This window comes from Pinus tabuliformis, chromosome 7 (assembly GCF_031772625.1).
Source record: "Pinus tabuliformis cultivar Carrire ecotype Pingquan chromosome 7, CPIR1, whole genome shotgun sequence".
Taxonomy (NCBI): domain Eukaryota; kingdom Viridiplantae; phylum Streptophyta; class Pinopsida; order Pinales; family Pinaceae; genus Pinus; species Pinus tabuliformis.
In genome coordinates, this window is record NC_142293.1 from 1,576,833,234 (window position 1) to 1,576,905,322 (window position 72,089).

Consider the following 72,089-nt stretch of genomic DNA (forward strand, 5'->3'; position numbering starts at 1 on the left):
GATCTTCTACATCATAGGATTCTTTCATGTTATAATTAATTTCTATACCTTCTTGGTGATCTTTTCCTTTCATCTATTATTTTGTTTTTTGTTGAGTGGGGTTTTCGTTGACTAGTCTACCCAATCTCTAATGTTTTGGTATTTCCTCCTTTGTTAACTATCTCATTTCTTCCGACTACTCGAGGACTATGTATTGGTTATGGATCGTTGCATTTTCAAAAGTTGATTTCTCTATTCCCTTTTTGGCTATCTTCCTTTTAAAAGTGATTTTGGTAAAACCTAATTAATCCAAGGATAAATTTACTTGCATATTTTATTTAACGTGGTTTTTCTAGAAATTCTTAGAAAAGATGGTATTATTCATTGCATTTTCGTCATTTAAATGGGATTTTATCATACTATATTAGTTTTTCCCATATTTTCTCATCACTATTGAACTGAATGTTAGCTAGAATTGGTGTAGAAACGTTTATGTAAGCAAAAATTCCAATGTAGGAAGAGTATCAACCTTTGTTTGTGGTACTCAAGATCATAAAAAAATGGCCTATGGTACTTCTAATGATTTCAAATATATTTGGATCACAAATTATTAAGGGAGAAAATAAACATCGATCTCAACTAGGGATGAGTATAAGTCTTCTTTGTAGAGGTGGAACCTTTGAATCCATGGCTTCATGAATAAGCTAGTTGAATTCACGAAATATGGTCCTCCCTCAAATATGTAGTCGCTATTGTCTATACTATTGAATATGGTTGTGAAGGAACCCTTGGAATCCAAGTTGAGGTTGATATCCCCCTTGAGTTTCTAATTCTTCTAGAATCAATTAAGTAATGTTTTTTTTAGGGTTAAAGACCTACAATTTTTCAGATTACATCATTCTCTTACATATATTCAACCTTTTACCCTATTATTTTGAGGTGATATCTAGGATTAGTGCTTTGTCTCTCTCAGGGAGGGAGGAAACCATATGTTTTAGATTTTTCATTGATGGAGTAATAGAAGTAGCTAGTTTAGCTTAATTTCTAGTTGTGTTGGAGTGTTCATCACCGACTTATATTTGTGAGTTGTGGAATTTTTGAATTTGCATGAGGAAGCATGGTTATATTTCAAAGCGATGGTATTTCTAATGGAGAGGCTTCCTCAAATGCCCATGGGGGAACCATTGGAGTGAAAGGAATACGAAAATAAGGATAAAATCATAGAATTAAAGAGGTTATAGAGATGCACACCTACAAATTTTAGGTTTTACATAGTATCATGCATAATAATTTAATTTAATGAGAATTCTTATTTTATCTATGTTATGTATGGGAGGAATTTCACATTTCATTAGTATCATGTTTTTTTTTGTGAATTAAAGTACTTCATATTCACATTAAAAGATGTTTACATTGATCACTTGAACATCAAGTTAAGAAACTTCAAATGGATGAGATTCTCCAACAACCACAAGATCCCAACATCATGAAAACACCATTACAACAATAAGAAAGTCCCATTTCAACAACAACTAAAGATAATAAGGATTTTATGCCTCTGAGAGGCTGAATTCACAAACCACTCCACAAAAATATACAAACCGATTTTATGCCTATCGTAAAATGAGACAGTTTTAGAGAATGACTATGAAAAAACTTAGAACAAATGCACTTCAATAATAAATGCCCTAAAAACCAGAAGAAACAAGATCTCCAAATCTAGAGCATCCTTTGATAGAGGGAAACATTAGTAAATTGATCCATAGTGTTCCAAAGTGTCCAGTATACGAAACCGTAGCTTCCATGCAACATAAAAAGAGTAACCACTTGCTCTGATCCGAACATACCCATCTATCCCAAAACAAGTCAAGTTTAAAGCATATGATGAAAGGCTTCAATAGGAGGAATCCAAATTACAGGTGCTCGTGAAATGAGAGAAACAATGTATGTTGAAAATAGCAACAAGAAATGCTAAAAGTAGAATTGCTAAAAATAGGACTGCTATAAATAGCAGTTCAACAAGTGTTGATCTTAGCAACAATGGATGGAAAAATGGAAGTGCTAAAAATAGCATTCTATAAATAGAATTTCGGGATATCTTCATTTTAGTCAGTCTCTAAACTAAAATAGTGAAGTAAAATTCGAATTTGATCTTAGCACCAGCTTGTAAATTAATTAATTAATTCATCTTGAGTTAATTAGCTAAGGAAAATCAAACTTGAAGTCTATGTTGGGACATCCAACAATTTCTCCATTAATTGAGGAATTTATGCATCAGTTTAAGAGATAAGGATGAGTTGTAATATTAAGTTGTAATTAGTTGACTTAGTTAACTGAGTCAAGTCCAGTTATATTAATTCAAACAATTTGTTGAATTAATGTAAGTTCAATTAGTTGATGCTTGCATGCATGTAACTACTGCACTTCAGATAACTGAGTATTCTCTCATAAATAACTCATGCATGTCAGTTCAGAGAGAGATCAAATTGAGATCAGATGGAGGGGTAGTGTATTAACAGTTGGTAGAATATTCCATTATGAATATTCGTTACATGCAGAAGGAATCCTTTCCTTGAGGATTGTGTAGTTACTTCTTGAGGTTTAGTGAGTGTGATGAGGCCAATTCACACATGTGGCTTCACTAGACCCGAAGAAAAGCTACATAAGGAAATAGGAGGTTGGGAGGGCTTGAGGAGGACATATACTATGTCTATTCAGTCCATGAGCTGTATTGTTTGATTGTAGAGAGAGCATGATAGCTTGAGAGTTGATTCTTTTTGTAACTTGAACAAGATTTCCACTTGTATGATAATACAGAGATTGGAGTTTTAGGTTGAGACTTTCCTGGGGTTATTTCTTTTGTGTTATGTGTGATTGATTTCTCATTCTCAGTTATACGTGTTCTCATTGATCTTGCTCAATTTGATTAAGCTTCCACAAAGTGTTGTAGAAATAGATCTTGTATTTTTCTTTAGTCTATTGCATAATCTATTGCTCTACAGTGGGAATTTCTACAATGTATACTCTGATGCTAGCACCAAATCCTGAGCGTTATGAAAACATAAATGCAAACCACCAAAAAAAGACTAGGTAAAAATAATATCGACAACAACAATGGGAAACCTCAACTCTAGAGCATGTGAAACAAAACCAAATCAAAGCCATTCTAAATACTCTTACCACCCTCCACCAAACTATAAATATTTATACAATCCCATACAGGTGACAAGAAAAACATGATTTCCACACTTGAGTTCTATAGAACATGTCGAGAAAACTTGACTATCATACTATTTGTAGTCATGAACCATTTAAACCAAAGATAACAACAAAAGCTATGATTTCCACCCACTCTAATCCTGATCATAGGAAGTAATAGTGGGATTTTGTCCAAGATCAACTAGAGGATCAGTAATGCCCCTAGAGGAAGAGTTATTGACCAGAAAGCATTCAACATGAGCTAATATAGTGTCCACACTATCAAAACAATACCAAAAGGTATGAAGCATTGTTTTGATATCTTCAACAAAATAAAATAGATTACAGGTCTCGTCTTTTTGATCCTGAAGTACCACACAAAGCAAAGTAGCCATCTACAAATGTGAAGCGAATGAGTTGAGAAAATGAAGCCATGTTTAGATAATCTTCGGCAAAATCACATAACCAATCTTTTGTCGACGCGTTTCGAACCAACTAGTGTGGTTCATCGTCAGGACAAGTTGAAGAACCAATCCAGCTTATGCTTGATTAAATAGAGTGTGCAGAGACTCCAACGGCTATAATGCTAACGGCTAATTTTTACCTATGAACCTGGTCAAAACACTAAATTAGTTAATTTTTCTAGAAAATAGCTAAAATAGGTAAATAAAGGAATTCATTTGTTAATTAAAAAAGATATATTATTATTAATATCACAAATATTTATTATAATGGTCATTAATCTATATTTAATATTATTCAATATTATTTAATTACCATGCCTTGTAATTAAAGAATATTATTCAATATTTACCATGCCTTGTAATTAAATAATATTGAATAATATTAAATATAGATTAATGACCATTATAATAAATATTTGTGATATTAATAATAATATATCTTTTTTAATTAACAAATGAATTCCTTTATTTACCTATTTTAGCTATTTTCTAGAAATATTAATTAACTAATTTAGTGTTTTGACCAGGTTCATTAGGTCAAAATTAGCCGTTAGCATTATAGCCGTTGGAGTCTCTGCACACTCTATTTAATCAAGCATAAGCCGGATTGGTTCTTCAACTTGTCCTGACGATGAACCACACTAGTTGGTTCGAAACACGTCGACAAAAGATTGGTTATGTGATTTTGCCGAAGATTATCTAAACAATGTTATGGATCACAGAAGTCTAAATTCCTTAAAAATGAAGCCATTTTTTTCGAGATGCGCTAGCATTTGGAACGCATTTCTAATTCTTCCCCCTTGCCTCAAAATCCGAGTGATAAGGGTGACCCTTGACCTCTTTACTTTCCTATAGTAAAATCTATTTCCAAACTTCCATAGGAACTGTGTCGAACAAGGTGGCCATTGAGTCATAGGCTAAAGAACAACATCTCTTTGTGCTGAAATTGCCTAGACCACCCTTCCTGCAACTCATCCTTTGTCGAGGAGGAACGAGAGGAAATTTCAATAAACACTACGAATAAGGAAATCAAGAACCCCTTCCTCCAAAAGCAGAGAAGGGGAAATCTCACAACAATTCAGGGATGTGATAGAACCCCTCCAACAAGTGGTAAACATAGTAAATCATGGAGAAACTATAAAAATACTATGATAGCACTCAAAATAATTTTTGCTTTCTACACAGAGAAAGAAAATCAAACCAAACCATGGAAAATAACCATAATTCCATCCGAGAAATTACTATCACAACCAGCATTGAAAGGAAAGCGTCACGAGGCGAAGGAAAAAGATAGCACAAATTGTCCAACTGAAGGGTCCAAAGAGCTAATTGACCTAAATAAACTAAGACAATGAGCTAATACTCCAATATATTGACCTCTATTCCAGCCACCACTATAAAGCTACCACTATGACTAAAATTTCAAAGAAACCATGAAACTGCAGATGAGTGGAGAGACTAGAGAAAATGATAGACAACCTCTAATGCACCAGATAATGAAAGAAATAAGATTAGCTTACATGAACCATATCACCAATTGATACCATGACTAGAGATGGACTTGACAACTTCCAGTAGCCATACTTGAACAAGATTGTGCCTACCTTTCCAAGAAACAATAAAATGCCACTCTGAGCAACCAAGAGGGAAGAATAGTCTAACCAACTTGTAACATTTGAGGAGGATGAGGAGCTAACCTCGCCTCCAATCATACCAAACTCGTGTTACGTAAATGCATATTTAATGTTGCAGACCCAACTTGTACCATACCCTCCCTCCACAACTATCAGTTGCCACAACATTTAACTAGATATGACACCTCTAACAAATGGCACACCTCCTAATTATTCGCCATGTCTAGAATAGGGGGTTGCTTAGTACACCCAACTTGTACCATACCCTCCCTCCACAACTATCAGTTGCCACAACATTTAACTAGATATGATACATGTAACAAATGGCACACCTCCTAATTATTCGCCATGTCTAGAATGTCAACCCCATAGGGGTTGCTTAGTACAGGCTTAGCAATGAGATTTAATACCAATATTATTTCATATATTTGTAAAGACTATATATTGAATACACATATACATATATTAAGTAAATACATTGGAAGGAGAGACTGAGTTCCTGCTGCTTTCACCTCCTCCGGGCTAAAACCGCTAGGTCCGTGAATGGAATCATCAAAGAGGTCCTTCACAACATCACGATAGAAATCATTTGTAGTTTTCATCAGATCATCAAACAGATTATCTGTACAACTCAAGCCTTGAAAGACATCATATGTAGGGGTTGGGGATGACGGTGCACGGACGGGGTCGGCTTCAGGCGTGTGGGACGGGCAAATATCGTTAGGTCCGTGCAGGGAATCAGCTAACGTTGATGGCAGTTCCGAACAGAATTCATTTGGAGCAGGTGCGGTGGGTAGATATGCAGTAACAATTGAAATATGCTGTGGGGACTCCGAAACATTTTTTGTGTGATCCATTACTGCTTTCCTCGTAGCCGATTTTTCGTTGCTCTTATTTTTCTGGCGCTTGTCACTGTCACCTTGGCCTGTGAGCTTTTGGACTAGCTGCTTGAAATTGTTGCTTTCTACTTCAATAACCCTAGATGGGCGAAAGTGAATAGTCACCGGCTCTCCGTAAACATCATTGATCTGTGCCACTGCAACACGTTTCTTAATTTTCTGCGATTCTTGGTTTATCCTCAGCTTGTCTCCGCCCATAATTTTAACTCTAATCCTTTCACTAAAATAATGCTCACAGTTCATTTGTGCCCCATCATGCATTAGCTAGGATATATATATATATATATATATATATATATATATTCTTCAAGGTAGCGCGGGATTTATTAGAAAGCCTAAATCTCCTGAATTTATTATGAACGCTAATCAGTTATGTGTGTGCCGGCCGTTACCATCGATCTGTGTGCAGGTTGTTACCTATCCTCCCCACCAATGATTTAATTTAATTATTACATTTTTTTTGTACGTATGAATGCCTCCAGTGTGAATATCTTGCATAGCTTCATGTTTCAATTCGAGGTTTCGGTGTAATCATTCTTTTGAGATGGTTCTTCATCCTGCACACCGTGTGCGAGATTATTGTCGGCATTAATGCGGATAGATCAGCTATGAAGACAGATCCACATTGCACTCTTTTTCACGGGATTTAAATGAGGAAAGTTGGTATTTGAACCCGTGAGTGTAGATGCATCTAGTTGAAATACCTAGTGGTTACCAAAAAATATTTCTTAAAATTGATTATAGTTTTTTCCAAATAGTACCATTTTTTCCCAAATCGTACCAGAATTTAGGGAATATAATTCCATTTCATCCTTAAAAGTTTTAGTTATAATTAGTTTTTAATTTTAATATAAATATAATTATAAATATTCTTAGATCTCCAAAAATAATAACAAACATAAAAACAAACTCAAAGTGTATATATTTATCTATTTATATATATAAAAAACTTATTATTAATAACATAAATAACAATCACAACAAAAATGGAATCAATCTCTTTAAGACACACCTTCTTACTCTCTAAAATCCTTTATTTCATGCTTATTGTAATATAGCTTTATTGTTTAATAACATAACAAAAATACAGGTTGATTTAAAATTTCATTAGATTTAAAATATTCGTCTTTAAAGGTATTTTTTAATATAAATTAAAAAATTAATAACTAAAAATATGTTTTTTTTCACATTCAATTTCTTTAACAACCTTTTATGAATTATTTATCTCATAATTATTATAACTTTAACCCATTATTTTAATTATATAACAAAAATATTTTTATTTAATATTTTGCATTAAAAATATCAAGATTAAAAAAAAAAAATTATATATATCTATATATATATATATATAATTAATTAATTAAATATTAAAAAATAATGATTATAATAAAAATGCATTTATTGGTAATTATATAAATTGGGAATATATGCCAATTTTTTTAAGTAAATATTTATTTGATAATGTTTACAGTGTGTATGTTTATATGTTATATCATTCATTAAAGATATATATAACTATTTTTTTAAGATAATCATTTTTTTGCTTAATTAAAATAATTGTAATTATTTGTATAATTATGTTTGTTTTGGAACAAAACTTCAAAATTTTAATGTAATTATCAATAATTATTAGTTGAATGTTTCCATTGAATATTCTAAAATTTTTATAGTATACACAAATTTAGCGGTGAGATTCATATCCAAGATATTTATCCTTTTTGTTTTCCTATTTAAAATGAGTTAAAAAAATGAGATATGAACAAGTATATGTGATGTGAGTTATGGTTTTTTGGCATGTGGTATCAATAAGCCATGGTATTGACCCATGGTATTGTAATAGATCACAAATTATGAATTTTAATGATAAACTCTAGGTAAATCTCCATTTCAAGAATATTGTAACTGTATGACTTGACATTTATTATGAATTAAGTGTTTTAATGTTTATTATGAATTGATGCTGACATTTCACGACACTAGTTAATATATTGGCAAAATGATAAATAAAAGTGAAGCTATATAAATTAAAGAGATGGTAAATCAAAATATTTATTTTATGATATATCTCACATTACCAGGATTTTTCTATTAGTTAGAGTAGTGTGTGTGTGTGTGTGTGTATATATATATATATATATAGATATAACACAACACTCAAACATATGGAAATTTACCATCACTTTAATGTAGAGACTCTTAACCTAGAAATAAGTTTACGATAAACTAATATTGCGGCCACATGCATTGTAGGAAATGGAACAGATAGTGCGGAAGATTAGGGAGAGTATCAAAACAACACAAAATGGACAAAAAAATTATGCAGACAAAAGGAGAGTTCATAAATAATTTAATGTTGAGGATCATCTGTATTTACATTTAAATTATGAATTAAGTGTTTTAATGTTTATTATGAATTGATGCTGACATTTCACGACACTAGTTAATATATTGGCAAAATGATAAATAAAAGTGAAGCTATATAAATTAAAGAGATGGTAAATCAAAATATTTATTTTATGATATATCTCACATTACCAGGATTTTTCTATTAGTTAGAATAGTGTGTGTATATATATATATATATATATATATATATATATATATATAACACAACACTCAAACATATGGAAATTTACCATCACTTTAATGTAGAGACTCTTAACCTAGAAATAAGTTTACGATAAACTAATATTGCAGCCACATGCATTGTAGGAAATGGAACAGATAGTGCGGAAGATTAGGGAGAGTATCAAAACAACACAAAATGGACAAAAAAATTATGCAGACAAAAGGAGAGTTCATAAATAATTTAATGTTGAGGATCATCTGTATGGTTCTTCATCATGCACACCGTGTGCTTGATTATTCTTGGCATTAATGCGGATAGATCGGCTATGAAGACAGATCCACATTGCAGTCTTTTTCACGGGATTTAAATGAGGAAAGTGGGTATTTGAACCCGTGAGTGTGGATGCATCTAGTTGAAATACCTAGTGGTTACCAAAAAATATTTCTTAAAATTTATTATACTTTTTTCCAAATCGTACCATTTTTTCCCAAATCGTACCAGACAAAAGGAGAGCTTATAAATAATTTAATGTTGAGGATCATCTGTATTTACATTTAAATTATGAATTAATAGATCACAAATTATGAATTTTAATGATAAACTCTAGGTAAATCTCCATTTCAAGAATATTGTAACTGTATGACTTGACATTTATTATGAATTAAGTGTTTTAATGTTTATTATGAATTGATGCTGACATTTCACGACACTAGTTAATATATTGGCAAAATGATAAATAAAAGTGAAGCTATATAAATTAAAGAGATGGTAAATCGAAATATTTATTTTATGATATATCTCACATTACCAGGATTTTTCTATTAGTTAGAGTAGTGTGTGTGTGTGTGTATATATATATATATATATATAACACAACACTCAAACATATGGAAATTTACCATCACTTTAATGTAGAGACTCTTAACCTAGAAATAAGTTTACGATAAACTAATATTGCGGCCACATGCATTGTAGGAAATGGAACAGATAGTACGGAAGATTAGGGAGAGTATCAAAACAACACAAAATGGACAAAAAAATTATGCAGACAAAAGGAGAGTTCATAAATAATTTAATGTTGAGGATCATCTGTATTTACATTTAAATTATGAATTAAGTGTTTTAATGTTTATTATGAATTGATGCTGACATTTCACGACACTAGTTAATATATTGGCAAAATGATAAATAAAAGTGAAGCTATATAAATTAAAGAGATGGTAAATCAAAATATTTATTTTATGATATATCTCACATTACCAGGATTTTTCTAATAGTTAGAGTAGTGTGTGTGTGTATATATATATATATATATATATATAACACAACACTCAAACATATGGAAATTTACCATCACTTTAATGTAGAGACTCTTAACCTAGAAATAAGTTTACGATAAACTAATATTGCGGCCACATGCATTGTAGGAAATGGAACAGATAGTGCGGAAGATTAGGGAGAGTATCAAAACAACACAAAATGGACAAAAAAATTATGCAGACAAAAGGAGAGTTCATAAATAATTTAATGTTGAGGATCATCTGTATTTACAAAAGGAGAGTTCATAAATAATTTAATGTTGAGGATCATCTGTATGGTTCTTCATCATGCACACCGTGTGCTCGATTATTCTTGGCATTAATGCGCATAGATCGGCTATGAAGACAGATCCACATTGCAGTCTTTTTCACGGGATTTAAATGAGGAAAGTGGGTACTTGAACCCGTGAGTGTAGATGCATCTAGTTGAAATACCTAGTGGTTACCAAAAAATATTTCTTAAAATTTATTATACTTTTTTCCAAATCGTACCATTTTTTCCCAAATCGTACCAGAATTTAGGGAATATAATTCCATTTCATCCTTAAAACTTTTTAGTTATAATTAGTTTTTAATTTTAATATAAATATAATTATAAATATTCTTAGATCTCCAAAAATAATAACAAACATAAAAACAAACTCAAAGTGTATATATTTATCTATTTATATATATAAAAAATTTAGTATTAATAACATAAATAACAATCACAACAAAAATGGAATCAATCTCTTTAAGACACACCTTCTTACTCTCTAAAATCCTTTATTTCATGCTTATTGTAATATAGCTTTATTGTTTAATAACATAACAAAAATACAGGTTGATTTAAAATTTCATTAGATTTAAAATATTCGTCTTTAAAGGTATTTTTTAATATAAATTAAAAAATTAATAACTAAAAATATGTTTTTTTTCACAATCGATTTCTTTAACAACCTTTTATGAATTATTTATCTCATAATTATTATAACTTTAACCCATTATTTTAATTATATAACAAAAATATTTTTATTTACCCATTATTTTAATTATATAACAAAAAATTTTTATTTAATATTTTGCATTAAAAATAAAAAAAAAAAAAAATATATATATATATATATATATATATATATATATAATTAATTAAATATTAAAATATAATGATTATAATAAAAATGCATTTATTGGTAATTATATAAATTGGGAATATATGGCAATTTTTTAAAGTAAATATTTATTTCATAATGTTTACAGTGTGTATGTTTATATGTTATATCATTCATTAAAGATATATATAACTATTTTTTTAAGATAATAATTTTTTTTCTTAATTAAAATAATTGTAATTATTTGTATAATTATGTTTGTTTTGGAACAAAACTTCAAAATTTTAATGTAATTATCAATAATTATTAGTTGAATGTTTCCATTGAATATTCTAAAATTTTTATAGTATACACAAATTTAGCGGTGAGATTCATATCCAAGATATTTATGTCCTTTTTGTTTTCCTATTTAAAATGAGTTAAAAAAATGAGATATGAACAAGTATATGTGATGTGAGTTATGGTTTTTTGGCATGTGGTATCAATAAGCCATGGTATTGACCCATGGTTTTGTAATAGATCACAAATTATGAATTTTAATGATAAACTCTAGGTAAATCTCCATTTCAAGAATATTGTAACTGTATGACTTGACATTTATTATGAATTAAGTGTTTTAATGTTTATTATGAATTGATGCTGACATTTCACGACACTAGTTAATATATTGGCAAAATGATAAATAAAAGTGAAGCTATATAAATTAAAGAGATGGTAAATCAAAATATTTATTTTATGATATATCTCACATTACCAGGATTTTTCTATTAGTTAGAGTAGTGTGTGTGTGTGTGTGTGTGTGTGTGTGTGTGTATATATATATATATATATATATATATATATATAACACAACACTCAAACATATGGAAATTTACCATCACTTTAATGTAGAGACTCTTAACCTAGAAATAAGTTTACGATAAACTAATATTGCGGCCACATGCATTGTAGGAAATGGAACAGATAGTGCGGAAGATTAGGGAGAGTATCAAAACAACACAAAATGGACAAAAAAATTATGCAGACAAAAGGAGAGTTCATAAATAATTTAATGTTGAGGATCATCTGTATTTACATTTAAAACGAAAAAGTACTCTAATCACATAAACTTGTGCAAGGTTGGCACCATGGTTCTGTGGGCCTTTTGAAATCCTAGATAGAGTTGGCCCAGTGACATATCCGTTGGCTCTAACCAATCATATTAGAGTTCATAATGTTTTTCATGTGTCCTTGTTAAAAAATTATATCCATGACAAGTATCATGTAATTGATTGGAATCTGATATAGATGGAATCCAAAAGGTATTTCTTTCCAAAGGTACTTCGCATCTTGGATCAAAAAGAGACAATGCTACAGAATCGAGTAGTCGGTGAGTACTGATAGGCGCGTGTAGCGACATGCATGCAGGGTCAAACCAAAGACCACTGAAAATCGTCAGACATCTCTAGGGTGCAAAAACCTGGTTCTAGCACCCTCCCATACTACTTTAGGTGAGAGCTCAGTCCCTGCTCCGCGGACTGTTGTCGGAAGGGCTAGTAGTACCGGGATTTGTTTGGCTAAATCACCTCTGAACCTGGGTTAGGCCTCTACAAGCCAACAAATGGTTCCATTGCTAGGACTAGGATTTGCATAAGGGATGTCTGATGTCGTGTCACTAGAATCCAACAAAGAAAGAAATTGAAGGGTGGTTGGATAAGAAGATTCATGAGTTTGCGGTGCAGGAAAGCCGGAATCTGTGAGTATCTAAGGAACAGTGGTTGGAGTGCTACCTATATACAGAAATCCATGAAATTTTCTTTACATCCTTTCCTTTTGAGCTATATGAGTGGATTGTAAAGCTAGAAAACAGTTAGGGAAGGTGCAGGCTCGATAAACCAATTGTGTGGACTCTAGAACTAGTGCGCAGATTTTACGATAAGATCGCACAGGTTGTGGATCATTGGCTCAATCGAATTATAGGAGGATTTATCACTGAGTTCGCAGTAGATACGATCATCCGCTATAGTGAGGCAGAATGACACATCCTTAAAGGACCATGAGGTAAGTATATTAAATCTTTGAACACTTGGATTAAGACGCTATTGTGTGAGAAGCAGGTTATGCAAATAAATGAATGTTTGGGATTACGTGAAGTGGGAAGATCTACAAAAACGGAGGTAGTGAGGAATTAGAAACTAGTCCCTTAATTTCACCCTCGCAGGAAAGCAAGGAAGAGCTCGCGAAAGTTTCTTCAAGAAGCACGGTCATTCTGATAAGGTAGAGAATTCCGCGCTTACCACCTCTACCTACACCGCCACCCATCTCAACCTCTTCACTTCCATCTCCACCCAGCCCACCTCTACCACCACCACTGTTCAGCATGGCAAGTGCAGTCAAAGTACCAGTATTCAGAGGAGTAGGGAATGAAGATCTAGACCAATTCTAGTTCGTGGTAAGAGCAGTATGGGAAGTGCAAGGAGTCGTGGATGATAATATAAAGAAGGCTAGGCTGGTAAACACATTTCAGGATCGTGCATTAACATGGTACATCAATCATTCCAATGACCATCCAAACACAGGAATCATAGAAATCCAGGCCACGCTGAATAGGGAATTTAGCAGGCCGAAGTCAGAGACACAATCAATTATTGGGTTTAAGGAGATCGCAATGCTCCTGGGCGAGACCCCTTGGGATTTGGACCATAGACTAAAGAGTATGATTCGCTAAGCCAACATGACGTTAACGGATGGAAAGCCCTGCGCATGGTTTGTAGCATCATTATACCGCATTTAAGGATGGCACTGTCACAACAAAAGCTTTCCACCCAGGCCGAAGCCTTGGAAATGGAAATGAGATTGGATGAGACCCCTATACAAGGTCCTGGTCTGGGTGTCCAACAAATACACATGCACCTGCAAAATCTGTGTCTAGGAATGTAGAGTTTGAAATAAGATAGGACACCTTGGCCAAAGGTGCACGAGGAGGTATGGTACTTAAAATGAAAAGGCCAAGGGCATGAAAAGGACCACTGTTTAGTTTTTGTTAATTACTTGATGGAAGGAGGGCTGATGCTGTTAAGACCTGAGGCACAGGCAGGACTAAGCGTGACACCTACACTATGGTGCACGGTCTGTTAGATAGGAGGAAAACACACTACTGATAATTGTCATCTATTGCATAATTATACGCAAACATCCCAACAATTGTTTTGTAACTTCTGTAGATCGGTAGGCCATGATGAACGCACCTGCAAAAGCTACGAACTAATTATGGATCAGACTCCTGCCTACAGGGTACGGACCGAAACGCGAGCCATCGACCCAAACATAGGAATGGTGTGCGCTTTCACGGGCATGGATGAGGTCAAGGTGGAATGAGACTAGGGAGGGGTCATGGCCAACTAATTTGCTACAATTATGGGGGGCCCGGACACTATGCCCGTGATTGTATGAATTCGATAAGAACATCATGTTTGTACTGTACTCAATTTGATCATGAGGTGGAAGACTACCCTACCTTAATAGCGAGGTTGCGTGAAAAAGGGGTACTCCAGCCTCCCCCGATTCAAAACTTGCAAATGATGATGTCTGAGCAGCGCGAAGAAGACCCAAAACTAAACATAGTGCTCAGAAGTGGTATCACAACTTCAGATGATAAAAGTAAGCAACTATAAGAAAGTCCATGTATTCGCAAGGCTTCTATAAAGGAACCTGAATTTGATTTGGAGTGTGCAAAGGAGACGTTCATGGAAGCTAAGAAGAGCTTCATGGAGGCCTCCACTTTAGGTAGTAAGGATCAACTAGAAGCAGGGATGGATCCTTCAATGCTCACTACCTTTCTAGAGACATGCATGAAACTGCTATACGACAGCAAGGCAACAAAAGAACTACAGGAAGTGATCACTAGGTTTGCGGGGTCAGGAGAACCATGCTTTGTCTAGAAACTTGGAAAGCATGCATTGCGTACAGGAAGGGAAATGAGGTTGACTGCGCAAATCAACGAGTATGAAATGGATAAGGTAATCCTGGATCTTGGCTCGGACGCGAATGTACTACTGAAACAAGCATGGGAACGCATGGGCAGACCCGCACTACAATGGTTTCCTATTCAATTACAAATGGCGAACCAAAAGAATATCCTACCCATGGGGAGATTGCAAGGGGTAATGGTGGATATTGAAGGAGCGAGTTCGCTGGAAGATTTCGAAGTGATAGAGATTGTCAACGACATCAATCCCTATCCTGCACTACTGGGCATAAACTAGGCTACTAATATGAATGGGGTCATAAATATGAAGAAGTGCAAAATGATATTTGAGAAAAATTCGCTACGCATAGTAGTCCCGCTTTATCTGTCCGAGGGAGTGCAATACACTGAACTGGTGCACAACGATGATAGTGGTGAAGACCTCGATTGTATCTACAAGATAACCACATGTGAACAGGACTGGGTGAATCCGACTACAAATGTAGGATTTTGTGGGATTGTGAAATCTCCTGCACTTTGGATTCAGACAAAGAAATAGAGCGATGGTAGAATCGGTTGCATGAAGTAACAATGCTTAATTGCAACATGATGATAAGATCAGTACACTATGTAACCATAGAGATAAGGGATCTACCTAGGTATGATGGGTTGAAAGTGATGGATGACTTTCTGAACAAGTTTGAAAGCGAAGTCCTAGAAGAACAATGTTTTGACGCTCTAAAGGGGGCACTGCGTGCTACGCCCATAAGATGGTGGGCTATGCATCAAAGAAGCATTAAGAATTGGTGCAGATGTAGAAGAATGATGTGCCTATGATTTGGGAAACTATAGTTGTGGCTAGTCGACAAGTATAATGGACGGGATGATCCATGTACACACCTCACGAAATGGACTAAGGCCTATAGGGAAGAGCCACAACCTGGATGGGTACATTTGCTCTGTCATACCCTGGATGTCATACCCATGAATTGGTATACTAAAACGGAGCTCTGCCCTGGTATGAGTGAATGGGATATATTGCGCGAGGGATTTCTATTAACTTTCACGTTCGAAGATTGAATGTGGGATACTGTTAACGATGCGTTGTAGGTAGTAAAAGTAGCTACCTTTAAAACACCCTAGGAACCTATAGAAGTACTCTAGCCAGAATGGGTGACACAGTTGAGCTGTGTGCTAGAGTGCTACAACGTAAATGTGGAGGAGGATGATAAGGACACACAAAATATCAACATTCAAGAATTAGAAGATTGTCGTGAGGTTTGAGGACCATCGATTGTGGATCCCAACATCACTGCGCTGCTAAAAGTAAAGCAGGTCAACATTGGAATGGAGACAGATCCAAAGTACGCAATGCTTGGGGACTATTGGGATGATGCCACGGTGGATAAGATCCCTGACTTACTCCAGAAATACCAAGATTTATTCCCAACCAAAATTTTGGATTTAAAAGGGATCATTGGCGACTTAGGAATGATGAAGATCATCTTAAAACTTGACGCGAAGCCAGTTATGCAGCGGCCTTACTGCTTGAATCCGAAATATAAGGAAAAGGTCTGCGAAGAATTAGACAAAATTCTCATAGCCAGAGTTATTAAGCTACTGGAAGAATCTAACTGGGTGAGTCCAATGGTAGTACAAGAGAAAAAGCAGAAAGGAAAAATAAGAATATGTGTATACCTCATAAAGCTAAGCGATGCCTGCGTACATGATCCATTGCTGACACCATTCACATACGAAGTACTAGAAAATGTTGGCAGCTAGGAAGCATACTCATTCACAGACAGGTTCTCAGGGTACCATCAAATCAAGATCGCACTAAAAGACAGGAGCAAAAAAAAATTCGCGACAGAATGGGGTTGCTTCCAATACACTGTTATGTTGTTTGGACTAAAGAAAACGACAGTCATCTTTTCGTGCATCATTGTGGTTGTGTTCAAAGAATACATCCACAAGTTCTTGGAGGTATATCTCGATGATTGGATTGTATTTGGGTTATTTAAGCAAAATGTAGCAAGTCTACGCTTGATGCTGGATACTTGCTACCAACACTAGATTACGCTGAACCTTAAGAAGTGCACATTCCTCATCCCCTTTGGAAACCTGCTGGAACATGTGTTCTACAAAAGAGGACTAATGGTGGACCTTGCGAAGATTTTTGTTATTCTAAATTTGGAAGCACCGCGAAGTGTTAAACAGTTGCGCTCTACCTTGGGGCATACAAGGTACTATAGGAAGCTCATCAAAAGTTATGCCTAAATAACAGCACCGATGGAAAATCTATTGAAAAAGGATGTTACATATTGCTGGAATGACGATTGCATGAAGAGTTTGGATGTCCTAAATGGGAAATTGGCCACCGCTCCAATCCTGGTCTTCCCCAAATGGGATGTGGAGTTTCATGTACATGTGGATGCGTTGTGTATTGCACTGGGAACAATACTCACATAGAAGGGTAAGAAGGGCATGGATCACCCAATCACATTTGCAAGTCAAAGATTTTCGAATGTAGAAAAGAACTATTCCACCATTGAGCGCGAGGAGTTAGAGATGGTGTACACGCTCCAAAATTACCGACACTATTTACTCGGACGACATTTTAAGATGTATACTGACCATTCCATGTTGAAATATCTGGTCAATAAGCCTATGTTAGCGGGGGGGGGCGCATATGCAGGTGGATGTTATTGTTCCAGGAATATTATTTCGAGGTCATAGTCAAAGCAGGATGCCTAAACGTAGGACCGAATCATTTATCACACATTGAGACGGGCGAGGAACCCACTAATCTGGAGGAAGGATTACCTGATGCAAAACTTTTCGTGGTGCACATCGTGGATGGGAACTTCGAAGATATAATCCAGTTTTTTACAACAAGGATTGCGTCGAAGGAATATTGTGTTCAACAGAAGAAGTAATTAGTGGTGCGCACGATGGATTTTTCTGTCGTTGCTGGTCACCTATACAAAATGGGAAATGATGAGATCTTACGAAGATACGTACTTGAATTTGAAAGAAGTTAGATCCTCACAGAAGCACATGGGGGTGCTACAGGAGGACATTATCTAGGATGAGCAATCGCACAGAAGATTCTCTGCGTAGGGTTATGGTGGCCAACCCTACACGAGGATTTGAAAGTGCACTGTAAGGCCTGTGATATATGTCAAAGGACTAGAAAACAATCATGGAGGGATGATATGCCATTAAATTTACAAATGACACTACAATCATTTGAGAAATGGGCAATCGACTTTGTAGGACTGATCAAACCTCATGGAAAAATAGGCGCACTCTACATCACCATTGCAATGGAGTACCTAACACGATGGGTGGAAGCACAACCAGTCAAAGATTGCACAACTGCTACGACAGTGAAGTTTTTGTTCAAAAACATATTAACCCACTTTAGTTGTCCAAAAATCTTAATGAGTGACCGTGGAACACATTTTTTGAACGAAACCATTAGCGTGCTCACGGAAGAATTGTAGGTCTATCATTAGAAGGGTACACCATATCACCCAGAAGAAAATGTGACAGTCGAGGCATTCAACAAAATACTAGAAACCACACTGACCAAAGTATGCAACGCACATTGAAGAAACTAGGACCTGCATGTCCCTGCAATACTATAGGCTTACATAACAACATGCAAAGAACTGATGGGACAAACCCCTTTCTGGTTAGTCTATGGTGTGGAAGATTTCATGCCAATGGAATATATCGTACGTAGTCTATGCATAGCAACACTCACAGGGATGAAAAACTGTGAAGCTCTGCAAGAAAGAATTTCACAATTGCAAGAACTTGAAGAGGAACGGTTCTTGTCAAGTTTCCGCCAGTAGGTTCAGAAATAACATGAAAAATCTTGGCATGATCACCATATCAAGTTGCACACATTCAAAGTAAAGGACTTAGTACTACTGTATGACAGTAAGTTTGAAAAATTTATAGGTAAATTCAAAATGCATTGGCTAGGACCATACATGGTTAAGGAAATCATAGACGGGGGCACAGTCCAGCTTGTCGAATTAAATGGAGAACCTTTCCCAGGCAAAGTGAATGGCAGCTGCTTGAAGCCTTACAAAGTTGGGTCGGCTATTGACTAGCTGATAGCAGTACAGTCTTCACGCTTCAAAAAGCCAGACAGGGATGCAGGACTATAAATACATATCGGTACAGTTGTATGGAACAATCTACTTACAGCGGGAAGAGAGTAGGCAACAGGTTCAGCAGGCAACAACTCTGTGCGCTACTGTCATTCAGGTCATTTGGGACCAGTTGGAAGAATTCCTGCCAAGATCACCGCGTCGAAAAAGTGACTCAAGGGTGAGTCACGATGTTTGTGTTGGGGGCTTGTTGGGCATGGAATCTCCCCCACAACATGTTTTGAGGCTCAAAGCCTAAGTTTTGGTCAAATAATGTTGTAAGAGTCTGCGAATTGTAGGCGCAGAGCACGAAATATATGTTGTGTCATAGGGTTGTCCGCTCTAAGTTTTGTAAGGTAGTGTCAGCCTACCCATTGTCTGCGGACCATGGGAGTGTATAAATAGAGCAAGGCTCTAAGTTGTAGAAAGAAAAAGAGAAATATATGGATAAAACAAATGGTTTGAGCATAGAGTAAGATTCTAAGTGCTTTGGGTAATAGTATTATGAAAAAGCTCTGCAGCTGAGTGTGCAGAGGCCTAGTAGAGTCTGCAGCTGAGTGCACAGACCCTTGTAGCTGAGTGTGTAGGGAAGAGTTGAGTTTGTAACCAAGAAAGAAGAATAATAAAAGAATTTTGATTCCAAGTCTTCTGTATCTGTTTTGAGTTAGTATATGGTTGTTATATTTTGCAATTATATTGTTTTATTTATCACGCGCACTGATATGAATGGTGAACACTATTAAGTATAACCAAACACATGTAGATAAGCTAAGTAATCAACTAATATTGGGTAAAGAATAAGGGATTGGGGCACTAACATGGATCGAGTCCTGCGTAAGGCTGTGCGAAGGTAGCATTACTGGCTACGAGATACTAATAGGTGCGCGCAGCGACGTGCATGCAGGGTTAAACCGTGGACCACCGAAAATCATCAGACATCTCTAGGTTGCGGAAACCTGGTTCTAGCACCCTCCCATACTACTTCGGGTGACACCTTAGTTCACGCTCCATGGACTGTTGCTAAAAGGTCCAGTAGTACCAGGATTTGTTTGGCTAAATCACCTCTGAACCTAGGTTAGACCCCTACAAGCCAACACTACATCTTTGAGTTGTTTCTTGACCTCCATTTAAAACATGACTACCTCTAATCAGTGTTGATGAAGTTTGAAAAATTGATACTTCTTGACTTCTCAGAGGACAATCTCAATACTACACCACCCTATGGACTAATTCCAATATCTCAAAATGGATTAAACTATAGTTTTGATAGTTATATACGTGAGTTGTCTCAATATTAGGTTTATGTAGTAGTAAATTATATAACCGACCTTTTGAACACACAAGTATCTCATAAAAATAGCATGTAGATGATGCTCTTGAAGCCCGAAGCACAACAAGACACATAAACATATAAGAAAATCACATAATTAAATTAACCTAATTTACACTATGTTCCTCTATTCAATAATTGGTTCTACACTTTTTACATTTCACAGAAACCAAAATAATGAAATACATAAATCTAACAAAAATCATAACTACAAAAACCAATTGCAATTTTTTGTTAACTTTTCACCCAGTGCTAGAAAAATAAAAAAAATAAACAAAAATAGAAGGAGATAATAGTGAAACTAATCACTATTCTTTTACATCAACCTCTATGATGTACTATTTCTTGGATGTCCATACTTCCCATCTTATCTCCACATTATCATAGCTACCAATGGGTTGGCCTTGATTTAGCTCACCTAAAATCCTGTTGGTAAATCATCAACCCATAAACAAAAATAAGTTCAAGAAAATATCGATATTTATGACAAGATGATGCACTCTTTCCACTTCTTACAATCCAAGAAACTCTCATGTTCAAAGTCAGGCTGAGCCTATGATCATGCGGCACAAAAGGGAAAAAAATAGAGAGTTAGTCATCTAATGATGGAGCTGGGACTCTAGCTAGTTACAAAAACAAGAATTGGAAATGAGAAAACAAGAGGTATTTTTGGGGGAGAGAGGAGGCGAGTCTTGATTGGATTTGATGAGTGGTTCCCAAAGACTTAATGTGGTTACCTCTAATTAGACACCACTATTGTGAAATACTAAAATTCAAAATAAAAAAGAAGGCTTTCACACTAAATCCATAGGGGTTTTTCAAGATTTAAGTTATGCAAGGAAAATTTGGCTTTGTCCTAGCTCCTCTAACCTATGGTTGTGAATTTGTCTTCCTCCAGTTCAAAATGATCATGAAGAGAGCATATGCATGCATTTTTCCCTCTATTTCCATTGAGGTGTCTTCATCATGGATTTAGTGGCTCACCTTTGTTTCCACACACTCTGTATTACACTGGCCACTGTTGTAAGAATATTTTTGGTTTTTTCAATTACATGCTTGCTCCTAAGAATTTTCTTCTTGTATCATACGATAATTTCCTCATTTACTTGTCATGGCTCCGCTCTTAAGTGGCCAAGAGAAACAACGATGGAAAAGACAAGGTATGTGACTTTCCCACTGGTTCATAGTTCTTCTAAAAGTAAAAAATAGGGCTTACCGTACTCATGCTCGAACTCACGCAGATACTCTAAAGCTTGTGACTCACCTATTTATACAACAATTTTCTCAATAAACAGGATACAATGTCCACCTACACAATAATTCTATATTACAGACAGACGATGTAAAATGATTCTCCTAGTACCCTATCCTACTCATTTAGAGAGAATTAGTTTCCATGCATCTCACATTTCCTGGCCTTCCCATAATGGATTCAAGCCAAATCAGGCTCTGATACCAAAAATGAATTTGAAGGAGTAGACATGGTACACCAATTACTCACATAACAATTCGTATATTACATTTGAAATACTAATTACATCCACATATATAGTACTTATGAGATCCCACAATTTCTAAGTTAGGAGAATAATTGCTCAGAAAATATATTAGAAATGCAACCACACAAAAAACTAAATCTACTTGTTTACTAATGCAATTGTTATTTCCAAATATTTTATATGGCTACGCTAGTATTAATCAATTTAGTTAAAACGGAAAAAAGAGAATAACTACTTTTCAGATTAAGCTCAATATTTGATCAATAACTACCACTAAGAATATTCTAGAATATTATTTAGTAGTTGAATTTCAACATCCACCTAATAATTATTCATAATTAAATTGAAATTCTAGAATCCCTATTCCAAAATAACATATTCACTTAAAAATAGACAAGCATATGATGGAATGAAATATTTTTCTTAAATACAATTTGTTTTATAGATTAAGAAAATATTTATATTTTAATTGATATATAAAGTATATATTCCCCATTGGGGGTGCCCATAAGATGGGACACGAGCCCCTACCCACTAGGGAATAAACATGAAAGTTGTTAGCATCATTTTGTGTGTAGGTGATTGGTGATTATGTTTCTCCACCAATGATTTAATTAAATTATTTATCTTTTCTTTAAATATCTCTAATGTGAATGTGTGTTGTGAAGGATGATGTTTTAATTGGAATTTTTAGTGTACTTATTCTATATAAATGGTTGTTCATCATCAAAATTTTGCGAGCATTTTATGTTAGATAGTTGTCATTTCTAGGTTGGTTGGTGGCATCAAGTGTGTTTCCATTGATGTCAACTAGGCTAGCAATGATGTGCATAGTGATTTAAGCTCAGGGGGTGTCCCATGGTCTCTACAATATTTAGTAGAGAACGATCATAGTAGCATGACATATAAAGAATCTAAAATATTATAATCATGATGGTTGGGAGGCCCAAGATTCGAGGGAGTTTCTACCTCAAGATATTAGTTCAGATGATCCTAGAAATGGCCTAGTTGGATAGTCCTACAAAATAAATTTACAATTGTATGTTGAAGTTTGGAAAGGGCCTCCCAGATTAGAAGTTATTTCCATCATATCCAAAAAGTAAAATTTGTAGCTAAAGTTAATGAAGAAGGGTCAAATTAGTGTACGATTGGTTGTTTTTCAATGTCGTAGAGCCATTGGCTAATTTCCTAAATGGAGATCTAGGAGGACATGGGAAGAGAGTAGAATGGAGGAATGAGTTCTTATTGGCTGGTGCAAAGGTGCATACAATAGAGCACACCTAGGATGATGTAAGCCTAGGAGGAGTTAGTAGGAAGCATTTCCACTTGTTAGTGGACTTTAATTGTGGGAGGTTCCTACATGCCACATCACACTAGGAGACCTTCCCTGGAGGAACCAAAGGAGGACTCGGAGGACATTTCGACGATGAAATAAGGTTGAGAAATGTGGCATAATGAGAAAGAAAGGGACTTGAATGTGTATTTTTGTTATAATATTTAACGAAGACATGTTTTGAAAAATAAAGGCCCGAGAACCCATTTTTCCTTTGTAGCCATGACAACATTAACAAATCAAATGGTGACATATGGTAAAATTTTACTATCTTATGATGAAGTTGACATTATCTTAGTATAGGGGTGACACATGGCATGTGTTGCTGTGATCTTAAGGTGTTCAAGTGGGCCAAAATGAGTGACATGTGTCACCACTAAGATGGCTCCATGTGGCGATAGTGATGTGAGCATGAACTCACCATATAATGGATTCATCGAAAGACTTAAAATGTGCATAGGCTATGGAATCTGGGATGATTCAAAACAAGGACAAAGCATATTACAAGTGGCAGTTATAGCTCACCCTGAGTTGTACCTGATTAGTTCAAGTTCCCCAAAAGGTTTCGAAAGAGAAAAACGTAGGTCTCTCTGGGTTTATTAATTTCCAGGAAATGGTGGCAGCTAAAAGTAGAACTAAGAACTAATAAGAAAGAGCCCAGTACATGTCACCATAGAGCCAACATCCTAAAAGGAAAAATAAAATGTGCAAAGGAGAAAGCTCCATGTTAATCATGCTCTTGGACATGGTGAGAGACAAAGAGGTAGCAACAGACCAATGAGAATGATGGACGAGGAAAATGGAAGTCCATAACGCACATAATTCTAGAAGGAAGGTTGGAAGCTAGGATAAAGTTATAAAGAATTGGTTTTGTGCGTGCTATTTGACCATGGGCTTGGAAGTAAAATGCATGTTATTTAAAGCCCTTGGGGCTATAGTGCAAACGGGCTCCCAAAAGTTAGTTGTCTAATACAATTGCATGTTAATTGACCAAGTTCCTTTGGTTTAATTATAATGAAAATTCATTGTGGGAATGTGTTTAAAAGGCTCGAATGGGTGAACAACTATTTGTGCCATATTTGGGAGATACGCCAAAATTGGCTATTAGCCTTAATTAGGGGAGTGACGAATTTGAAGAATGAATGGGTTGGCAACTATTATGCATACATGATTTGAATCCACAAGTTGGTTCTAATAGAGTTAATGGTAATGGAAGGTATCTTTTGTTCAAGGTAGCAAGGGCCATGATTCACATAAGTAAATTAATGTATCGTATCTCAAACAAAAAACAAGCCACCCCCGATCTTCGTTGCACACCATGAATAATTGAATGGGAAAGAGTGCTTGGCATAGAAATGTTTACCAAAATATTAGAATGCCATGACAAAGTACATCTTGGGCATTAGAGAGCCATGTTGTATGCTGAGGAAAATTTTAATGGAGGGGATCTTTGAGTGTGTAGGTTGATTTAAGATATAATTCTCATAATTGAAAAACACTGAAAAGCCCATTCTCATATTTAATTTAGCTGCTACATCGGTTGGATAATTTGATGGAACAACAAACTAGTATGCTATGTTAAATTACACTCTTGGGTGTGTCTAACAGGACAATATAACATTGTTCATTATGTTGCATTGGAATAAACCATGGATGACAGTTGTATATTGTGTGGTAATGCAACATTATTAAGAGCAATTTAGAAAGTTCTATGTGTATGAGGGTTACAAAGAGAGGCCGAGAGTGCCTAAGGAACAATCAAGGCTGAGAGATGCTAATCATGTTGTATGAGGGACAAGATAAGAGAAAAAAGTATTGCATATGTTGCTAATTTCTTGAAAGGATGTGAGTTAAGTGTGTATTAGGTGTAGAACGTAAATAATAGAAGGCATGATGTTGTGGTTTCTGCTAAAGTGAACAAAGGGTCAAATTCATGAGCGAAGAGCTAGAACGAGGAAAAGTGATTGAGAAGAACAAAAAGTAATGATTTCCTTATTGAGTGTGGGTTCAAGGGTACAAAACAAGGAGTTCAAGCTTCCATATAGTTGGTATCTGAAGAGAGGTTGGGGGTTGGTGCCTCCTACAAGTGGGTTCTTGCATAAATCCATCTGCAAGTTGCTATTTACAACAAATCTAAGAATTCGGTGCTTTAGTTGGTGCTTCTAGTAAGCTAATAAGTTGTATACAAAAGAAGGGAGTTGGTGCTTGTTGTGAGTGGTGGCTCACAAAAAAATTGATGTAATAAAGTAGGAGCTCATATTTACATATAAAAGAAGATAGGTGGTTTTTCCCTTTTGGGTTTGCAGGTTAAATTCTCTATGTTCTTCTTGTTTCTTGTTTGTCCTTTTGTTGTGTATGTTTATGAGATTGTTTCATTTGTTTCACATGAAATTGATGGTTGTTTCTCACATGAATGATGTCCAAGTTTGAATGTGAAAGTAACAATTAATTTTGAAAGTTAAAATTAGCCTTGATATTGATATATCCCCTTCAGTATTAAAAAATATTTGCTACATCTTATTGGCATTAATGTAATGAGATTGGAAATGAACACACATGTCGACATCACACTCTAATTCATAGGATTTAGAATTATGAAAGTCGCTGTTGGAAGTCCAAAATGTGATACATGTATTGGTTGAAATATGAGCTAGATGGAAAAATCTCTTTTAAAATTTATTATATTTTTTCCAAGATGTGTAAAATATATGGGAATCATAGCTCCATTTCACCCTTAAGAGTTGTAATTATCAATTTTTTTATAATTTAATGCATTTTAAAATATTTAAAATTATTAAAATGCACACACACAAACATATTATTTAAAAGCTTATAAAAATATCCTTATAGATTACTTCTTCATATTTAAAAGTAATATTAAATTTACATTTTCTAATATTCAAACTAATAACAAATTCATTATGTTAGACATATTAAAATTAAAATTTAATAGTAATTAAATAATGTTCATTTTTATTAATTTCTACAAATAATCATAACAAATAAGACCTTGGTGCAAAGAAGAGATATCATGGGAACCTACAAGAAGGGCTTTTAGCTGTCCAAGATGTAGGATTGAATTGATAGATCTTTGGAGCCCTTCATCCATAAAGATAAATATGTAGTGAAAAATGGAGTATCCTTTCTTGAAGGTGAGGAAGTGCCATTATTAGGATGGGAATAACTTTTTGGAGATGATGGAAAGCACCTAACGAATCCATCTTTTGGAGAACCTAAATGTAGGGACCATGCGGAAAATAAATTACCACCTTAATTTATCTAAGGCATTTGATATGTAAATTTTGATGAGCATAACTAGAAATTTGATGGAATTGAGTGAGTGAATGTGTTCATGGTAGGAAAATGTTGTCCATGATTTTTCTTTCTTCCACATAAATTGTTTTATCTAGGGAGATAAGTGAGGGGAGAATAGATTTTATTCAATCGACGATGACTTTAGACATTCTTTTATAAATAAAACTGTATAGGACAATGGGCCAAAAATTCAAGGGAGAATTAGCTGGATACGTTTTAGGGATGAGATATATAAAAGTAGCATAAAGGTTTGTTAGGATGGAGGATGGGTTTCTAGAATCCTCTACTGCTCTCGAAATGCCATACCTAAGAATTTTCCAACAAGCCTAGTAGATATTGATATTGATGTTGTTAGCGATCAAGGACATGCATTTAGGCTTCCCAAACTTTTCTATTTCCACTTTCTACATGGTGACTTCCTCCACAAGAAGATCATTATATTCCCTTCTTAAGAGTTTCAGAATGTTCTTAGTTATTTTCTGGATAGCAAACCTTTTGTCTAGAATTATTTTTGTGAGTATGGCTTGGAAATGATTCAACAATTCCTGGGCTATTGCATCATGCATTTCCAATTTTTTTTTATTGAATTATTTTATGTTGAACGTCATGTTACTTTTCCTATGTTTGATAAAATATATTCAAGAATTTTATTATTTTCCCCCTCTTTTATGAACTACAATTGGGATTTTTGTTTCTAGAGGATTTTTTCTTGCTTTAGTATTTCCTCCAACTAGAGGTGAGTAAATGCTTATTGGTGTTCCAATTTATCAAGAGTAATATCTGAAATTATTTCTTATGGATAGTAGTAATCTCTTGTTCTAACTTTAGTTTTTGTTTTAGGATGTTACCAAAATATTTAGCAATCCTATCCTTGATTTTCATTTTAAGATATTTAAATGTTGTCGAAAGAGATAATAAGGGCCATAGGAAAATGATATAATTCTTTCCACCATTTTTCCACATTGGAGAGAAAGTATGGATGCCTTAGCTTAAAAGCCTGGAATTTGAAGGGCCTATTTGTGGGACCACTAATCCAGTCCATTAAGAGTTCAATATGGGAGTGATCCAAATCATAGCAAGGGAGGATAAAAGCTTCATAATTTATATCTGAAATAAAGATAGAATCTACAATAATGAATCTATCTATCCTGGAAACTTATTGAGAGGAGCTTTCTCACTTATTGTTCTAGGTGTAGAAGCCATTTTGAGTACTTAAACCTATAAACTTTGAGTCATCAATGAACTCTATGAACAGGGTGATTTCTTCACTTGGCCTATGAATCACAATATTCTTTTCATTTAGGTTCTTAATCATGTTAAAATCCTCAAGTATAATCTAGTGGTTTTCTTGTATAAGCTTGGAGACATTTGAGAGGTTTTGAAGGAATATATTTTTATTAGTAGGAATAATAGGTCCATATATATTTGTTATGAAACTCAATCTAGTGGAACCAATAGGGTGAATTTTAGTAGTTAGGATCATCGGAAGAGAAAAGGAGTATTGAAGAGTGATTGAGGAAGGGTTCCATGCGATGGAAATGTATCCTGATGCTCCTTATGCATCTTGGGATAGATAACCATAGTTTCTCCAAACAAATTTTATAATCTTATTAAGAGACTTAGAAGAATTTTTTTCTCTTGAATCATCTTAATATTAGGGTGTTCATGGTAGATTTGAATTTTTAGTATCCTTCTTTTTTTGATTTCCCATTAAAACCCATAATATTATAAGACATAAATTTCATTGATGGTATTGAGAGGAAGGTTAAGAGATGGTTTCCATGGGTGTCACCTTACTAATGTTTCCCAAGTAATCCCCTAGGTCCCGTAGTATTTGGGTATCTCTTTTTCACCCTTTTTTCTTTGGTTCACATATGAATTGATCTATTGGATAATTTATTTTGATTTCGACAGAGGACAAATATGAGTTGTGTATAGGGGTATTTCCTAATTCTTGAGATTGACAAATAATTAGATATTGATTTCAAATGTATGCTCTAGTTATGGTTTAAAATTGCTCCTTAGGAATACTTATTTGCTATTTGCTTCTCTAATCCTCTATAAGAGATTAAAAATCAATGTTCTACAATTCCATTTCCTCAAGATCTTATACATCATAGGATTCTTTAATGTTATATTAAATTTCTATACCTTGTTGGTAATCTTTTCCTTTCATCTATTCTTGTGTTTTTTGTTGAGTGGGGTTGTTGTTGACGAGTCTACCCAATCTCTAATGTTTTTGGATTTTCTCCTTTGTTAACTATCTCATTTTCTTCCAACTAGTGGAGGACTATGTATTGGTTATGGATCCTTGCATTTTCAAAAGTTGATTTATCTATTCCCTTTTTGGCTATCTTCCTTTTAAAAATGATTTTGTTAAACCTTATTAATCCAAGGATGAATTTACTTGCAAATTTTGTTTGACGTGGTTTTTCTAGAAATTCTTAGAAAAGATGGTACTATTCGTTGCATTTTCATCATCTGAATGGGATTTTATCTTACTATATTAGTTGTTTCCATATTTTATCTTCACTACTGAACTAAATGTTAGATAAAAGTGGTTTGGAAATGTCTATGTAAGCAAAAAGTTCGATGTAGGAACAGTATCAACCTTGCCTTTTGGTACTCAAGATCATAAAAAAATGGCCTACGCTATTTCTAATGATTTCAAAGATATTCGGATCACAAATTCCTAAGGGAGAAAATAAACATCTATCTCAACTAGGGATGAGTATAAGTCTTCTTTGTCGAGGTGGAATATTTGAATCCATGGCTTCATAAATAATCTAGTTGAATTCATGAAATGTGGTCCTCCCTCAAATATGTAGTCTCTATTGTCTATACTATTAAATATGGTTGTGAAGGAACCCTTGGAATCAAGTTGAGGTTGATATGCCCCTTAAGTTTCTAATTCTTCTAGAATCAATTAATCGATGTTTTCTTTTTAGGGTTGAAGACCTACAATTTTTTAGATTACGTCATGCTCTTACATATATTCAACTTTTTCCCATATTGTTTTGAGGGGATATCTAGGATTGGTGCTTTGTATCTATCAAGGAGGGAGGAAGCATATGTTTTATATTTTTCATTGGCGGAGTAATAGAAATAGCTAGTTTAGCTTAATTTCTAGTTGTGTTGGAGTGTTCATCTCCGAATTATATTTGTGAGTTCTGAAATTTTTGCATTTGCATGAGGAAGCATGGTTATATTTCAAAGCGATGGTATTTCTAATGGAGAGGCCTCCTCACCAGCCCACGAGTGAACCATTCGAGTGAAAGACATAGGAAAATAAGGATAAAACCATAGAATTAAAGAGGTTATAGAATTGCACACTTCCAAATTTTAGGTTTTACATAGTATCATACTTAATGATTTAATTTGACAAGAATTTTTATTTTATCTATGTTACGTATGGGAGGAATTTCACATTTCATTAGTATCATGTTTTTTTTTAATTGAAGTACTTCATATTCACATTAAAACATGTTTACATTGATCACATGAACATCAAGTTGAGAAAATCCAAAAGGATGAGCTTGTCCAACAACCACAAGATCCCAACATCAGCAAAAGACCATTACAACAATAACATATTACCATTTCAACAACAACTAAATATTTGAATCAAGAGTTTATGCCTATCATAAAATGAGATAATTTCAGAGAATGACTTTGCGAAAATTGAGAACAAATGCACTTCAATAATAAGTGCCTTAAAAACCAGAAGAAACAAGATCTCCAAAGCCAGAGCATCCTTTGATAGAGGGAAACATTAGTAAGTTAACCCATAGTGTTCCAAAGTGTTTAGTATAAAAAACCATGGATTCCATGCAACATGAAAAGAGTAACCATTTACTCTGATCTGAACATACCCATCTATCCCAAAACAAGTCAAATTGAAAGCATATGATGAAAGGCTTCAATAGGAGAAATCTAAATTATAGATACCCATGGAATGAGAGGAAACAATGTATATTCTGATGTATCACCAAATCCCAAGTGTTATGAAAATATAAATGCAAAACACCAACAAAAGACTAAGTAAACATAATATCAACAACAATAATGGGAAACCTCCACCTCTAGAGCATGTGAAACAAAACCAAATCAGAGCCATTCTAGATACTCTTACCACCGTCGACCAAACTATAAATATTTATACAATCCCATACAAGTGAAAATTAAAACATGATTTCCATACTTGAGTTGTACAGAACATGTTGAGAAAAGTTTACTATCATACTATCTATATTCATGAATCCTTTAAACCAAAGATAACAACAAAAACTACGATTTTCACCCACTCTAATCCTGATCATAAGAAGTAATAGTGGGAGTTTGTCCATGATCAACTAGAGGATCAGTAACGCCCCCAAAGGAAGAGTCACTAACCAAAAAACATTCATCACAGGCTAATCTGGTGTCCACACTACCAAAACAGTACCAAAAGGTATGAAGCATTCTTTTGATATCTTCAACGGAAGGAAAGAGATTATAGGTCTCATATTTTTTATCTTGAAGTACCACATGAAGTAAAGTAGCCATCTACAAGTGTGAAGAGAATGATTTGAGAAAATGAAGCTTTTTTTCGAGATGTGCTAGCATTTGGAACGCATTTCTAATCCTAACCCGTTGCCTCAAAATATGAGTGATAAGGGTGACCCTCAACTTCTTTACTTTCCTATAGTAAAATGTGTTTCCAAATTTCCATAGGAACTGCGTCGAAGAAGGTGGCCATTGAGCCATAGGCTAAAGAACAAAATCTCTTTGTGTTGACATTGCCTAAACCGCCCCTCCTGCAACTAATCCTTTGTCGAGGAGGAATGAGAGGTAAATTCAACAAACATTGGGAATAAGGAAATCAACAACCCCTTCCTCCAAAAGCAGAGAAGGGGAAATCTCACACAATTCAGGGACATGATAGAACCCCTCCAACAAGAGGTAAACATAGTAAATCATGGAGGAACTATAACAAGACTATGATGGCACTCAAAATCCTTTTTAATTTCTACATAGAGAGAAAGAAAATCAAACCAAACTAGGGAAAATAACCATAACTCCAACCCAGAAATTACTATCAGAACCACCATTCAAAGGAAAGTGTCACCAGGTGAAGGATAAAGATAGAACAAATTGTCCAGGTAAAGGGAATAAAGGGCTAATTGACCTAAACAAACTAAGACAATGAGCTAATAATCCAACATATTAACCTCTATTCCAACCACCACTATAAAGCTAGCACTATGACTAAAATTTCAAAGAAACCATGAAAGTGTAGATCAGTGGAGAGACTAGAGAAAATGACAAACAACCTCCAATGCACCGGATAATGAAAGAAATAAGATTAGCTTACACGAACCATATCACTAATTGATACCATGACTAGAGATGGACTTGACAACATCCAACAGGTACACTTGAACAATATTGTGCCCACCTTTCCAAGAAACAACAAAATGCCACTTTGAGCATACAAGAGGGAACAATAGTCTCACCAAATTGTAAAATTTGAGGAGTACGAGGAGCTAACCTTGCCTCCAATCATACAAACCCGTACCATTGCCAACCTTTCCACGTAAATGCCTATTTAATGTTGTAGACCCAACTTGTACCATACCCTCCCTCCACAACAATCAATTGCCACAACATTTAACTAGGGATGACACCTATAACAAATGGCACACCTCCTAATTATTCGCCATGTCTAGAATGTCAACCCCATCAGGATTGCTTAGCGGAAAGATTTGATACCAATATTATTTTATATATTTGTAAAGCCTGTATAATATATATGTACATAGTGTTAAATATTATGCACAAACTCTATATTAAGTAAATACATAATATTGATGTTTAGGTTACATATTTACTAATATTTAATTTTATTTTTTCAAATATTGATAGTGAAATCTATATTAAATATGGCATAAATTTCACATATCTTTCATAAGGGGTTATCATATCAATATTATTTTAAATATCATGTAAAGACTTTATATTGAGTATATATATGATATTAATGTTTAAATTACATAGTGAAATATTTTTCTGTTATTAAAATTTATTTTTTAAGACCACTTATGAGTTCTATTTTAAATAAGAGAGGAGTTTCGTGCTTCCTTCATAATAAGTTTTAATATCAATATTATTTCAATTATTACATATAAATTCCATATTGAGTACATATATTATATTAATTTTTAGGTTACATGTTGAATTGCTTTGCAATTATTATTATATGGATTTTTAGATATTATTTGTGAATTCTATATATGGGAGAAACTTCATTATCCTTGTATAACAAGTTTTAATATCAATATTATTTTAAATATTATATATAAACTTAATGAAGGAATTATACATCTCTCTCATACTAAAAATTAAAAATAAATGGTATTATAAATGTAATTACAATTGCTTTATTATCAATTACCTTATATCACTATATATAATATCTATTTAGAATTATATCATTATATATAATGTTTATTTAAAATTATATTATTTAAGGTAGATAATGAAACATTTTATTAATAATGGATTTTGGAATTTTATTTTATTAATGTTTAAATTACCTATTAAGTTTTTTATTAAGTTTTTATTTATTTATTATTAATAGTTTAAAATAAATAAATAAATATATATATATATATATATATATATATATATATATATATATATATATATATATAATTCTATAATTATGTAATATTATTGAAAAACATTTTACTTATATTATCTTGTAAATATACTATCTTGTAGAGTGGTTCTCACACAATACCACCAATTTTGATTGAAAAATGACCGGAACTAACGAGTTTAACCCGCTAAGTAACAAAAAGAAAAAAAGAAAAAAGAGATTATGATGTCCATATTCCAGCTTTATCTCCCAACTTTCCTTAATATAGTAGATAATTTATTAGCATGACTTGTAAAACATTTATATAAAAGAATATAAATAGCTGTTAAAGAAAAAAGAAAAAATAAAAAATAATTGCTATACTTTTAAATATTATTATTAATATAATATTTTTGTTTCCATAAATTATTATATTATATTAAAAAAATTTATTTTAAAAACAACTTACCTTATTTTAATCCTTGTTTTAATCCTTGAAACTTTAATCCTTGTTTTCATTTCATTTCAAACTTGAACAGAATTTAAGTGCCCACTAACATATAAGTGTACAGTGTACAAAATTTGGTAGAAAAGGTAGTAAAATAGTCAGATGAAGATGATCTAGTAACAGCGTAGAAATGAACGTAGAACTGATAACAACAGTTTCAAGTAATGATGCAACATCCAAGTTGATAACATTTATATGAACTGTTAAACTTTTCTGTAAAACAATGGAATCAGTCCCTATCAACCCAAAAATAGTTCCATTAGTAAACCTCACTGACCTGCATGCATGAGATATGCATCAGTGCGAAAACAAACAAGAGCAAGACCGAGATCTGGCTGATCATGGTCTACAAAACATCAGCAAGCTATCTAATATCATGAAATCAGAAGGAACGTTGATCTTCAAAGAGGTGGCTCCTAGGTCAATAAAAAAAACCATGTGTTTGGTCCATCAGATCATCAAAGAAATTATCTGTACAACTCGTCCCTTGAAGGACATCATATGTAAGGGTTGGACTTGACAGTGGAAGGAGAGACTGAGTTCCTGCTGGTTCCACCTCCTCCAAGCTAAAACCGCTAGGTCCGTGAATGGAATCATCAAAGAGGTCCTTCCCAACATCAGGATAGAAATCATTTGTAGTTTTCATCAGATCGTCAAACAGATTATCTGTACAACTTAGGGGTTGGGGATGACGGTGCACGGACGGGCAAATATCGTTAGGTCCGTGCAGGGAGTCAGCTAACGTTGATGGCAGTTCCGAACAGACTTCATTTGGAGCAGGTGCGGTGGGTAGATCTGCAGTAACAAGTGAAATATGCTGTGGGGGCTCCGAAACATTTTTTGTGTGATCCATTACTGCTTTCTTGGTAGCCGACTTTTCCTTGCTCTTATTTTTCTGGCGCTTGTCACTGTCACCTTGGCCTGTGAGCTTTCGTACTAGCTGCTTGAAATTTTTCCTTTCTACTTCAATAACCCTAGATGGGCGAAAGTGAATAGTCACCGGCTCTCGGTAAACATCATTGATCTGTGGCACTGCAACACGTTTCCTAATTTTCTGCGATTCTTGGTTTATCATCAGCTTGTCTCCGGCCATAATTTTAACTCCAATCCTCTCACTAAAATAATGCTCAGAGTTCATTTGTGCCCAGTCATGCATTAGCTAGCAACTATATATATATATTGTTCAAGGCAGCGCGGGATTTATTTCAAATTCCAAATCTCTTGAATTTATTATGTGAGTTGTCTATAATGCGATTTTTTGGAGATTCCCTTGCCGGAATTCGGTGAAGATTTTGATGTGAAATCTTGATTTGTGTTATTTAAACTAGTTTTTAATTGTATATATGGATTCAGCACCATGAAAAACCCTAAGACACTTCTATTGTGCAGTGTTTACCTATCAATCTTATGATTTCAATGAAATCCCGCCAGATTTTAGAGAAATTAGACCGGGAAAAAAACTTCCAAAAAATCGCATTAAAGACAAAAGACTAATTAGTTATATGTGTGCAGGTCGTTACCATCGATCTGTGTGCAGGTTGTTAGTTATCTTCCCCACCAATGATTTAATTTAATTACTTCCTTTTTTGGTATGTATGAATGCCTCCAGTGTGAATGTCTGGCATAGCTTCATGTTTTAATTCGAAGTTTCGATGTAATCATTCTTTTGAAATGGTTCTTCATCATGCACACCCTGTGCGAGATTATTCTCGGCATTAATGCGGATAGATCAGCTATGAAGACAGATACACATTGCACTCTTTTTCACGGAAACTCCTATTTACAGCACTATAGCCTCATTAATGCGCGGCTATATGCGAGATAAGAGTGTATAACGAGCGCGGGGTAACACGCCGTTTTTTTTATTATTATTTAATCATCTCTGGCTATCTCCGGCGCATGTAACAATTGAAATATGCCGTGGGGACTCCGAAACATTTTTTGTTTGATCCATTACTGCTTTCTTCGTAGCCGATTTTTCTGGCGCTTGTCACTGTCACCTTGGCCTGTGAGCTTTTGGACTAGCTGCTTGAAATTGTTCCTTTCTACTTCAATAGCCCTAGATGGGCGAAAGTGAATAGTCACCGGCTCTCGGTAAACATCATTGATCTGTGCCACTGCAACACGTTTCTAATTTTCTGCGATTCTTGGTTTATACTCAGCTTGTCTCCGGCCATAATTTTAACTCCAATCCTTTCACTAAAATAATGCTCACAGTTGATTTGTGCATTAGCTAGCAAATATATATATCTATATATATATATATTCTTCATGGTCGCGCGGGATTTATTACAAAGCCTAAATCTCCTGAATTTATTGTCAACGCTAATTAGTTCGGTGTGTGCAGGCGGTTACCATCGATCTGTGTGCAGGTTGTTAGCTATCTTCCCCACCAATGATTATATTTAATTATTACTTCTTTTTTTTTGTATGTATGAATGCCTCCAATGTGAATGTCCTGCATAGCTTCACGTTTTAATTCGAGGTTTCGGTGTAATCATTTTTTTGAAATGGTTCTTCATCATGCACACCGCGTGCGAGATTATTCTCGGCATTAATGCGGATAGATCGGCTATGAAGACAGATCCACATTGCTCTATCTTTCACGGGATTTAAATGAGGAAAGTGGGTATTTGAACCCGTGAGTGTGGATGCATCTGGTAGTGGATACCAAAAAATATTTCTTAAAATTTATTATATTTTTTCCCAAATCGTACCAGAATTTAGGGAATATAATTCCATTTCATCCTTAAAAGTTTTAGTTATAATTAGTTTTTAATTTTAATATAAATATAATTATAAATATTCTCAGATCTCCAAAAAAACAATATATAAATATAAATATATATATATATAACAAACTTAGTATTAATAACATAAATAACAATCACAACAAAAATGGGATCTATCTCTTTAAGACACACCTTCCTACTCTCTAAAATCCTTTATTTCATGCTTATTGTAATATAGCTTTATTGTTTAATAACATAACAAAAATACAGGTTGATTTAAAATTTCATTAGAATTAAAATATTATTGGTCTTTAAAGGTATTTTTTAATATAAATTAAGAAATTAATAACTAAAAATATTTGTTTTTTCACACTTAATTTTTTAACAACCTTTTAAGAATTATTTATCTCATAATTATTAAAAAATAATGATTATAATAAAAATGCATTTATTGGTAATTATATAAATCGGGAATATATGCCAATTTTTTTTAAGTAAATATTTATTCCATAATGTTTACAGTGTGTATATTTATATGTTATATCATTCATTAAAAATATATATAACTATTTTTTTATAACAATATTTTTTTGCTTAATTAAAATAATTGTAATTATTTGTATAATTATGTTTGTTTTGGAACAAAATTTCAAAATTTTAATGTAATTACCAATAATTATTAGTTAAATGTTTCCATAGAATATTCTAAACTTTTTATAGTATACACAAATTTAGGGGTGAGATTCATATCCAAAATATTTATGCCATTTTCATTTTCCTATTTAAAATGCGTAAGAAAAATGAGATATGAACAAGTATATGTGATGTGAGTTATGGTCTTTTGGCATGTGGTATCAATAAGCCATGGTGTTGGCCCATGGTATTGTAATAGATCACAAATTATGAATCTTAATGATAAACTCTAGGTAAATCTCCATTTCAAGAATATTGTAATTGTATGACGTGACATTTATTATGAAATAAGTGTTTTAATGTTTATTATGAATTGATGCTGACATTTCACGACACTAGTTAATATATTGGCAAAATGATAAATAAAAGTGAAGCTATATAAATTAAATAGATGGTAAATCAAAATATTTATTTTATGATATATCTCACATTACCAAGATTTTTTCTAGAGTAGTGTGTATATGTATATGTATATATATATATATATATATATATATATATAACACAAGACTCTTAACCTAGAAATAAGTTTACAATAAACTAATATTGTGGCCACATGCATTGTAGGAAATGGAACAGATAGTGCGGAAGATTAGGGAGAGTACCAAAACAACACAAGATGGACAAAAAAATTATGGAGACAAAAGGAGAGTTCATAAATAATTTAACATTGAGGATCATCTGTATTTACATTTAAAACGGAAAAGTACTCTAATCACATGAACTTGTGCAAGTTTGGCACCATGATTCTATGGGCCTTTTGAAATCCTAGATAGAGTTGGCCCAGTGACATATCCGTTGGCTCTAACCAATCATATCAGAGTTCATAATCTTTTTCATGTGTCCTTGTTAAAACATTATATCCATAACAAGTCTCATGTAATTGGTTGGAATCTGATATAGATGGAATCCAAAAGGTATTTCTTTCCAAAGGTACATCACATCTTGGATCAAAAAGAGACAATGCTACAGAATCGAGTAGTCGGTGAGTACTGATAGGTGCATGTAGCGACATGCGCGCAGGGTCAAACCATAGTCCACTGAAAACCATCAGACATCTCTAGGGTGCAGAAACCTGGTTCTAGCACCCTCCCATACTACTTCGAGTGAGACCTCAGTCTATGCTCCGCGGACTGTTGTCGAAAGGGCTAGTAGTACCGATATTTGTTTGGCTAAATCACCTCCGAACCTGGGTTAGGCCCCTACGAGCCAATAAATGGTTCCATTGCCAGGACCATGATCTGCATAAGGGATGTCTGATGTCGTGTCACTGGAATCCAACAAAGAAAGAAATTGAAGGGTGGTTGGACAAGAAGATTCATGAGTACGCGGTGCAGGAAAATCAGAATCTATGAGTATCTAAGGAATAGTGGTTGGAGTCCTACCTATATACAAAAATCCATGAAATTTTCTTTACATCCTTTCCTTCTGAGCTATATGAGTGGATCATAAAGCTAGAAAACAGTTAGGGAAGGTGCAGGCTCGATAAACCAATTGTGTGGACTCCAGAACTAGTGCGCAAATTTTAAGATAAGATCGCACAGGCTGTGGATCATTGGCTCAATCAAATTATAGGAGGATTTACCACTGAGTTCGCAGTAGATACGATCGTTCGCTATATTGAGGCAGAATGACACATCCTTAAAGGACCATCAGGTAATTATATTAAATCTTTGAACACTTGGATTAAGACGCTATTGTGTGAGAAGCAGGTTATGCAAATAAATGAATGTTTGGGACTACGCAAAGTTTGAAGATTGACAAAAACAGAGGTAGTGAGGAATTAGAAACTAGTCCCTTAATTTCACCCTCGCAGGAAAGCAAGGAAGAGCTCATGTTGGGTCCCTATAATACTAGTGATTACCCCATTACTATTATAGCTATACCCCTTATTTATATTGTTGTGCCCCTATTACCCCCATATTGTTATTTCTGTGCCCCATAGAATCCCTCTATTGTTATTTTTTATTGTTAGGTCGGCTAGATTATATTGTGACTCCTTAGACTCCTATATATAGAAAGGAGGTTTTATCATTTGAATCATCAAAGAATTGTTCATTTATGTAATGTAAAGGAGGTTGCCCCCTCGAAGAGGCTGAATTCTAAGGCATTGATCTATATTTTCTATCTTTTCTTGGGCTGGTTTCATAACATTTGGTATCAGAGCTTTGGATTTTAGGGTTTCGCTGCTCCAAACAGGTCATCGTGGCATTTTCGCTATAACGTTTTTCTGTGACGTTTCAGAAGTCGCAAAAAAACCCATTTGATAAGAAATCGCACTGAACCTTGGGTCCGAATTTCAGAGCTTTTTGCGTGATATTTACGGAGATAAGATCTGAGGAAGTTGGTCTTTTTGCAGACTCCTGAATTACATTCAAAACAGGTGACCCGGGGAAAATTGTCATAACTTTCTCGCTGGGAATCAGATTGAAATTTCGTAAGAAGGTACAGAAAGAGGACGGACTGTAGTTTCTGGTATATTGTTTTCAGAACCAAATATCGAAAATTGTACACGTGGCACTTCATACAACTTCGCTCTTCTGGAAAGGTCTATAGTCAGGTCAACTTGGGAGATTGTCCATAACTCTTTCTTGGAGAATCCAATTTGGATCAGACTGGTGGCATTGGAAAGAGGACACAGAGAGCTACTACAGGTCACAAATTTAGAACTAGATGATTGGAAAGTGCAGAGATACATCAGAGGCAATATCGATCTCCTACAAAGTGAAAAAAGGTGTGTAGATTTTTTTAAATTTTTTCTTAAGCTTGGTTTGAAAATTTATTTTGAAGGAATTCAAAGGGAATAGTAGAGTATTATTATCGGTAACTGATGCCCCGAGGAAAGAAAATGCAAACACCTAGTAAGGAACCTGAAATCTCTAGCATGACTCATGAAGAAGAGGAAGAAATGCTACATGATATATCAAAATTACAAGAACAAGTGCAACAAATGTCACGCTCACAAAAGTTAACAGATGCTAAGATAAATGGCGTAGAAGCTAAGACAAATGGCGTGGAAGCTAAGATGAATGGCATGGAAGCTAAGATGGACAATTTGAAGATAGATTTGAACACAAATTTGAAGACAGGCATGGCAGATTTGAAGACAGATTTGACAAATTTTCTACAAGAAATACTTACTAATGGTGAAAAGGTAGTAAAGGAAACTCATGATGAGAAAAAAAGAAATGTTAATCATGATTCCATAGACACTAATGTTGGATCGAAGAATCACCATAGTCCAAAAATCGATATGAGGAGGTTTGATGGCAAGGATCTTGCCACATGGATATTACAGATGGAGCAATTCTTCGATCTCAATAATGTGCAAAACGCACAAAAGGTATGTATGGCAACTGTATATTTGGAACCAAATCAGTTTGTATGGTATCAATGGCTTTGTTCTCGTAAACAATTTATCACTTGGGCAATTTTTACGGAAGAATTGATAGCACATTATGAGGATACGAAAAGAAACACTTTTTTAGCCAATTGATAAGTCTCAAACAAAAGGGTTCAATAATGGAGCACATTGAGGAGTTCCAAAAATTGAACATAAGGGTAAAAGATATTCTAGAGGAGCATAGGATTGATGTGTTCATAGGGTCTTCAAAGGATAATATCCAACATGATGTTCGCCTTTGGGAACCTGAATCATTGGAGAAGGCATTCAGGTTAGCAAGAAAAATGGAATTCAAAATTATGGCAACTAGGAAGCATACCACTCACAACTATAAATACGGAAGTGTTGTTGCCCCTAGTCTTCCACAACCTACAAGGTTGACACCACAATAATTGGAAGAAAAAAGAGAAAAAGGGCTTTGTTACAATTGTGATAGCAAATACACAAAAGGTCATAAGTGTGCTGAGAAGAAATTATTCTACATAGATTGTGAAGAGGAAGAAGAAAAGGAGCAAGAAAGGTCAAAAGAAGAGGATATATTCCAGGAACAAAGCCTAGATGAAGAACAAATAAATCCGACCATATCTTGTAATGCATTGGCGGGAATTACCACTCCTGAAACCATCAAGATAGAAGGACAAATCAAAAAGAAAAAGGTAATAGTGTTGATTGATTCAGGAAGCACCCACAATTTTATTCATTGTAGGGTAGCAAAAGAATTGAATTGCTTCCTATATCCAGCACCAGAGTGTCAAGTGATGATTGCAAATGGAGGAACAATAAATTGCTCTAGAAAGTGCCATAATATCAAGCTATCCATGAGAGAATATGTATTGACTAGCCCAATGCTTTCCATTCCAATGGGAGGTGCCGACGTTGTACTAGGAGTCCAATGGCTACAATCCTTGGGTACAATAGCTTTTAATTTTCAAGAACTTTTCATCAAATTTTCTACGGAAGGAAAGGAAGTTGAATTAAGGGGTATTGCAGGGAAGCCAGGAAAGATAATCAGCTCTAATGGCATGACTAAGCTTCTAAAAAAGGAGAAAAGAGGTGTAATTGCACAATTATGTTGGCTAGATGTTTCCAAATTGGAATCATCTATTTCTCCATATCTCCAAAAAGTCCTGGACAATCATTCCAAGGTATTTGAGACTCCCAAAGGTATCCCACCTATGCATGATCATGTTCATGCTATTCATATGATTCCAGGAAGTGATCCTCCAAACATCAGGCCATACAGATATCCCTATGTCCAAAAAAGTGAAATTGAACGTATGGTTGCAGAAATGCTAGAACCTGGTATAATTCAATCGAGTCAAAGTTCTTTCTCAGCTCCAGTAGTATTGGTACACAAGAAGGATGGATCATGGCACATGTGTCCGAATTATAGGGAGCTCAACAAGCTCACTATTAAAGATAAGTTCCCCATTCCTGTCATTGATGAATTATTGGATGAATTGCATGGATCAAATTACTTCACCAAGTTGGATCTTCTTTCAGGATATCATCAAATCAGAATGAAGATTGAAGACATTCTGAAAACGGCATTTAAAACTCATGAGGGTCATTATGAATTTTTGGTCATGCCTTTTCGCCTTACCAATGCACCTTCAACATTTCAAGGTTTGATGAATTCAATTTTCAAACCATTCCTTAGAAAAATTTTGTTAGTATTTTTTGATGATATACTAATCTACAGCAAGTCTTGGAAGGATCATGTTGAGGATGTTGACAGGTTCCTACGACTATTGGAGGAGAAACAATTATATGCAAAAAGATCCAAATGTTTCTTTGGAGTCCAGGAGGTGGAATATTTGGGTCATATTGTATCTCATGAAGGAGTTAATTTAGACCCTAGCAAAATTAAAGCCATTAAGGAATGGAAAATCCCCACATCCATAAAGCATCTGCGAGGATTTCTTGGGTTGACAGGGTATTATCGCAAGTTTGTTAAGAATTATGGGAGAATAGCAGCACCTCTAACAACATTATTGAAGAAAGATTCATTTTCATGGACTCCGGAAGCAACAAAGGCCTTTGAACATCTTAAAGAGGCAATGTGCCAAGCACCGGTCTTAGCTACACCGGACTTCACAAAAACCTTTATTGTGGAATGTGATGCTTCAGGAAATGGAATTGGTGTTGTTCTAATGCAAAATGAAAGACCCATTGCTTTTGAAAGCCGTCCAATCAAGGGAAAGTTTTTAAGCAAAGCTATTTATGAGAAGGAAATGTTGGCAATAATCCATGCACTTAAGAAATGGTGACCCTATCTAATGGGAAGACACTTCAAGGTAAAAACGGATCATGATAGCCTTAAATACTTTTTAGAACAAAGATTATCCTCTGAAGAGCAATAAAAGTGGGTCACAAAGATGTTGGGTTATGACTTTGAAATCATCTACAAAAAAGGGAAGCAAAATGTGGTGGCAGATGCACTCTCAAGAAAGGATGAGGATGTGGAAGCATTGTTGTGTGCCATTTCTATTATCCAACCAGATTGGATAAACGAAGCAAGGGAGGAATGGAAGAATGACGAAGAAGTGTGGGCACTTATTTGAAAGCTACAACAAGATTCCAGTACTTCTGATACATTTAGCTGGCAAAATGATTCGTTATGGTACAAAGGTCGCTTATACCTCTGTAAGAATTCCCAGCTAAAACAAAAGATTCTTATGGAATTGCACACTTCTCCCTTAGGAGGGCACTCAGGATTTTTGAAAACTTACCACAGGGTTAAGAAGGAATTTTTTTGGGATGGCCTTAAATCAGATATTCAAAAGTTTGTAGCGGAATGTTTGGTTTTCCAACAAAATAAAGTTGAAACAATTAAGACACCGGGTCTATTACAACCTTTATCCATTCCAAGCCAACGTTGGGAGGAGGTTTCAATGGATTTTATCACAGGTTTACCCAAGACTGATGGAAAGAGTGTCATCATGGTGGTAGTTGATAGACTTACCAAGTATGCACACTTTTGTGCATTATCACACCCATTTAAAGCCAGTACAGTTTCTACTGCATTTATGGAAACGGTTCAAAAGCTACATGGAAACCCAAAGATTATTGTAAGTGACAGAGATCCCATTTTCACTGGAAATTTGTAGACAGAATTATTTTCTTGTCTTGGTACTCAGTTAGCTCATAGCTCATCTTATCATCCTCAATCTGATGGGCAAACTAAGATAGTAAACAAATTTTTGGAAGGATATCTTCATTGCTTTGTATCTGATAAACAGACACAATGGGTCAAATGGTTGCCTCTGGCTGAATGGTGGTATAACACTTGCTTCCATACAACAACAAAAATGACCCCATTTATGGCACTTTATGGGTATCAACCACCATCCATCACATCATATTTAAGAGAAAATTCTAAGGTTCAGGCAGCGGAACATCACATCGAACATCAAGAACAAGTCCTCCAACTCTTAAAGGATAACCTCGTGTTGGAACAAAATAGAATGAAACAACAGGCAGATCAACATCGCAGTGAAAGAAGTTTTGATGTAGGTGATTGGGTATTCCTACAGCTACAACCATATAAGCAAATGTCCCTAAAGAAAGCTAAGAAGGATAATAAACTATCACCAAAGTATTATGGTCCGTACAAGGTGTTGCAAAAGATTGGTACTATGGCATACAAATTGGAGCTTCCTGCAGCTTCTCGATTGCACCCAGTTTTCCATGTTTCATGTTTAAAGAATGTTATAGGTGACAAGCTCCCAATTCAAACAATATTGCCAGAACTTGACGAGGAAGGAAAAATTATATTGGAACCGGAAGAAGTCACAGAAACAAGAACTCGACAGCTACGAAATCGATCAATTTCAGAGTATCTTATCATGTGGAAGAACTTATCCGTTGAAGATTCCACATGGGAGGATGAGAATTTTATGCAGAAGTATCCAGAATTACTCAAGCATTGAGGACAACACTTTTTTGATGGAGAGGGGCATGTTGGGTCCCTATAATACTAGTGATTACCCCGTTACTATTATAGTTATACCCCTTATTTATATTTTTGTGCCCCTATTACCCCCATATCGTTATTTTTGTGCCCCATAGAATCCCTTTATTGTTATTTTTGTGGCTTTATATTATTATTGTTAGGTCGGCTGGATTATATTGTGACTCCTTAGACTGCTATATATAGAAAGGAGGTTTTGTCATTTTAATCATCAAAGAATTGTTCATTTATGTAATGTAAAGGAGGTTGCCCCCTCGAAGAGGCTAAATTCTAAGGCGTTGATCTATCTTTTCTATCTTTTCTTGAGCTGGTTTCATAACAGCTCACGAAAGTTTCTTCGAGAAGCACGATCATTCTGATAAGGTAGAGACTTCCGCGCTTACCACCTCCACCTACACTGCCACCCATCTCAACCTCTTCACCTCCATCTCCACCCATCCCACCTCTGCCACCACCATAGTTCAGCATGGCAAGTGCGATCAAACTACCGGTATTCAGAGGAGTAGGGAATGAAGACCCAGACCAATTCTGGTTCATGGTAAGAACAGTATGGGAAATGCAAGGAGTCATGGATGACAATATAAAGAAGGCTAGGCTAGTAAATGCATTTCAGGATCTTGCATTAACATGGTACATCAAGCATTCCAATGACCATCCAAACGCATGAATCGCAGAAATCTAGGCCACGCTGAATAGGGAATTTAGCAGGCCAAAGTCGGAGACACAATCAATTATTGGGTTTAAGGAGATCGCGATGCTCTCGGGTGAGACCCCCTGGGATTTGGACTAGAGACTAAGGAGTATGATTCGATAAGAAAACATGACTTTAATGGATGGAAAGCACTGCGCATGGTTTGTAGCATCATTATACCACATTTAAGGATGGCACTGTCACAACAAAAGCTTTCCACCCAGGCCAAAGCCTTGGAAATGGAAATGAGATTGCATGAGACCCCTATACAAGATCCTGGTCTGGGAGTCCAACAAATCCATGCGCAACTGCAAAATCTGTGTCTGGAAATGCAGAGTTTGAAATAGGACAGGACACCTTGGCCGAAGGTGCACGAGGAGGTATGGTGCATAAAATGAAAAGGCCAAGGGCATGATAAGGACTACTATTCATTTTTTGTGAATTACTTGATGGGAGGAGGGTTGATGTTGTTAAGACCTAAGGCACAAGCAGGACCAAGCGCGACACCTACACTATGGTGCACGATCTGTTAGATAGGAGGAAAACACACTATGGATAATTGTCATCTATTGCAGAATTATGCGCAGGCATCCCAACAATTGTTTTGTAACTTCTATAGATCAGTAGGCCATGATGAACACACCTGCAAAAGCTACAAACTAATTATGGATCAGACTCCTGCCTATAAGGTACAGACCGAAACGCGAGCCATCGACCCAAACATAGGAATGGCGTGTGCTGGATTTCACAGGAATGGATGAGGTCAAGGTGGAATGAGACTAGGGAGGGGTCATGGCCAAATAATTTGCTACAGTTGTGGGGGGCCTAGACACTACGCCCGTGATTGTACGAATTTGACAAGAACATCATGTTTGTATTGTACTCAATTTTATCATGAGGTGGAAGACTACCCTACCTTAATAGCGAGGATGCGTGAAAAAGGGGTACTCCAGCCTCCACCGACTTAGAATTTGCAAATGATGATGTCTGAGCCACGTGAAGAAGACCCAAAAATAAACATAGTGCTCAGAAGTGGTATCACAACTAAAGATGATAAAAGTAAGCAGCTATAAGAAAGTGCATGGGTCCGCAAGGCTTCTACAAAGGAACCTAAATTTGATTTGGAGTGTGCAAAGGAGACGTTCATGGAAGCTAAGAAGAGCTTCACGGAGGCCTCCACTTCAGGTAGTAAGGATCAACTAGAAGCAGGGATGGATCCTTCTATGCTCACTACCTTTCTAGAGACATGGATGAAACTGCTACGCGGCAGCAAAGCAGCAAAATAGCTACAGGAAGTGATCACTAGGTGCGCGGGGTTAGGAGAACCATGCGTTGTCTAGAAACTTGGAAAGCATGCATTGTGTACAGGAAGGGAAATGAGGTTGATTGTGCAAATCAACGAGTTTGAAATGGATCAAGTAATCTCGGATCTTGGCTCGGACACGAATGTACTACTGAAACAAACATGGGAACGCATGGGCAGACCCACACTACAATGGTTTCCTATTCAATTACGAATGGCGAACCAATAGAATATCCTACCCATTGGGAGATTGCAAGGGGTAATGGTGGATATTGAAGGAGGAAGTTCGCTGGAAAATTTCAAAGTGATAGAGATTGTCAATGACATCAATCCCTATCCTGTGCTACTGAGCATAGACTAGGCTATTGATATGAATTGGGTCATAAATATGAAGAAGTACAAAATGATCTTTGAGAAAAATTCTCTAGGTGTAGTAGTCCCATTCTATCCGGCTGAGGGAGCGTGATACACTAAACTGGTGCATGACAATGATAATGGTGATGACCTTGATTGTATCTACAAGATAACCGCGTGTGAATAGGATTGGGTGAATCTGACTACAAATGTAGGATTTTGTGGGATTGCGAAAGTTTCTGCACTTTGGATTCAGACAAAGAAATAGAGCGATGGTAGAATCGGTTGCATGAAGTAACAACAATTAATTGCAACATGATGATAAGATCACTACGCTGTGTAACCATGGAGATAAGGGATCTACCTAGGTATGATGGGTTGAAAGTGATGGATGACTTTTTGAACAAGTTTGAAAGCGAAGTCCCAGAGCAACAATGTTTTGACGCTCTAAAATGGGAACTACGTGCTATGCCCATAAGATGGTGGGATATGCATCAAAGAAGCATTACGAACTGGTGCAAATGTAGAAGAATGATGTGCCTATGATTTGGGAAACCATAGTTGTGGCTAATCAACAAGTATAACGGATGGGATTATCCATGTACACACCTCGCGAAATGGACTAAGGCCTACAGGGAAGAGCCACAACTTGAATGGGTACATTTGTTCTGTCCTACCCTGGATGTCATACCCATGAATTGGTATACTGAGGTGGAGCTTTGCCATGGTATGAGTGAATGGGATATATTGCGCTAGGGATTTCTATTAACTTTCACGTTTGAAGATTGAATGCGGGATACTGTTAACGATGCGTTGTAGGCAGTAAAAGTAGCTATCTTTAAAACACCTTAGGAGCCCATAGAAGTACTCCAGCCAGAATGGGTGACACATCTGAGCTGCATGCTAGAGTGCTACAATGTAAATGTGGAGGAGGATGATAAGGACCCATGAAATATCAACATTTAAGAATCAGAAGACTGTCGTGAGGTTTGAGGACCATTGATTGTGGATCCCAACATCACTGTGTTGCTAAAATTAAGGCAGGTCAACATTGGAATGGAGGCAGATCCAAAGTACGCAATGCTTGGGGACTATTGGTATGATGCCACGGTGGATAAGGTCCCTAACTTACTCCGCACATACCAAGATTTATTCCCAACCAAAATTTTGGATTTAAAAGGGATCGTTGGTGACTTAGGAATGATGAATATCATCCTCAAACCTGACACGAAGCCAGTTATGCAGCGGCCTTACTTCTTGAATCCAAAATATAAGGAAATGGTCTGCGAAGAATTAGACAAAATTCTCGTAGCCAGAGTTATTGAGCTAGTGGAAGAATCTAACTGGGTGAGTCCTATGGTAGTACAGGAGAAAAAGCAGAAAGGAAAAATAAGAATATGTGTATTCCTCATAAAGCTAGACAATGCCTACGTACATGATCCATTGCTAACACCATTCACAGATGAAGTATTGGAAAATGTTGGTGGCCAGAAAGCATACTCATTCACAGACAGGTTCTCAGGGTACCATCAGATCAAGATCGCACCAAAAGATAGGAGCAAAACAACTTTCACAATATAATGAGGTTGCTTCCAATACACCGTTATGCCATTTGGACTAAAGAACGTGACAACCATCTTTTCATGCATCGTTGTGTTTATGTTCAAAGAATACATCCACAAGTTCTTGGAGGTATATTTGGATGATTGGACTGTATTTGGGTTAGTTAAGAAACATGTAGCAAGTCTACGCTTGATGCTGGATACTTGCTACCGACACCAGATTACGCTAAACGTTAAGAAGTGCACATTCCTCGTCCCTTTGGAAACCTACTGGGATGTGTGGTCTGAAAACAAGGACTAATGGTGGACCTTGCAAATATTTTTGTTATTCTAAATTTGGAAGCACCGCGAAGTGTTAAATAGTTGCGCTCTACCTTGGGGCAAACAGGGCACTATAGGAAGCTCATCAAAAGTTAAGCCCAAATAACAGCACTGATGGAAAAGCTATTGAAAAAAGATGTTACATATTGCTGGAAACATGATTGCATGAAGAGTTTGGATGTCCTGGATGGGAAATTGGCTACCGCTGCAATCCTGGTCTTCCCCAAATGGGATGTGGAGTTTCATGTACATGTGGATGCATTGTGTGTTGCACTAGGAACAATACTCACATAAAAGGGTATGAAGGGCGTGGATCACCCAATCGCATTTGCAAGTCGAAGATTGTCGAAAGCAGAAAAGAACTAATCCACCATTGAGCGTGAGGAGTTAGCGATGGTGTACACACTCCAAAATTACCAACACTATTTATTCGTACGGCATTTTAAGATGTATACCGACCATTCCATGTTGAAATATCTGGTCAATAAACCTATGTTGGGGGTGGGCACATATGCAAGTGGATGTTGTTGTTCTAAGAATGTTATTTCGAGGTCATAGTCAAACTAGGATGCCTAAATGCAAGACTGGATCATTTATCACGCATTGAGACGGGCGAGGAACCCACTAATCTGGAGGAAGGATTACCTGATGCACAACTTTTTATGGTGCACGTCGTGGATGGGCACTTCGAAGATATAATCCAGTTTTTGACAATAAGGACTGCTTCGAAGGAATATTCTATCCAACAGAAGAAGGAATTGGTGGTGCGCATAGTGGATCTTTCTGTCATCGCTGGTCACCTATACAAAATGGGAAATGATGAGATCTTACGAAGATACATACTTGAATTTGAAAGAAGTTAGATCCTCATAGAAGCACATGGGGGTGCTACAGGAGGACATTATGCAGGACAAACAACCGCACAAAAGATTCTCTACGTAGGGTTATGGTGGCCAACCCTACACCAAGATTCGAAAGCGCACTGTAAGGCCTGTGATATATGTCAAAGGACTAGAAAAGCATCATGGAGGGATGAGATGCCATTAAATCCATAGATGACACTATAGTCGTTTGAGAAATGGGTAATCGACTTTGTAGGACCGATCAAACCTCAGGGAAAAATGGGCGCGCTCTACATCATCACCACAATGGAGTACCTAACACAATGGGTGGAAGCACAATGGGTCAAAGATTGCACAACTGCTATGGCTGTGAAGTTTTTGTTAAAAAACATATTAACCCACTTTGGTTGTCCAAAAATCTTAATGAGTGACCGTAGAACACATTTTCTGAACGAAATCGTTAGCGCGCTCATGGAAGAATTGTAGGTCTATCATCAGAAGAGTACACCATATCACCCACAAGCAAATGGGACAGTCAAGGCATTCAACAAAATATTGGAAACTGCACTGACCAAAGTGTGCAACGCACATTGAAGAAACTAGGACCTACGTGTCCCCACAATACTATGGGCTTACATAACAACGTGCAAAGAAATGATGGGACAAACCCCTTTCCGGTTAGTCTATGGTGTGGAATCTTTCATGCCAATGGAATATATCCTACATAGTCTATGCATAGTAGCACTCACAGGGATGAAAAACCATGAAGCTCTGCAAGAAAGAATTGCACAATTGCAAGAACTTGAAGAGGAACAGTTGTTGTCAAGTTTCCGTCAGTAGGTTCAGAAATAACATGAAAAAGCTTGCCATGATCACCATATCAAGTTGCGCACATTCAAAGTAAATGACTTAGTACTACTGTACGACAGTAAGTTTGAAAAATTTCCAGGTAAATTCAAAATTCATTGACTAGGACCATACGTGGTTAAGGAAATCGCAGACGGGGGCACAGTCAAGCTTGTCGAATTAAATGAATAACCTTTCCCAGGCAAAGTGAACGACAGCTTCTTGAAGCCTTACAAAGGTGGGCCGGTTATTTGACTAGCTGATAGCAGTACAGTCTTCACGCTTCAAAAAGCTTGACAAGGATGCATGACTATAAACACATGTCGGTACAGCTGTATGGAACAATCCAGCTACAGCGGGTTCAGAAGAGAGTAGGCAACAGGTTCAATAGGTAACAAATCAGTGTGCTACTGACATTCAGGTCGTTGAGGACCAGCAAGAAGAACTCCCGCCAAGATCACCGCGTCGACAAAGTGACTCAAGGGTGAGTCATGATGTTTGTGTTGGGGGCTTGTTGGGCACGGAATCCCCCCACGACATGTTTTGAGGCTCAAAGCCTAAGTTTTGGTCAAATAATGTTGTAAGACTCTGTGAATTGCAGGCGCAGAGCGCGAAACATATGTTGAGTCATAGGGTTGTTCGCTCTAAGTTTTGTAAGGTAGTGTCAGCCTACCCATGGTCTGCGGACCATGGGAGTGTATAAATAGAGAAAGGCTCTAAGTTGTAAAAATAAAAGGAGAAATATATGGATAAAACAAATGGTTTGAGCATAGAGTAAGAGTCTAAGTTCTTTGGGTCATAGTATTAGAAAAAGGCTCTGCAGCTGAGTGTGCAGAGGCCTAGTAGAGTCTGCAGCGAAGTGCACGGACCCTTGCAGCTAAGTGCACAGGGAAGAGTTGAGTTTGTAACCAAGAAAGAATAATAATAAAAGAATTTTGATTCCAAATCTTTTGTATCTGTTTTGAGTTAGTATATCATTGTTATCTTTTCCAATTATATTGTTTTATTTATCACGCGCACTGATATGAATGGTGAACACTATTAAGTATAACCAAACTAATGCAGATAAGCTAAGTAATCAAGTAATATTTGGTAAAGAATAAGGGATTGGGGCACTAATGTGGATCGAGTCCTGCGTAAGGCTGCGCGAAGGTAGCATTAGTGAGTACGAGATACTAATAGGTGCGCGTAGCGACATGCATGCAGGGTCAAATTGCGGACCACCAAAAATCATCAGACATCTCTAGGTTGCGGAAACCTGGTTCTAGCACCCTCCCATACTACTTCGAGTGAGACATCAGTTCGTGCTCCACGGGCTGTTGCTAAAAGGGCCAGTAGTACCGGGGTTTGTTTGGCTAAATCACCTCTGAACCTGGGTCAGACCCCTACAAGCCAACACTACATCTTCGAGTTGTTTCTTGACCTCCATTTAAAACATGACTACCTCTAATCATTGTTGATGAAGTTTGAAAAATTGATACTTCCTGACCTCTTGAAGGACAATCTCAATGCTACACTACCCTATGGACTAATTCCCATATATAAAAATGGATCAAACTATAGTTTTGATAGTTATATACGTGAGTTGTCTCGATATTAGGTGTATGTAGTAGTAAATTATATAAACGACCTTTTGAATACACAAGTATCTCATAAAAATAGCATGTATATGATGCTCTTGAAGCTCGAAGCACAAAAAGACACATACACATATAACAAAATCACATAATTAAATTAACCCTAATTTACACTATGTTCCTCTATTCAATAATTGGTTCTACACTTTTTACATTTCACACAAACCAAAATAACAAAATACATAAATCTAACAAACATCATAACTACAAAAACTAATTGCAATTTTTTGTTAACTTTTCACCCAGTGCTAGAAAAATAAAAAAAATAAACAAAAATAGAAGGAGATAATAGTGAAACTAATCACTATTCTTTTACATCAACCTCTATGATGTACTATTTTCTTGGATGTCCATACTTCTCATCTTATCTCCACATTATCATGGCTACTAATGGGTTGGCCTTGATTTAGCTCACCTAAAATCCTGCTGGTAAATCATCAACCCATAAACAAAAATAAGTTCAAGAAAATATCGATATTTATGACAAGATGATGCACTCTTTCCACTTCTTACAATCCAAGAAACTCTCATGTTCAAATTCAGGTTGAGCCTATGATCGCGTAGGCACAACAAGGAAAAGAATAGAGAGTTAGTCATCTAATGATGGAGCTGGGACTCTAGCTAGTTGCAGAAACAAGAATTGGAAATGAGAAAATAAGAGGTATTTTTGGGGGAGAGAGGAGGCGAGTCTTGATTGGATTTGATGAGTGGTTCTCAAAGACTTAATATGGTTACCTCTAAGTAGACACCACTATTGTGAAATACTAAAAGTCAAAAGAAAAAATAAGGCTTTCACACTAAATCCATGGGGGTTTTTCAAGATTTAAGTTATGCAAGGAAAAATTGGCTTTGTCCTGGATCCTCTAACCTATGGTTGTGAATTTGTCTTCCTCCAGTTCAAAATGATCATGAAGAGAGCATATGCATGCATTTTTGCCTCTATATCCATGGAGGTGTCTTCATCATAGATTTAGTGGCCCATCTTTGTTTCCACACACTCTGTATAACACTGGCCAATGCTGTAAGAGAATTTTTGGTTTTTTGAATTACATGCTTGCTCCTAAGAATTTTATTCTTTTATCATACGATAATTTCCTCATTTACTTGTCATGGCTGCACTCTTAAGCGGCCAAGAGAAACAACGATGGAAAAGACAAGGTATGTGACTTTAACACTAGTTCATAGTTCTTCTAAAAGTAAAAAATAGGGCTTACCGTACTCATGCTCAAACTCACGCAGATACTCTAAAGCTTGTGATTCACCTATTTATACAACAATTTTCTCAATAAACATGATACAATGTCCACCTACACAACAATTTTATATTACAGACAAATGATGCAAAATGATTCTCCTACCCTATCCTAATTATTTAGGGAGAATTAGTTTCCATGCATCTCACATTTTCCTAGCGTTCCCATAAGGGATTTAAGCCAAATCAGGCTCTGATACCAAAAATGAATTTGAAGGAGTAGACATGGTACACCAATTACTCCCATAACAATTCATATATTACATTTGAAATACTAATTACATCCACATATATAGTACTTATGAGATCCCACAATTTCTAAGTTAGGAGAATAATTCCTCAGAAAATATAATAGAAATGCAACCACACAAGAAGCTAAAACTACTTGTTTACTAATGTAATTGTTATTTCCAAATATTTTATATGGCTATGCTAGTATTAATCAATTTAGTTAAAACGGAAAAAAGAGAATAACTACTTTTTAGATTAAGCTCAATATTTGATCAATAACTACCACTAAGAATATTCTAGAATATTATTTAGTAGTTGAATTTCAACATCCACCTAATAATTTTTCATAATTAAATTGAAATTCTATAATCCCTATTCCAAAATAACATATTCACTTAAAAATAGACAAGCATATGATGGAATGAAATATTTTTCTTAAATACAATTTGTTTTATAGTTAAGAAAATATTTATATTTTAATTGAAATATAAAGTATATATTCCCCATTGGGGGTGCCCATAAGATGGGACATGAGCCCCTACCCACTAGAGAATAAACATGAAAGTTGTTACCATCATTTTGTGTGTAGGTGATTGGTGATTACGTTTCTCCACCGATGATTTAATTTAATTATTTATCTTTTCTTTAAATATCTCCAATGTGAATGTGTGTTGTGTAGGATGATGTTTTAATTGGAATTTTTAGTGTACTTATTCTATATAAATGGTTGTTCATCATCAAAATTTTGTGAGCATTTTATGTTAGATAGTTGTCATTTCTAGGTTGGTTGGTGGCATCAAGTTTGTTTCCATTGATATCAACTAGGCTAGGCTCATTGATGTGCATAGCGTTTTAAGCTCAGGGGGCGTCCCATGGTCTCTACAATATGGAGTAGAGAATCATCATAGTAGCATGACATATAAAGAACCTAAAATATTATAATCATGACGGTTGGGAGGCCTAAGATTCGAGGGAGTTTCTACCTCAAGATATTAGTTCAGATGATCCCAAAAATGGCATAGTTGGATAGTCCTACAAAATAAATTTACAATTGTATGTTGCAGTTTGAAAAGGGCCTCCCAAATTAGAAGTTATTTCCATCATATCCAAAAAGTAAAATTTGTAGCTAAAGTTAATGAAGAAGGGTCAAATTAGTGTATGATTGGTGGTTTTTCAATGTGGTAGAGCCATTGGCTAATTTCCTAAATGGAGATCTAGGAGGACATGGGAAGAGAGCACAGTGGAAGAACGAGTTCTTATTGGCTAGTGAAAAGGTGCATACAATAGAGCACACCTGGGATGACGTAAGCCTAGGAGGAGTTAGCAGGAAGCATTTCCACTTGTTAGTGTATTTTAATTGCGGGAGGTTCCTACATGCCACATCACACTAGGAGACCTTCCCTGGACGAAGCAAAGGAGGACTCGGAGGACATTTCCATGATGAAATAGGGTTGAGAGATGTGGCATAATGAGAAACAAAGGGACTTGAATGTGTATTTTTATGTTATAATATTTAACGAAGACATTTTTTGAAAAATAAAGGCCCAAGAACCCATTTTTCCTTTGTAGCCACGACAACATTAACAAATCAAATGGTGACATATGGCAACAGTTTACTATCTTATGATGAAGTTGACATTATGTTAGTATAAGGGTGACACAGGGAATGCGTTGTTGGGATTTTAAGGCGTTCAAGTGGGCCAAAATGAGCGACACGTGTCACCACTAAGATGGCTCCATGTGGCGATAGTGATGTGAGCATGAACTCACCATATAAGGCATTCATCAAAAGACTTAAAATGTTCATAGGCTATGGCATCTGGAATGATTTGAAACAAGGACAAAGCATATTGCAAGTGGGAGTTATAGCTCACCTTGAGTTGTACCTGATTAGTTCAAGTTCCCCAAAAGGTTTCGAAAGAGAAAAAAGTAGGTCTCTCTAGGTTTATTAATTTCCAGGAAATGGTGGCAGCTAAAAGTAAAACTAAGAACTAATAAGAAAGAGCCGAGTACATGTCACCATAGAGGCAACATCCTAAAAGGAAAAATAAAATATGCAAAGGAGAAAGCTCCATGTTGATCAGGCTCTTGGACATGGTGAGAGACAAAGAGGTAGCAACAGACCAATGAGAATGGTGGATGAGGAAAATGGAAGTCCATAAGACACATAATCCTAGAAGGAAGGTTGGAGGCTAGGATAAAGTTATAAAGAATTGGTTTTATGCATGCTATTTGACCATGGGCTTGGAAGGAAAATGCATGTTATTTAAAGCCCTTGGGGCTATAGTGCAAACTGGCTCCCAAAAGTTAGTTGTCTAATACAATTGTGTGTTAATTGACCAAGTTCCTTTGGTTTAATTACAATGAAAATTCATTGTGTGAATGTGTATAAAAGGCTTGAATGGGTGAACAACTATTTGTGCCATATTTGGGAGATATGCCAAAATTGGCTATTAGCCTTAATTAGGGAAGTGGCGAATTTGAATAATGAATGGGTTGGCAACTATTATGCATACATGATTTGAATCCATAAGTTGGTTCTCATAGAGTTAGTGGTAATCGTATGTATCTTTTGTTCAAGGTAGCAAAGGCCATGATTCACATAATTAAATTAATGGATCCTATCTAAAACAGGAAACAAGCCACCCCTGATCTTTGTTGCACACCATGAATAATTGAATGGGAAAGAGTGCTTGTCATAGAAATTTTTACCAAAATATTAGAATGCCATGACAAAGTACATCTCCGGCATTAGAGAGCCATGTTGTATGCTTAGGAAAAATTTAATGGAGGGGATCTTTGAATGTGTATGTTGATTTAAGATATAATTCTCAAAATTGAAAAAAACTGAAAAGCCCATTCTCATATTTAATTCAGCTACATCGGTTGGATATTTTGATGGAACAACAAACTGGTAAGCTATGTTAAAGTACACTCTTGGGATAGTGTGTCTAATAGGACAATATAACATTGTTCATTATGTTGAATTGGAATAAAACCATGGATGACAGTTGTATATTGTGTGGTAATGCAACATTGTTAAGAGCAATTTAGAAAGTTCTATGTGTATGAGGGTTACAAAGAGAGGCCGAGAGTGCCTAAGGAACAATCAAGGCTGAGAGACACTAATCATGTTGTATGAGGGACAAGATAAGAGAAAAAAGTATTGAATATGTTTCTCATGTCTTGAAAGGATGTGAGTCAAGTGTGTATTAGGTGTAGAACGTAAATAATAGAAGGCGGGATGTTGTGGTTTCTGCTAAAGTGAACAAAGGGTCAAATTCATGAGTGAAGAGCTAGAACGAGGCAAAGTGAGTGACAAAGACAAAATGTAATGATTTCCTTATTGAGTATGGGTTCGAGGGTACAAAACAAGGAGTTTGAGCTTCCATCTAGTGGATATCTCAAGAGAGCTTGGGGGTTGGCACCTCCTACAAGTGGGTTCTTACATAAATTCATCTGCAAGTTGTTGTTTACAACATATCTAAGAAATCGATGCTTCAGTTGGTGCTTCTAGTAAGCTAATAAGTTGTATACAAAAGAAGGGAGTTGGTGCTTGTTGTGAGTGGTGGCTCACAAACAAATTGATGTAATAAAGTAGAAGCTCATATTTACATCATAAAAAAAGATAGGTGGTTTTTCCCTTTTGGGTTTGCAGGTTGAATTCTCTATGTTTTTCTTGCTTTTTTATTCGTCCCTTTGTTGTTTATGTTTATGAGATTGTTTCATTTGTTTCACATGAAATTGATGGTTGTTTCTCACATGAATGATGTCCAAGTTTGAATGTGAAAGTAACAATTAATTTTGAAAGTTAAAATTAGCCTTGATATTGATTTATTCCTTTCAGTATTAAAAAATATTTGCAACATCTTATTGGCATTAATGTAATGAGATTGGCAATGAACACACATGTCGACATCACACTCTAATTCATAGGATTTAGCATTATGAAAGTCGGTATTGGAAGTCCAAAATGTGATATATGTATTCGTTGAAATATGAGCTAGATGGAAAAATCTCTTTTAAAATTTATTATATTTTTTCCAAGATGTGTAAAATATATGGCAATCATAACTCCATTTCACCCTTAAGAGTTGTAATTATCAATTTTTTTATAATTTAATGTATTTTAAAATATTTAAAATTATTAAAATGCACACACACACACACACACACACACACACACACACATATTATTTAAAAGTTTATAAAAATATCCTTATAGATTACTTCTTCATATCCAAAACTAATATTAAATTTACGTTTTCTAATATTCGAACTAATAACAAATTAATTATGTTAGACATATTAAAATTAAAATTTAATAGTAATTAAATAATGTTCATTTTTATTAACTTCTACAAATAATCATAACAAAGAAGACCTAGGTGCAAAGAAGAGATATCACGGGAACCTACAGGAAGGGATTTTAGCTGTCGAAGATGTAGGATTGAATTGATAGATCTTTCGAGCCCTTCATCCATAAAGATAAATATGTAGTGAGAAATGGAGTATCCTTTCTTGAAGGTGAGGAAGAGCCATTATTAGGATGGGAATAATTTTTTGGAGATGATGGAAAGCACCCTATGAATCCATCTTTTGGAGAACCTAAATGTAGGGAGCATGCGGAAAATAAATTACCGCCTTAATTTATTTAAGGCATTTGACATGTAAATTTTGATGAGCATAACTAGACATTTGATGGAATTGAGTGAGTGAATGTGTTCATGGTAGGAAAATGTTGTCCATGATTTTTCTTTCTTCCACATAAATTTCTTTATTTAGGGAGATAAGTGAAGGGAGAATAGATTTTAGTCAATCGACAATGACTTTAGACATTCTATTATAAATAAAACTGTATAGGACAATGGGAAAAAAATTTAAGGGAGAATTAGTTGGATACGTTTTAGGGATGAGATATATAAAAGTAGCATCAAGGTTTGTTAGGATGGAGGATGGGTTTCTAGAATCCTCTACTGCTCTTGAAATGCCATACCTAAGAATTTTCCAACAAGCCTAGTAGCTATCAATATTGATGTTGTTAGTGATCAAGGACATGCATTTAGGCTTCCCAATAATTTCTACTTCCACTTTCTACATGGTGACTTCCTCCACAAGAAGATCATTATATTCCCTTGTTACAAGTTTTAGAATGTTCTTAGTTATTTTCCGGATAGCAAACCTTTTGTCTAGAATTATTTTTGTGAGTATGGCTTGGAAATGATTCAACAATTCCGAGGCTATTGCATCATGGATTTCCAATTTTTGTTGATTGAAGTCTTTTATGTTGAACATCGTGTTATTTTTCCTATGTTTGATAAAAGATATTCAAGAATTTTATTATTTTCCCCCTCTTATATGAACTACGCTTGGGATTTTTGTTTCTAGAGGATTTTTTCTTGCTTTAGTATTTCCTCCAACTAAAGGTGATTAAATGGTTATTCGTGTTCCAATTTATCAAGAGAAATATTTGAAATTATTTCTTATGGATAGTAGTAATCTCTTGTTCTAACTTTAGATTTTGTTCGAGGATGTTACCAAAATATTTAGCAATACTATCCTTGATTTTCATTTTGAGATATTTAAATGTTGTTGAAAGAGATAAATAAGGTCCATATAATTCTTTCCATCGTTTTTCCACATTGGAGAGAAAGTATGGATGCCTTAGCTTAAAAGCCTCGAATTTGAAGGGCCTATTTATGGGACCACTAATCCAATTCATTAAGAGTTCAACAAGGCAGTGATCCAAATCATAGCAAGGGAGGATAAAAGCTTCATAATTTATATCTGAAATAAAGATAGAATCTGCAATAATGAATCTATCTATCCTTGAAACTAATTGGGAGGAGGTTTCTCACTTATTGTTCTAGGTGTAGAAGCCATTATGAGTACTTAAACCTCTAAATTTTGAGTCGTCGATGTACTCTATGAAGAGGGTTATTTCTTCACTTGGCCTATGAATCGCAATATTCTTTTCATTCACGTTCTTAATCATCTTAAAATCCTCAAGTATAATCTAGTTGTTTTCCTGTATAAGCTTGGAGACTTTTTAGAGGTTTTAAAGGAATAAATTTTTATTAATAGGAATAATAGGCCCATATATATTTATTATGAAATTCAATCTAGTGGAACCAATAGGGTGAAATTTAGTAGTTAGGATCATGGGAGGAGAAAAGGAAAATTGAAGAGTGGTTGAGGAAGGTTCCATGCGATGGAAATGTATCTTGATGCTCCTTATGCATCTTGGGATAGATAACCATAGTTTCTCCAAACAAATTTTATAATCTTATTAAGAGACTTAGAAGAATTTTTTTCTCTTGAATCATCTTAATATTAGGATGTTCATGGTAGATTTGATTTTTTAGTATCCTTCTTTTTTGGATTTCCCATTAAAACCCATAATATTATAAGACATAAATTTCATTGATGGTATTGAGAGGAAGGTTGAGAGATGGTATCCATGGGATGCCTTAGTAATGTTTCCCAAGTGTTCCCCTAGGTCTCACAGTATTTGGCCATCTCTTTTTCACCCTTTTTTCTTTGGTAAACATATGAATTGATCTATTGGAGAATTTATTTTGATTCCAAGAGAGGAAAAATAGGAGTTGTGTATAGGGGTATTTCCTAATTCTTGAGATTGAAAAATAATTAGATATTGATTTCAAATGTATGCTCTAGTTATGGTTTAAAATTGCTCCTTAGGAATACTTATTTGCTATTTGCTTCTCTAATCCTCTATAAGAGATTAAAAATCAATGTTCTACAATTCCATTTCCTCAAGATCTTATACATCATAGGATTCTTTAATGTTATATTTTATTTCTATACCTTGTTGGTAATCTTTTCCTTTCATCTATTGTGTTTTTTGTTGAGTGGGGTTGTTTTTGACAAGTCTACCCAATCTCTAATGTTTTGGGATTTTCTTCTTTGTTAACTATCTCATTTTCTTCCAACTAGTGGAGGACTATGTATTGGTTATGGATCCTTGCATTTTCAAAAGTTGATTTATCTATTCCCTTTTTGGCTATCTTCCTTTTAAAAATGATTTTGGTAAACCTTATTAGTCCAAGGATGAATTTACTTGCACATTTTGTTTCACGTGGCTTTTCTAGAAATTCTTAGAAAAGATGGTACTATTCATTGCATTTTCATCATCTGAATGGGATTTTATCATACTATATTAGTTGTTCCCATATTTTATCTTCACTACTGAACTAAATGTTAGATAGAAGTAGTTTGGAAATGTCTATGTAAGCAAAAAGTCTAGTGTAGGAAGAGTATCAACCTTGCTTTTTGGTACTCAAGATCATAAAAAAATGGCCTATGCTATTTCTAATGATTTCAAAGATATTCGAATCACAAATTCCTAAGGGAGAAAATAAACATTGATCTCAACTAGGGATGAGTATAAGTCTTCTTTGTCGAGGTGGAATATTTGAATCCATGTCTTCATAAATAATCTAGTTGAATTCATGAAATATGGTCCTCCATCAAATATGTAGTCTCTATTGTCTATACTATTGAATATGGTTGTGAAGGAACCCTTGGAATCCAAGTTGAGGTTGATATGCCCCTTAAGTTTCTAATTCTTCTAGAATAAATTAATCGATGTTTTCTTTTTACGGTTAAAGACCTACAATTTTTTAGATTACATCATGCTCTTACATATATTCAACATTTTCCCCTATTGTTTTGAGGGGATATCTAGGAGTTTTGCTTTCTCTCTATCAAGGAGGGAGGAACCATATGTTTGATATTTTCATTGGTGGAGTAATAGAAATAGCTAGTTTAGCTTAATTTCTAGTTGTGTTGGAGTGTTCATCTCCGACTTATATTTGTGAGTTGTGGAATTTTTGCATTTGCATGAGGAAGCATGGTTATATTTCAAAGCGATGGTATTTCTAATGGAGAGGCCTCCTCACCAGCCCATGAGTTTACCATTGGAGTGAAAGACATAGGAAAATAAGGATAAAACCATAGAATTAAAGAGGTTATAGAGTTGCACAATTACAAGTTTTAGGTTTTACATAGTATCATGCTTAATGTTTTAATTTGATGAGAATTTTTATTTTATCTATGTTACGTATGGGAGGAATTTCACATTTCATTAGTATCGTGTTTTTCTTTTAATTGAAGTACTTCATATTCACATTAAAACATGTTTACATTGATCACATGAACATCAAGTTGAGAAACTCCAAAAGGATGAGCATGTCCAACAACCAAAAGATCCCAACATCAGCAAAACACCATTACAACAATAACAAAGTCCCATTTCAACAACAGCTAAATATTTGGATCAAGAGTTTATGCCTATCATAAAATGAGATAATTTCACAGAATTACTTTTGCAAAAACTGAGAACAAATGCACTTCAATAATAAATGCCTTAAAAACTAGAAGAAACAAGATCTCTAAAGCTAGAGCACCCTTTGGTAGAGGGAAACATTAGTAAATTAACCCATAGTGTTCCAAAGTGTCTAGTATACAAAACCATGGATTCCATGCAACATGAAAAGAGTAACCATTTACTCTGATCCAAACATACCCATCTATCCCAAAACAAGTCAAATTGAAAGCATATGATGGAAGGATTCAATAGAAGAAATCTAAATTATAGGTACCCATGGACTGAGAGGAAACAATGTATATTCTGATGCTATCACCAAATCCCAAGTGTTATGAAAGTATAAATGAAAAACACCAACAAAAGACTAAGTAAACATAATATCAACAAAAATAATGAGAAACCTCCACCTCTAGAGCATGTGAAACAAAACCAAATTAGAGCCATTCTAGATACTCTTACCACCGTCAACCAAACTATAGATATTTACACAATCCCATACAGGTGAAAATAAAAACATGATTTCCATACTTGAGTTGTACAGAACATGTCGAGAAAAGTTTACTATCATACTATCTGTAGTCATGAACCATTTAAATGAAAGTTAAAAAAAAAAACTATGATTTCCACCCACTCTAATCCTGATCATAAGAAGTAATAGTGGGAGTTTGTCCATGATCAACTAGAGGATCAGTAACGCCCCCAAAGGAAGAGTCACTAACCAAAAAGCATTCAACACAGGCTAATCTGGTGTCCACACTACCAAAACAATACCAAAAGGTATGAAGCATTCTTTTGATACCTTCAACGGAAGGAAAGAGATTATAGGTCTCATATTTTTTTATCTTGAAGTACCACATGAAGTAAGGTAGCCATCTACAAGTGTGAAGAGAATGATTTGAGAAAATGAAGCCTTTTTTTTGAGATGTGCTAGCATTTGGAACACATTTCTAATCCTGCCCTGTTGCCTCAAAATATTAGTGATAAGGGTGACCCTCGACTTCTTTACTTTCCTATAGTAAAATGTATTTCCAAATTTCCATAGGAATTGCGTCGAAGAAGGTGGCCACTGAGTCATAGCCTAAATAACAACATCTCTTTGTGTTGACATTGCCTAGACCACCGCTCCTGCAACTAATCCTTTGTCGAGGAGGAATGAGAGGAAAATTCAACAAACATTGGGAATAAGGAAATCAACAACCCCTTCCTCCAAACGCAGAGAAGGGGAAATCTCACAACAATTCAAGGACATGATAGAACCCCTCCAATAAGAGGTAAACATAGTAAATCATGGAGAAACTATAACAAGACTATGATGGCACACAAAATCCTTTTTAATTTCTACACAGAGAGAAAGAAAGGAAAGTGACCATAACTTCAACCCAGAAATTACTATCACAACCACCATTGAAAGGAAAGTGTCACTAGGTGAAGGAAAAACATAGAACAAATTGTCCAACTAAAGGGACTAAAGAGCTAATTTACCTAAACAAACTGAGACAATGATCTAATACTCCAACATATTAACCTCTATTCCAACCACCACTATAAAACTAGCACTATGACTAGAATTTCAAAGAAACCATGACACTCTAGATCAGTGGAGAGACTAGAGAAAATGACAAACAACCTCCAATCCACCGGATAATGAAAGAAATAAGATTAGCTTACACGAACCATATCACTAATTGATACCATGACTAGTGATGGACTTGACAAAATCAAATAGCTACACTTGAACAATATTGTGCCCACCTTTCCAGGAAACAATAAAATTCCACTTCGAGCATACAAGAGGGAACAATAGTCTCACCAAATTGTAATATTTGAGGAGGACAAGGAGCTAACCTTGCCTCCAACCATACAAACTCGTACCATTGCTAACCTTTCCACATAAATGCCTATTTAATGTTGTAGACCCAACTTGTACCATACCCTCCCTCCATAATGATCAATTGCCACAACATTTAACTAGGGATGACACCTATAACAAATGGCACACCTCCTAATTACTCGCCATGTCTAGAATGTCAACCCCATCAGGGTTGCTTAGTGGCAAGATTTGATACCAATATTATTCTATATATTTGTAAAGCCTGTATATTCAATACATACATACATAGTGTTAAATATTATGCACAAACTCTATATTAAGTAAATACATAATATTGATGTTTAGGTTACATATTTACTAATATTTAATTTTATTTTTTCAAATATTGAGAGTGAAATCTATATTAAATATGGCAGAAATTTCACATATATTTCATAAGGGGTTGTCATATCAATATTATTTTAAATATTATGTAAAGATTTTATATTGAGTATATATATGATATTAATGTTTAAATTACATAGTGAAATATTTTTCTGTTATTAAAATTTATTTTTTAAGATTACTTATGAGTTCTATTTTAAATAAGAGAGGAGTTTCGTGGTTCCTTCACAATAAGTTTTAATATCAATGTTATTTCAAATATTACATATAAATTCCATATTGAGTACATACATTATATTAATTTTTAAGTTATATGTTGAATTGCTTTCCAATTATTATTATATGGATTTTTAGATATTATTTGTGAATTCTATAACTGGATTGTTCCATATAGCTGTACCAATATGTATTTATAGTTGTGCATCCTCGTCCGGCTTTCTGAATTGTGAAGACTGTACTACTCTCAGCTAGTCAAATAGCCAACCCACCTTTGTAAGGTTTCAAGCAGCTGCTGTTCACTTTGCCTGGGAAAGGTTCTCCATTTAATTCGACAAGCTGGACTGTGCCCCCATCTGTGGTTTCCTTAACCATGTATGGTCGATATTTATGACAAGATGATGCACTCTTTCCACTTCTTACAATCCAAGAAACTCTCATGTTCAAAGTCAGGTTGAGCCTATGATCACGCAGGCACAACAAGGAAAAAAATAGAAAGTTGGTCATCTGATGATGGAGCTGGGACTCTAGATAGTTGTAGAAACAAGAATTGGAAATGAGAAAATAAGAGGTATTTTTGGGGGAGAGAGGAGGCGAGTCTTGATTGGATTTCATGAGTGGTTCCCAAATACTTAATATGGTTACCTCTAAGTAGACACCACTATTGTGAAATACTAAAATTCAAAAGAAAAAAGAAGGCTTTCACACTAAATCCATAGGGGTTTTTCAAGATTTAAGTTATGCAAGGAAAAATTGGCTTTGTCCTGGATCCTCTAACCTATGGTTGTGAATTTGTCTTCCTCCAGTTCAAAATGATCATGAAGAGAGCATATGCATGCATTTTTGCCTCTATTTCCATTGAGGTGTCTTCATCATGGATTTAGTAGCCCATCTTTGTTTCCACACACTCTGTATTACACTGGCCACTGTTGTAAGAGAATTTTTGGGTTTTTTAATTACATGCTTGCTCCTAAGAATTTTCTTCTTGTATCATACGATAATTTCCTCATTTACTTTTCATGGCTCCACTCTTAAGTGGCCAAGAGAAACAACGATGGAAAAGACAAGGTACGTGACTTTCACACTGGTTCATAGTTCTTCTAAAAGTAAAAAATAGGGCTTACTGTACTCATGCTCAAACTCACGCAAATACTCCAAAGCTTTTGATTCACCTATTTATACAACAATTTTCTCAATAAATAGTATATAATCTCCACCTACACAATAATTTTATATTATAGACAAACGACGCAAAATGATTCTCCTACCCTATCCTACTTATTTAGGGAGAATTAGTTTCCATGCATCTCACATTTTCCTGACCTTCCCATAAGGGATTTAAGCCAAATCAGGCTCTGATACCAAAAATGAATTTGAAGGATTAGACATGGTACATCAATTACTCACATAACAATTTGTATATTACATTTGAAATACTAATTAAATCCACATATATAGTACTTATGAGATCCCACAATTTCTAAATTCGGAAAATAATTGCTCAGAAAAATATATTAGAAATGCAACCACACAACAAACCAAATCTACCTATTTACTAATGTAATTGTTATTTACAAATATTTTATATGGCTACGCTAGTATTAATCAATTTAGTTAAAACGGAAAAAAGAGAATAACTACTTTTCAGGTTAAGCTCAATATTTGATCAAGAACTACCACTAAGAATATTCTAGAATATTATTTAGTAGTTGAATTTCAACATCCACGTAATAACTATTCATAATTAAATTGAAATTCTAGAATCCCTATTCCAAAATAACATATTCACTTAAAAATAGACAAGCATATGATGGAATGAAATATTTTTCTTAAATACAATTTGTTTTATAGATTAAGAAAATATTTATATTTTAATTGAAATATAAAGTATATATTCCCCATTGGGGGTGCCCATAAGATGGGACATGAGCCCCTACCCACTAGAGAATAAGCATGAAAGTTGTTACCGTCATTTTGTGTGTAGGTGATTGGTGATTATGTTTCTCCACCAATGATTTACTTAAATTATTTATCTTTTCTTTAAATATCTCCAATGTGAATGTGTGTTGTGTAGGATGATGTTTTAATTGGAATTTTTAGTGCACTTATTCTATATAAATGGTTGTTCATCATCAAAATTTTGCGAGCATTTTATGTTAGATAGTTGTCATTTCTAGGTCGGTTGGTGGCATCAAGTGTGTTTCCATTGATATCAACTAGGCTAGCATTGATGTGCATAATGTTTTAAGCTCAGGGGGCATCCCATGGTCTATACAATATTTAGTAGAGAACCATCATAGTAGCATGACATATAAAGAATCTAAAATATTATAATCATGATGGTTGGGAGGCCCAAGATTCGAGGGAGTTTCTACCTCAATATATTAGTTCAGATGATCCTAGAAATGGCATAGTTGGATAGTCCTACAAAATAAATTTAGAATTGTATGTTGAAGTTTGAAAAGGGCCTCCCAGATTAGAAGTTACTTCCATCATATCCAAAAGGTAAAATTTGTAGCTAAAGTTAATGAAGAAGGGTCAAATTAGTGTACGATTGGTGGTTTTTCAATGTGGTAGAGCCATTGGCTAATTTCCTAAATGGAGATCTAAGAGGACATGGGAAGAGAGAAAAGTGGAAGAACGAGTTCTTATTGGCTGGTGCATAGGTGCATACAATAGAGCACACCTGGGATGATGTAAGCCTACGAGGAGTTAGCAGGAAACATTTCCACTTGTTAGTGGAGTTTAATTGCGGGAGGTTCCTACACGCCACATCACACTAGGAGACCCTCCCTGGAGGAACCAAAGGAGGACTCAGAGGACATTTACACGATGAAATAGGGTTGAGAAATGTGGCATAATGAGAAGCAAAGGGACTTGAATGTGTATTTTTATGTTATAATATTTAATGAAGACATGTTTTGAAAAAAAAATGCCCAAGAACCCATTTTTCCTTTGTAACCACGACAACATTAACAAATCAAATGGTGATATATGGCAACATTTTACTATCTTATGATGAAGTTGACATTATGTTAGTATAGGGGTGACATGTGGCATGTGTTGTTGGGATTTTAAGGTGTTCAAGCGGGCCAAGATGAGTGACACATGTCACCACTAATATGGCTCCATGTGGTGATAGTGATGTGAGCATGAACTCACCATATAAGGGATTCATCGAAAGACTTAAAATGTGCACAGGCTATGGCATCTAGGATGATTCGAAACAAGGAAAAAGCATGTTACAAGTGGCAGTTATAGCTCACCCTGAGTTGTACCTGATTAGTTCAAATTCCCCAAAAGGTTTCAAAAGAGAAAAAAGTTGGTCTCTCTGGGTTTATTAATTTCCAGGAAATGGTGGCAGCTAAAAGTAGAACTAAGAACTAATAAGAAAGATCCCAGTACATGTCACCATAGAGGCAACATCTTGAAAGGAAAAATAAAATGTGCAAAGGAGAAAGCTCCATGTTAATTAGGCTCTTGGACATGTTGAGAGACAAAGAGGTAGCAATAGACCAATGAGAACAATGGACGAGGAAAATGGGAGTCCATAAGACACATAATCATAGAAGGAAGGTTGGAGGCTAGGATAAAGTTATAAAGAATTGGTTTTGTGTGTGCTATTTGACCATGGGCTTGGAAGGAAAATGCATGTTATTTAAAGCCCTTGGGGCTATAGTGCAAATGGGCTCCCAAAAGTTAGTTGTCTAATACAATTGTATGTTAATTGACCAAGTTCCTTTGTTTTAATTACAATGAAAATTCATTGTGGGAATGTGTTTAAAAGGCTCGAATGGGTGAACAACTATTTGTGCCATATTTGGGAGATATGCCAAAATTGTCTATTAGCCTTAATTAGGGCAGTGAGGAATTTGAAGAATGAATGGGTTGGAAACTATTATGCATACATGATTTGAATCCACAAGTTGGTCCTAATAGCGTTAGTGGTAATGGAAGGTATCTTTTGTTCAAGGTAGCAAGGGCCATGATTCACATAAGTAAATTAATGGATCCTATCTCAAACAAAAAACAAGCCACCCTTGATCTTCGTTGCACACCATGAATAATTGAATGGGAAAGAGTGCTTGGCATAGATATTTTTACCAAAATATTAGAATTCCATTATAAAGTACATCTCAGGCATTAGAAAGCCATGTTGTATGCTTAGGAAAATTTTAATGGAGGGGATCTTTGAGTGTGTAGGTTGATTTAAGATATAATTCTCATAATTGAAAAACACTGAAAAGCCCATTCTCATATTTAATTCAGCTACATCGATTGGATAATTTTATGGAACAACAAACTGGTAAGCTATGTTAAAGTACACTCTTGGGATAGTGTGTCTAACAGGACAATATAACATTGTTCATTATGTTGCATTGGAATAAAACCATGGATGACAGTTGTATATTGTGTGGTAATGGAACATTGTGAAGAGCAATTTAGAAAGTTCTATGTGTATGAGAGTTACAAAGAGAGGCCGAGTGTGCCTAAGGAACAATCAAGGCTGAGAGACGCTAATCATGTTGTATGAGGGACAATATAAGAGAAAAAAGTATTAAATATGTTGCTAATGTCTTGAAAGGATGTGAGCTAAGTGTGTATTAGGTGTAGAATGTAAATATTAGAAGGCATGATGTTGTGGTTTCTGCTAAAGTGAACAAAGGATCAAATTCATGTGCGAAGAGCTAGAACGAGGCAAAGTGAGTGACAAGAAAAAAAGTAATGATTTCCTTATTGAGTGTGGGTTCAAGGGTAGAAAACAAGGAGTTCGAGCTTCCATCTAGTGGATATATGAAGAGAGCTTGGGGGTTGGTTCCTCCTACAAGTGGGCTCTTGCATAAATCCATTTGCAAGTTGTTGTTTACAACAAATCTAAGAAGTCGGTGCTTCAGTTGGAGCTTCTATTAAGCTAATAAGTTGTATACAAAAGAAGGGAGTTGGTGTTTGTTGTGAGTGGTGTATCACAAACAAATTGATGTAATAAAGTAGGAGCTCATATTTACATCATAAAAAAAGATAGGTGGCTTTTCCCTTTTGGGTTTGCAGGTTAAATTCTCTATGTTTTTCTTGTCTTTTTATTCTTCCTTTTGTTGTGTATGTTTATGAGATTGTTTTATTTGTTTCACATGAAATTGATGGTTGTTTCTCACATGAATGATGTCCAAGTTTGAATGTGAAAGTAACAATTAATTTTGAAAGTTAAAATTAGCCTTGATATTGATTTATCCCGTTCAGTATTAAAAAATATTCACAACATCTTATTGGCATTAATGTAATGAGATTGGCAATGAACACACATGTCGACATCACACTCTAATTCATAGGATTTAGCATTACGAAAGTCATTATTGGAAGTCCAAAATGTGATACATGTATTGGTTGAAATATGAGCTAGATGGAAAAATCTCTTTTAAAATTTATTATTATTTTTCCAAGATGTGTAAAATATATGGGAACATAACTCCATTTCACCCTTAAGAGTTGTAATTATGAATTTTTTATAATTTAATGTATTTTAAAATATTTAAAATTATTAAAATGCACACACACACACACACATATTATTTAAAAGTTTATAAAAATATGCTTATAGATTACTTCTTCATATTCGAAAGTAATATTAAATTGACATTTTCTAATATTCAAACTAATAACAAATTCATTATGTTAGACATATTAAAATTAAAATTTAATAGTGATTAAATAATGTTCATTTTTATTAACTTCTACAAATAATCATAACAAATAAGACCTTGGTGCAAAGAAGAGATATCATGGGAACCTACAGGAAGGGCTTTTAGCTGTCGAAGATGTAGGATTGAATTGATAGATCTTCCGAGCCCTTCATCCATAAAGATAAATATGTAGTGAGAAATGGAGTATCCTTTCTTGAAGGTGAGGAAGAGCGATTATTAGGATGGGAATATTTTTTTGGAGATGATGGAAAGCACCCAATGGATCCATCTTTTGGAGAACCTAAATGTAGGGAGCATGCGGAAAATAAATTACCACCTTAATTTATCTAAGGCATTTGACATTTAAATTTTGATGAGCATAACTAGACATTTTATGCAATTGAGTGAGTGAATGTGTTCATGGTAGGAAAATGTTGTCCATGATATTTCTTTCTTACACATAATTTGTTTTATTTAGGGAGATAAGTTAAGGAAGAATAGATTTTAGTCAATCGATGATGACTTTAGACATTCTTTTATAAATAAAACTATATAGGACAATGGGCCAAAAATTTAAGGGAGAATTAGCTCGATACGTTTTAGGGATGAGATATATAAAAGTAGCATCAAGGTTTGTTAGGATGGAGGATGGGTTTCTAGAATCCTCTACTGCTCTTGAAATGCCATACCTAAGAATTTTCCAACAAGCCTAGTAGCTATCAATATTGATGTTGTTAGTGATCAAGGACATGCATTTAGGCTTCCCAATAATTTATACTTCCACTTTCTACATGGTTACTTCCTCCACAAGAAGATCATTATATTCCCTTGTTACAAGTTTCAGAATGTTCTTAGTTATTTTCCGGATAGCAAACCTTTTGTCTAGAATTATTTTTGTGAGTATGGCTTGGAAATGATTCAACAATTCCTAGGCTATTGCATCATGGATTTCCAATTTTTGTTGATTGAAGTCTTTTATGTTGAACGTCATGTTATTTTTCCTATGTTTGATAAAAGATATTCAAGAATTTTATTATTTTGCCCCTCTTTTATGAACTACGCTTGGGATTTTTGTTTCTACAGGATTTTTTCTTGCTTTAGTATTTCCTCCAACTAAAGGTGATTAAATGGTTATTCATGTTCCAATTTATCAAGAGAAATATTTGAAATTATTTCTTATGGATAGTAGTAATCTCTTGTTCTAACTTTAGATTTTGTTCGAGGATGTTACCAAAATATTTAGCAATACTATCCTTGATTTTCATTTTGAGATATTTAAATGTTGTTGAAAGAGATAAATAAGGTCCATAGGAAAATGATATAATTCTTTCCATCGTTTTTCCACATTGGAGAGAAAGTATGGATGCCTTAGCTTAAAAGCCTTGAATTTGAAGGGCCTATTTATGGGACCACTAATCCAATTCATTAAGAGTTCAACAAGGCAGTGATCCAAATCATAGCAAGGGAGGATAAAAGCTTCATAATTTATATCTGAAATAAAGATAGAATCTACAATAATGAGTCTATCTATCCTTGAAACTAATTGAGAGGAGCTTTCTCACTTAATGTTCTAGGTGTAGAAGCTGTTATGAGTAGTTAAACCTATAAATTTTGAGTCATCAATGAACTCTATGAAGAGGGTGATTTCTTCACTTGGCCTATGAATCACAATATTCTTTTCATTCAGGTTCTTAATCATGTTAAAATCCTCAAGTATAATCTAGTGGCTTTCCTGTATAAGCTTGGAGACTTTTTAGAGGTTTTGAAGGAATAGATTTTTATTAGTAGGAATAATAGGTCCATATGTATTCCCCAGATGCGGGTGATATGTGAGACGGGACAGGCGTGGGTGGCTGGACACATGCCGACCTTCAGCCATCACGTGGCACCCACAGCAAACAGCAGGAAAGGACGCAGGAGG